At 44.8% G+C, this 71,601-nt stretch overlaps 4 protein-coding genes across 7 annotated transcripts; 3 read left to right on the top strand and 1 right to left on the bottom strand.

The window, feature by feature from the left end:
* The first annotated feature begins 27,537 nt into the window (after positions 1 to 27,537).
* Positions 27,538 to 30,669, top strand: LOC125530141. Of its 2 annotated transcripts, none has more exons than XM_048694551.1 (4): positions 27,538 to 27,846; positions 28,306 to 28,654; positions 29,544 to 29,671; positions 30,072 to 30,669. In XM_048694551.1, the coding sequence occupies exons 1-4, from the start codon at positions 27,553 to 27,555 to the stop codon at positions 30,504 to 30,506; spliced, it is 1,206 nt and encodes a 401-aa protein (XP_048550508.1). In that variant the 5' UTR covers positions 27,538 to 27,552; the 3' UTR covers positions 30,507 to 30,669. The 2 variants fall into 2 exon arrangements, with proteins under 2 accessions (XP_048550508.1, XP_048550500.1); XM_048694543.1 differs by having other exon boundaries at positions 27,538 to 27,852.
* An 856-nt stretch (positions 30,670 to 31,525) lies between these two features.
* Positions 31,526 to 34,977, top strand: LOC125530119 (pentatricopeptide repeat-containing protein At5g39680-like). 3 transcript variants are annotated; one of them, XM_048694522.1, is made up of 3 exons: positions 31,526 to 33,655; positions 34,464 to 34,561; positions 34,647 to 34,977. In XM_048694522.1, exon 1 carries the CDS (start codon positions 31,549 to 31,551, stop codon positions 33,595 to 33,597), a length of 2,049 nt encoding a protein of 682 aa, XP_048550479.1. In that variant the 5' UTR covers positions 31,526 to 31,548; the 3' UTR covers positions 33,598 to 33,655; positions 34,464 to 34,561; positions 34,647 to 34,977. The 3 variants fall into 3 exon arrangements, with proteins under 3 accessions (XP_048550479.1, XP_048550485.1, XP_048550491.1); XM_048694528.1 differs by having other exon boundaries at positions 31,526 to 33,683; XM_048694534.1 differs by lacking the exons at positions 34,464 to 34,561; positions 34,647 to 34,977 and adding an exon at positions 34,241 to 34,442.
* Positions 34,978 to 35,559: 582 nt separating this feature from the next.
* LOC125539465 (eukaryotic translation initiation factor 2 subunit gamma-like) lies at positions 35,560 to 45,843 on the bottom strand. The gene is made up of 8 exons (XM_048702927.1): positions 45,738 to 45,843; positions 45,574 to 45,635; positions 45,208 to 45,320; positions 44,773 to 44,875; positions 36,759 to 36,980; positions 36,454 to 36,672; positions 36,101 to 36,361; positions 35,560 to 35,862 (listed from the first exon to the last, which is right to left on the bottom strand). The coding sequence occupies exons 1-8, from the start codon at positions 45,841 to 45,843 to the stop codon at positions 35,560 to 35,562; spliced, it is 1,389 nt and encodes a 462-aa protein (XP_048558884.1).
* Positions 45,844 to 67,911: 22,068 nt separating this feature from the next.
* On the top strand, positions 67,912 to 70,628 carry LOC125539456 (protein phosphatase 2C 51-like). The gene is made up of 3 exons (XM_048702915.1): positions 67,912 to 68,685; positions 69,301 to 69,406; positions 69,883 to 70,628. Exons 1-3 carry the CDS (start codon positions 67,987 to 67,989, stop codon positions 70,221 to 70,223), a joined length of 1,146 nt encoding a protein of 381 aa, XP_048558872.1. The 5' UTR covers positions 67,912 to 67,986; the 3' UTR covers positions 70,224 to 70,628.
* The last annotated feature ends 973 nt before the right edge of the window (positions 70,629 to 71,601 follow it).

Raw genomic sequence — 71,601 nt, 5'->3', positions numbered from 1 at the left:
GGGTTTTTGGTTTTATGATTTCTTTTTCATTTAATTTTGTGTTTTCCATTTTAATTCTTTTTCGTTTGCTTGTATTTTACGGTACTACACATTGTACACGTTATGCATATATATATAAATAGAATTTCTAGTAGAACCAATCATATATATATCATCAATGTCTCACAAACCATATTAATTCACACATACACACATGTATAGCTATATACAATTTCTCCTACATATGCATGTTGCCTTCGGAGCCAGTGGCATTAGCCTAATTGGTGCCTTCGGAGCACGATGACAATTGGAAGTGGTTCATGGGGGCGGTAGCGGGTAATAGTATTCTCCCTTCGGATTTATGACCTGGTCGAACAAAAATCCCGCTATTTCCTCTTGAAGTGCTTCTACGCGCTCCGTTTCTAGGAGCTTGTCCCGCACCTCTTTGAACTATTAAGAAGGAGATCAATATGCATGTGTATTAGTTGTGTGACTAGATATCGATAATGGTGTAAAAATTGTGAATAGTGTTCTAACAAGCGTACCCATTCCTGTCTTTGAGATCTGCTCCTTTCGGACGCCATCATGCGAATGTTCTCGCAAATGCAGAATGCACACAGATCAGTCCCCTATGCCTGCTTCAGGGCCTTTATTACGAGAATGGAATTTAATTTGATTAGATAATAATTAATCAAGCATGATAATTAAAGAGATGGCAGCTAGCTAGCTAGCTAGTACTACTTAATTACTTACCTTGGATCGAAACCATTTCAGCTTTGGTTTCCATTCGCCTTCCGTGACGCTGATAAACCTTTCCCAAGCCCTGCCTGCCGACAAAGAAAATGAATAAAGGGGTTATTAAATAGTTCATATCATGAAATGACGAATTACTAAATAGGCCGAGATATATAGTTAATAATGATTGAAATTACCTGTTGACTATCCCAAACAAGATGTTATAGTCACTTTGTTTTTTAAGTAGCGAGTCTAGTATTTCAACTGTTCCGGCGTCAACTTCAATGATACATAAGATCCAGTGAAATCTGCATGCACACACGTTTGCATGTCTTAATTAAGCGGGCATATGTAAGCAAAAACATGTAGCTAGCTAGCTAGTAGGCAAAAACAGAGAATTTGTAGTACAAGAAAGTGTGACTCACTAGAAGTTGTAAGGAAGTAGTATATCTTCATTGTATTTGAGGCTCTTCAAGAACTCTAGCATGCTGTCCTCTACCTCTTTTTCTTGATGCTTGTTTATTTTCCATGTGTATTCATTAACGGTGTTTGGGTCAATGAACCCAATGCCATAGCGTCCACCTTTTCTCATTTCATACATCTTCATCCTGCATAATACCACAGAAAAGAATATAGTGAGGATAATTACAGGTAATGATTGATCAAAAGGATCACTACAGCTAGCTTGAGACTTAAATTACAGAAAGAAATCACTTACAGACAATAGCAACTGACGATAGATTTGTCGAGTGCGTCTTGATTGTATAACTGAAACAGTTCAGGATACTCAACGGCCACAGCTTTCTCATGGTAGTAATCATCCTTCTTGACATACACCATGAGGGACTCTCGATCGGATCTCTTGGTAATGTCCATGTACCATTGATGCAATTCATACATTCTCGTTGGGAGCTTGTTGACATCTTCTGGCTCGACCAAAGGTTGGCCCCGGACATATTTCCGTTTTATTTCCTCCTCTGTAATCCCAGGCATGTCCTCGATCTCGAGGAGTTGTCCAACAGTGATCTTGAGTTCTTCAGCCTGCATTATATGCTCCTGGGTTATTACCACATCGCCCACCTCGGGAACGTAAACTGTTTGGCCACAATAATATTGGGCGCGCGTACTGTCACGTGTTGTTGGCGGCACAACAAGCGGGGGGATCGATTGCGCCGCCTGTTTTCCCAGCTGGGCAACGGTTTTCCCGCATTTTTTGACAGCTGCTTGTTGTTTGCTCGAGCTCGATCTCGCCTCCTTCTGTAGACGTCGTCGATGTAACTTCCTGATGTGGCGCTCATAGTCTGTGTCAACAGGCTTAGGAGCTGGTGGTTGAGCCATACGAATGAAGTGGTCAACTACTTCCACAGGCACTTTCTCCCTTGGTGGCGGTGGCGGTTTTGGTCCAAAATGGGCGTCGAGTTCTGCCTGCACTATGGCATTGGTTTGCTCCTCGGTCCTGTCGTAAGCCCTCACAGGAAGAGGAGTAGTGAGGTTTGGACCATATTTATATCGCTTGCCTCCGCCTGTACTTCCTGTACTATGACCTCGACTCGTACCGCTACGCACCATAGCTGCGGGGTGTCTCTTCTGCGATTGCTGAGGCGGCGGAGACGGCTGACGGGGCTGAGTTGGACGAGGAGGAGTGGCCTGAAGCTGTGCCGGACTTGCAGTGGCCTGAGGTTGTGCCGGACTTGGAGGAGGAGTGGACGTCTGACGCTGTGTCGGACTTAGAGGAGGAGTGGCCTGACACTTTGCCGGACTTGGAGGAGGAGGAGTGGCCTCACGCGTTGGTGGACTTGGAGGAGCGGGAGTCTGCTGACTCGGTGGCGGACTTTGAAAGATGATGCAATCCTTTCTCCATAGGATGACACGATGTATGGCCTCTCCCAATGTGTGCTCATCGTCACCTCCAGGAATGTCAAGCTGTAGCTCCGAATATGGGTCCACCACCTCATCAACCAAGACACGAGCATAACCCGCTGGAATCGGGTTGCAATGGAAGGTTGCCTCGAGGGAATTTGAGAAAGCAACGGCGTCCGCCACCTTCATGGATATGTTCTTCATTTTGAAGTGTAGCTCGCAGTTAGTGTTCTCCGTGATGTCATCCATGGGGTATCTATCCAGCACTAGTGCGTCGCCCGGGGCGGAACCCACGCTGCTTCTCAGCATGGATGGGGCGGTGGTATCCAATGCTGGATCATCCGCTAGCTACTGCAGCTGCTGAGACCCCCTTTGCTGGCTAAGTGAGTCGATCTGCTCCTGCTGCCGCTGGAATTTAGCGGCCAATTCCGCTTGACTTGCTTCTAGGCCTTGAAGGCGTTCATAGTCCCGCTTCCTCTGCTCCTCCTCCATCTTCCTCTTCTTCTCCTCCGCAATCTTCTTTCTCGCACGGGTTCTGTAGTCGGCGTTCCAGTCCGAAAACCCCTCATACCACGGAATAGCGCCCTTGCCTCGTGTTCTTCCCGGGTGTTCAGGATTTCCCAGGGCACGCGTAAGCTCGTCGTTCTCTCTGTTGGGCTGGAACACCCCCGATCGAGCCTCTTCTATTGCAACAAGTAGCGCATCGTCGGCTCCGTTCAGACATGCCTTCATCGAAACATTGCCTGTCTTCGGGTCCAACTCCCCCCCATGCGCATAGAACCAAGTCCTGCACCTGGGGGGCCAGCTCTTAGTAACCGGAGTGACACTTGCATCCTCCATATCTTTCTCAGACTTATCCCACTTAGGCATTGCCACCGCATAGCCACCTGGCCCCAGCTTGTGGAACTTATCCTTTTTTTCGACATTCTTCTTGTTTATTCTCGACCGTTCCTTAGCTAATTCTGAATCCTTGAATTTCACGAAATCGTCCCAATGAGACTTTGATTCTCTAGTATCCCCTCGAATACTGGAGTCTTCCTTCCTCCCTTGACGTACTTCTCCCACGTCGTTCTCTTGTGGTTTTTGAATGCAACCGCCATCTTCCTAAAAGCAGCGTCCTTGACTTTCCGCACATCTGCTTCTATGAAATTATCTGGTAGGGTGAAATGTTCCATGAGAGTATCCCAAAGCAGTTTTTTTTATTCTCGTCGACAAAAGTAACATTTGGACGTGGCTTTGCTGGCTTTCTCCATTCTTGAAGGGAGATCGGGAGTTGGTCCTTCACAAGAACTCCGCACTAACGAACAAACTTGTCCGCAATCTTCTTAGGCGCTAATGGTTCGCCATTAGGTTTGAATGCCTCGATATTGTACTTTACGCCCTCCTTCAACTTTTTGTTCGGGCCTCGTTTCGTCCTTTTGCGTGAAGATTTGCTCGATCCGGATGGCTGAAAGAAGAAAGATCGATTCGTTAATATATCTTCAACTCATTTAAAACATGCGATGATCACCAGATTCCTGCTTATATAAATATATATACCTCGCCGGTGTTTGTTGTTTCAGGATCAACATGTTCTTCGTCGTAGTTCATGACTTCATCTTCTCGGTCGTCGCGATCGAATATCATATCACCCTCTCCGGTGTTGTTTAGAAATTCGGAGCCGTCATAATCTTATTCATTCTGATCATCATCTGGCCCGCGTATTATATCGAACATGGTCTGTTCTCCCTCTCTGTTGGTATTGTCCGCCATAGCTTTTATTTAACTATGCCAAAAGAAATATAAAACAATTTAGTATTCAAATTACATCGTCTCTAATAATAGATATAATCTCGAATACATCGTCTCGAATAATAGATATAATCTCGAATACATCGTCTCGAATAATAGATATAATCTCGAATACATCGTCTCGAATAATAGATATAATATCGAATACATCGTCTCGAATAATAGATATAATCTCGAATACATCATCTCGAATAATAGATATAATCTCGAATACATCGTCTCGAATAATATATAATCTCGAATACATCGTCTTGAATATTATATATCGAGTACATCACTGGCTAGGTAGCTAATAAAGATCGAATACTACAGAAGAATCTAGGACACTCGCGGTTCCTGCGGCGCGGGCGGTGGACACCCAAAGAGAAGGAACCCTCACAGGATCATAGCTGAAGTGAGATCCCTGAAGAAACTACCAGGTATTGGAGAACCTGCCGCCCTCTAACGCAACCATGTAGCGATGGACGTGCTCGTCCTCCTCCCTGACACGATGACATACCACCTCCGGCGGGGCCGGCTCCCTCCGCACCAAAACTGGCCCACGCGAACGCCACCAAACGAGATCAGGGTCGACGACAGGACCCGGGGCCGGGTTCCTCATCAAGCGGCGCGCCCCTCCAAGCAGCACCTCCCAGTGCCAGCCCGGCGGAGCCCAGTCCCGGACATGGGTCAGCTGGACGTCGTCGCGGACGTGTCGACGGCGAGGATGCGGGCCGGCCATCGTCGACAACAAATACTAGCTATATGCCCGCAAAAAGTAACATTTTTTTAATGATTGGATTTTGATAACTAAAATTTCTAACATTCTATAACATTTCTAACAATGCTATATATAACTAACATTTCTATAACATTTCTAATATTTCTATAACTAAAAAAATGAAAAATTTCTAACTTTTTTATAACTATTTCTATAACTAAAAAACAGAAAAATTTCTAACAATTCTAACTTTTTATAACTATTTCTATAACTAAAAAACAGAAAAATTTCTAACAATTCTAACTTTTTTATAACTATTTCTATAACTAAAAAACAGAAAAAATTCTAACAATTCTAACATTTCTAACATTTCTAACTATTCTAACATTTCTAACTATTTCTAGAAAACAGAAAAATGTCTAACAATTTCTGAAAAACAGAAAAATCTATAACTAAAAATGTATGTGTGTGTGCGCGCTCACCGGCCGGCGAGGCGAGAGGCGACGGGGACGGCGACGGGCGCGGCGACGACGGGGCGGCGACGACGGGGACGGGGACGTACGGGCCGGGGCGGCGACGACGACGGGGACGGTGACGACGCGGCCGGGATGGGGCGGCGGTGACGACGGGGACGACGGGGACGGGACGACGGGGCGGCGACAACGGGGACGGGGCGGCGACGGGCCGGGGCGGCGACGAGGGATATGGAGACGGCGGGGGTGGCGGGCGACGGTGCAGAGGAGAAGAAGCAGACGAAGAGATGAGAAACTGACGAAATTTTGAAGTGTTTTCTTATATAGAACCCACCTTTAGTACCGGTTGGAGCCACCAACCGGTACTAAAGGTCTGTTTTGGCTAGCCCAAGCGGCGGGAAGCGACCCCCTTTAGTACCGGTTGGTGGCTCCAACCGGTACTAAAGGCCCCCCCTTTAGTACCGGTTGGTGCCACGACCCGGTACTAAAGGGTGTGCGCTGCCAGGCGAGGGGCACAAAAGTTTAGTCCCACCTCGCTAGCCGAGGGGCACTCGCACCTGCTTATAAGCCCCGCCGTCGCTGCTGTCTTGAGCTCCTCTCTTAAGCAGGCCTACTGGGCCTACCTCTTCTGTGATGCCCTGTTGGGCCTACTGGGCTAGCGGGCCTGCATCCTGGCCCAACTTGAATTTGGATTTCTAGTCGTATGCAGGCCGCTGTGGCCCAGTAGGTGGGCTTTTTTTTCTTATTTTTTTGCTTTATTTATTTTTGTGAATAACTTAACTTTGAAAATAGATTTTTCACTGATTCTTTTTTCTTATGTTTAATATTACTGTGTTTTATCATTATATTCAATTTGGTAATGCTTAGGTTATTTAAAAAATGAAATGCCTTTGTAACGGATGAGTTTTCGTCCGAAACCCTAATACTTCGAAACAAATTGTCCATTTTGTACACGAACTGCATCCAGTTTTTGCGGTAACCCTCTCTACTTTTTTGCACATGCTATGTGGGTGAAATTATGATACCATGCCAACTTTCATCCTTTTCTGAGTTCATTTGAAATGCTTTTCAATTTCAGGGTCATTTAGCTGAAAAATCAGTAAATGCATGAAAGAATTTGCTTGCACATAAAATTTCTTCGCGTTTCAAATGCCAAAACACATAACTAGCTACCCTAACTATTACAGAGATTCCCTCCTGGGTGTGAAACACAGAAGAAAGTGATGATAGTTAAGCCGATCACATCCCAGATCTTTGGGTGTGAAACTTTTTCTTCGCGTGTGTCCTTTTGCGTCGTAGCCATGGAAAATCTTCATCATTTAACGGGATGCTCGGGTCAATATTCACTGTGAATGGAGCAATTTTATCAAACTTTTCATAATCTTCTGACTTGTCTGTCTTGTCATCCACTCCCACGATGTTTCTCTTCCTAGAAAGAACTATGTGCCGCTTTGGCTCATCGTACGATGCATTCGCTTCCTTATCTTTTATTTTTCTTGGCTTGGTAGACATGTCCTTCACATAGAAAACCTGTGCCACATCATTGGCTAGGACGAATGGTTCGTCTGCATACGCAAGATTGTTGAGATCCACTGTTGTCATTCCGTACTGCGGGTCTTCCGTTACCCCGCCTCGTGTCATATTGACCCATTTGCACCGAAACAAAGGGACCTTCAAACCACGTCGATAGTCAAGTTCCCATATGTCCTGTATATAACCATAATATGTTTCCTTTCCCGTCTTGGTTTCTGCATCAAAGCGGACACCACTGTTTTGGTTGGTGCTCTTCTTATCTTGGGAGATCGTGTAAAATGTATTACCATTTATCTCGTACCCTTTGAAAGTCATTATATTCGAAGATGGTAACTGGGACAGCAAGTACAGGTCATCTTCAATAGAGGTGTCATGCATGGTACGTGCTTGCAACCAGCTGGCGAAACTCCTGGTTTGTTCACGTGTAATCCAGTCATCAGACCGCTCCGGGTGTTTGGAGCGTAGCAAATTCTTGTGTTCATCCATATACGGAGCCACCAAGGCGGAATTCTGTAGAACTGTGTAGTGTGCTTCAGTGAGAGAATGTCCATCCATACATATTATTTGTTCCCCTCCTAGCGTGCCTTTTCCATCCAGTCTGCCCTTATGCCGCGATTCAGGAACACCAATCGGCTTAAGGTCAGGAATAAAGTCAATACAAAACTCAATGACCTCCTATTTTGACGGCCCTTGGAGATGCTTCCTTCTGGCCTAGCACGGTTATGAACATATTTCTTTAAGACTCCCATGAACCTCTCAAAGGGGAACATATTGTGTAGAAATACAGGACCCAAAACGTTAATCTCTTCGCATAGGTGAACTAGGACGTGCGTCATGATGTTGAAGAAGGATGGTGGGAACACCAACTCGAAACTGACAAGACATTGCACCAAATCATTCTGTAACCTTGGTATGATTTCTGGATCGATTACCTTCTGAGAGATTGCATTGAGAAATGCACATAGCTTCACAATGGCTAATCGAACGTTTTTCGGTAGAAGCCCCCTCAATGCAACCGAAAGCAGTTGCGTCATAATCACGTGGCAATCATGAGACTTTAGGTTCTGGAACTTTTTCTCTGCCATGTTTATTATTCCCTTTATATTCGACGAGAAGCCAGACGGTACCTTAATACTGAGCAGGCATTCAAAGAAGATTTCCTTCTCTTCTTTGGTAAGAGCGTAGCTTGCATGACCCTGATGTATGCCGTCTTTTCCGTGCATACGTTGCTAGTCCTCCCGTGCCTCAGGTGTATCTTTTGTCTTCCCATACACGCCCAAGAAGCCAAGCAGGGTCACACAAAGATTCTTCGTAACGTGCATCATGTCGATTGCGGAGCGGACCTCGAGGTCTTTCCAATAGGGCAGGTCCCAAAATATAGATTTCTTCTTCCACATGGGTGAGCGTCCGTCAGCGTCATTCGGAACAGGTTGTCCACCAGGACCCTTTCCAAAGACCACCTTCAAATCCTTGACCATATCATGTACATCAGCACCAGTACGGTGGCGAGGCTTCGTCCGGTGATCCGCCTCACCTTTGAAATGCTTGCCTTTCTTTCTTACGGGATGCCTGCTCGGAAGAAATCGACGATGTCCCAGGTACACATTCTTATTAGCCAAATATATACTGTCGGTATCGTCCAAACAGTGCGTGCATGCACGGTATCCCTTGTTTGTCTGTCCTGAAAGGTTACTGAGAGCAGGCCAATCATTGATGGTCACGAACAGCAACGCCTTTAGGTCAAATTCTTCTCCCATGTGCCCATCCCACGCACGTACACCTGTTCCATTCCACAGTTGTAAGAGTTCTTCAACTAATGGCCTTAGGTACACATCAATGTCTTTGCCGGGTTGCTTAGGGCCTTGGATAAGCACTGGCATCATAATGAACTTCCGCTTCATGCACAACCAAGGAGGAAGGTTATACAAACATAGAGTCACAGGCCAGGTGCTATGGTTGCTGCTCTGCTCCCCAAAAGGATTAATGCCATCTGCGCTTAGACCAAACCATACGCTCCTTGCGTCATCTGCAAACTCCTTCCCATACTTTCTTTCGATTTTTCTCCACTGCGACCCGTCAGCGGGTACTCTCAACTTTCCGTCTTTCTTACGGTCTTCTCTGTGCCATCGCATCGCCTTGGCATGCTCTTTGTTTTGGAACAAACGTTTCAACCGTGGTATTATAGGAGCATACCACATCACCTTGGCAGGAATCTTCTTCCTGGGGCGCCGGCCCTCGACATCACCAGGGTCATCGCGGCTGATCTTATAGCGCAATGCACCACATACCGGGCAAGCGTTCAAATCCTCGTACTCACCGCGGTAGAGGATGCAATCATTAGGGCATGCATGTATCTTCTGCACCTCTAACCCTAGAGGGAAGACAACCTTCTTTGCTTCGTATGTACTCTCGGGCAATTCGTTGTCCTTTGGAAGCATATCCTTTATCATTACCAGCAACTTTCCAAATTCCTTGTCAGATACACCATTCTCTGCCTTCCATTGCAGCAATTCCAGTGTGGTGCCCAGCTTTTTCTTGTCACCTACGCAATTCGGGTACAACAATTTTTTGTGATCCTCTAACATGCGCTGCAACTTCTTCTTCTCCAAATCACTTGCGCAGTTTCTCTTTGCATCGGCAATGGCCCGACCTAGATCATCAACGGGCTCATCTGATGCCTCTTCTTCAGCTTCTTCCCGCATTGCCGGCTCAGCTTCTTCCCGCATTACCGGCTCAGCTTCTTCCCCCATTGTTGTATCATCGTATTCAGGGAACCCATGGCCAGGATAGCTGTCGTCGTCCTCTTCTTCTTCATTGTCTTCCATCATAACCCCTATTTCTCCGTGCTTGGTCCAAACATTATAATGGGGCATGAAACCGGACTTAAACAGGTGGACGTGAATGGTTCTTGACGTAGAGTAATTGTGACCATTCTTACAGCGAGCACATGGACAAGGCATAAAACCATCCGCCCGCTTGTTTCCCTCAGCCGCAAGCAGAAAAGTATGCACGCCCTCAACGAACTGGGGAGAGCATCGGTCATCGTACATCCATTGTCGGCTCATCTTCATTACACAACACCGAATAGACCAAATTAATACAAGTTCATACATAAAGTTCATATAACACTTAAATGCAACAAACAAATAACTCTCTAGCTAAAGCATTTAAATGCAACAACAAATACGATCAAGATCGCAACTAAGGTAACAATGGATCCAACAACATAATGATACCAAGCCTCACTATCGATAGCATATTTTCTAATCTTTCTAATCTTCAAGCGCATTTTCTCCATCTTCATCTTGTGATCATCGACGACATCGGCAACATGCAACTCCAATTCCATCTTCTCCCCCTCAATTCTTTTCAATTTTTCTTTCAAGTACTCGTTTTCTCTTTCAACTAAATTTAACCTCTCGGCAATAGGGTCGGTTGGAATTTCCGGTTCACATACCTCCTAGAAAAAATTTCTATGTCAACTTGATGGGCATAATTTGTCATAAACACGAAATGCAACTAGTTTTAAAAGAGAATATACATACCACATCCGAATCATAACAAGGACTAGGGCCGACGAGGACGGATATCAAAACCATGGCACTATATGTATAACAAACAACGTACGGGTAAGATAATTATACGAGTAACTATATATCCAAATCACACAAACATCAATTTTTATATAAAATTTCATGAACTAGAGGCTCACCACAAGGTGGTGCCGGCGACGGGACGGTGCGGGCGATCGACGGTGGCTACGATGGAGATTTAGAAGGCACTAAGTAAACCACACCTACATATGCAAACTAAGTGTTATTTTTGACCTCAAATTGCATATAAATCAAATACTAGCACATATATATATATCCTCCCAAATTACTAAACTCACAAATTAATCACTATATAAAGCATTGCAAGAGCTAATCTAGCAATGAGAGATGAAAGGACAAAGTTGCTAACCTTTGTGATCATTTGAATGGATGGGGGCCTTCAAATCTTGACAAATTTTGGGCAAAATGTGTGATGAGCTCGAGAGGAAGAGGGGAAGAACAGAGAGGAGAGGGGAAAGGGGAAGAACAGAGCGAGCTCGGGTGGACGAAGGGTTTATGTAGGACGACCTTTAGTACCGGTTCGTGCCAAGAACCGGTACTAAAGGGGCTGGAGGGGCCCCAGTCTGACAACATCCTGCCACCACTCTCATTCGTACCGGTTCGTGGCACGAACCGGTGCTAAAGGTTCTCCATGAACCGGTACTAATGAAAGCGGCCCGGCTAGCCGTTGGAACCGGCACTAATGTATACATTAGTGCCGGCTCAAATACAAACCGGCACTAATGTGCTTCACGTTTGACCCTTTTTCTACTAGTGGTGAGGCAAGTCCTTCGTGGGCAATGGACATGGTGGGATAGACAAGGTTGCTTCTTCATGGGCCCTTCGTGGGTGGAGCCCTCCATGGACTCGTGCGACCGTTACCCTTCGTGGGTTGAAGTCTCCATCAATGTGGATGTACGATAGCACCACCTATCGGAATCACGCCAAAAATCTCCGTGTCTACATTGCGTTTGCTCCCTCCAAACTCCTCCCTTTACCTTCATATGCAAATGTTTTACATTCCGCTGCTATACTCTTAGACTTGCATGTGTAGGTTGATTGCTTGACTTGTGCTAAGTTGCTAAAATCTGCCAAGACTTAAAATTGGGAAAAGGCTAGATTTTTATTTGGTCGACTAGTCTAATCACCACCCCCCCCCCTCTAGACATACTTTCGATCCTACAAGCATGCATACACAAGTGCTATGTTCAAAAGCGCCCAAAATGGGTTCAAATTTAACAGCATTCACACTAGTCCTACTACCTATATGACCAAGCACATTGGTCCTACTACGTATATGAGCATCAACATTGATCCTACTAACTCTAATGAGCATGCATGTGTTGGGGAACGTAGCATAAACTCAAAATTTTCCTACGTGTCACCAAGATCAATCTATGGAGTCATCTAGCAACGAGGGAGGATTGGATCTACATACCCTTGTAGATCGCGCGCGGAAGCGTTCAAGAGAACGGGGTTGATGGAGTCGTACTCGTCGTGATCCAAATCACCGATGATCCTAGCGCCGAACGGACGGCACCTCCGCGTTCAACACACGTACGGAGCAGCGACGTCTCCTCCTTATTGATCCAGCAAGGGGGAAGGAGAGGTTTATGGAGATCCAACAACACGACGGCGTGGTGGTGGAAGTAGCGGGATTCCAACAGGGCTTCGCTAAGCGCTGCGGGAGCAGGGAGATGTGTCACGGGAGGGAGAGGGAGGCGCCAGGCTTTAGGTATGGTTGCTCCTCCTTTTCCCCACTATATATAGGGCCAAGGGAGAGGGGGGAGGCGCAGCCCTTGCCCCTTCCTCCAAGGAAGGGTGCGGCCAAGGGGGGGAGGAGTCCATCCTCCCCAAGGCACCTCGGAGGTGCCTTCCCCTTTTAGGACTCTCCCCTTTTTCTCTTCTCTTGGCGCATGGGCCTCTTGGGGCTGGTGCCCTTGGCCCATGTAGGCCAAGGCACACCCCCTACAGCCCATGTGGCCCCCCGGGGCAGGTGGCCCCACCCGGTGGACCCCCGGGACCCTTCCGGTGGTCCCGGTACAATACCGGTGACCCCGAAACTTGTTCCGATGGCCGAAATAGCACTTCCTATATATAATTCTTTACCTCCGGACCATTCCGGAACTCCTCGTGACGTCCGGGATCTCATCTGGGACTCCGAACAACTTTCGGGTTACCGCATACTAATATCTCTATAACCCTAGCGTCACCGAACCATAAGTGTGTAGACCCTACGGGTTCGGGAGACATGCAGACATGACCGAGATGACTCTCCGGTCAATAACCAACAGCGGGATCTGGATACCCATGTTGGCTCCCACATGTTCCACGATGATCTCATCGGATGAACCACGATGTCAAGGACTTAATCAATCCCGTATACAATTTCCCTTTGTCAGCGGTACGTTACTTGCCCGAGATTCGATCGTCGGTATCCCGATACCTTGTTCAATCTCGTTCCCGGCAAGTCTCTTTACTCGTTCCATAACACATAATCCCGTGATCAACTCCTTGATCACATTGTGCACATTATGATGATGTCCTACCGAGTGGGCCCAGAGATACCTCTCCGTTTACACGGAGTGACAAATCCCAGTCTCGATTCGCGCCAACCCAACAGACACTTTCGGAGATACCTGTAGTGTACCTTTATAGCCACCCAGTTACGTTGTGATGTTTGGCACACCCAAAGTATTCCTACGGTATCCGGGAGTTGCACAATCCCATGGTCTAAGGAAATGATACTTGACATTTAGAAAAGCTTTAGCATACGAACTACACGATCTTTGTGCTAGGCTTAGGATTGGGTCTTGTCCATCACATCATTCTCCTAATGATGTGATCCCGTTATCAATGACATCCAATGTCCATGGTCAGGAAACCGTAACCATCTATTGATCAACGAGCTAGTCAACTAGAGGCTTACTAGGGACATGGTGTTGTCTATGTATCCACACATGTATCTGAGTTTCCTATCAATACAATTATAGCATGGATAATAAACGATTATCATGAACAAGGAAATATAATAATAACTTATTTATTATTGCCTCTAGGGCATATTTCCAACAGTCTCCCACTTGCACTAGAGTCAATAATCTAGTTCACATCGCCATGTGATTAACACTCATAGGTCACATCGCCATGTGACTAACACCCAAGAGTTTACTAGAGTGAGTAGTCTAGTTCACATCACTATGTGATTAACACTCAATGAGTTCTAGGTTTGATCATGTTGCTTGTGAGAGAGGTTTTAGTCAACGGGTCTGAACCTTTCAGATCCGTGTGTGCTTTACAAATCTCTATGTCATCTCCTAGATGTAGCTACCACGTTCTATTTGGAGCTATTCCAAATAACTGTTCTACTTGGAGCTATTCTAAATTGTTGCTCCATTATACGTATCCGGCATCTCTACTCAGAGCTATCCGGATAGGTGTTAAGCTTGCATCGACGTAACTCTTTACGTCGAACTCTTTATCACCTCCATAATCGAGAAAATTCCTTAGTCCACTAGTTACTAAGGATAAATTTGACCGCTGTCCTGTGATCCATTCTTGGATCACTCTTGTACCCCTTGACTGACTCATGGCAAGGCACATTTCAGGTGCGGTACACAGCATAGCATACTGTAGAGCCTATGTCTTAAGCATAGGGGACGACCTTCGTCCTTTCTCTCTATTTTGCCGTGGTCGAGCTTTAAGTCTTAACTTCATACCTTACAACTCAGGCAAGAACTCCTTCTTTGACTGATCCATCTTGAACACCTTCAAGATCATGTCAAGGTATGTGCTCATTTGAAAGTACCATTAAGCATTTTGATCTATCCTTATAGATCTTGATGCTCAATGTTCAAGTAGCTTAATCCAGGCTTTCCATTGAAAAACACTTTCCAAATAACCCTATATGCTTTCCAGAAATTCTACGTCATTTCTGATCCATAATATGTCAACAACACATACTCATCAGAAATTCTATAGTGCTCCCACTCACTTCTTTGGAAATACAAGTTTCTCATAAACTTTGTATAAACCCAAAATCTTTGATCATCTCATCAAAGCATACATTCCAACTCCGAGATGCTTACTCCAGTCCTTAGAAGGATTGCTGGAGCTTTGCATACTTATTAGCATCTTTCAGGATTGACAAAACCTTCCGATTGTATCACATACAACCTTTCCTCAAGAAAATCGTCGAGGAAACAATGTTTGACATCCTATCTGCAAGATTTCATAAATAATGCAGTAATCGCTAATATAATTCCAACAGACTCTTAGCATCGCTACGAGTGAGAAAGTCTCATCGTAGTCAACTCCTTGAACTTGTCGGAAAACATCTTAACGACAAGACGAGCTTTCTTAATGGTGATACCTACCATCATTGTCCGTCTTCCTTTTAAAATCCATCTGTACTCAATAGCATTACGACCATCGAGCCGTTCTGCCAAAGTCTACACTTTGTTTTCATACATGGATCCTCTCTCGGATTTTATGGCCTCGAGCCATTTATCGGAATCCAGGCCCACCATCGCTTCTCCATAGCTCGTAGGTTCATTGTTGTCTAGCAACATGACTTCCAAGACAGGATTACGTACCACTCTGAAGTAGTACGCATCCTTGTCATCCTACGAGGTTTGGTAGTGACTTGATCTGAAGTTTCATGATCAATATCATAAGCTTCCACTTCAATTGGTGTAGGTGCCACAGGAACAACTCTTTGTGCCCTGCTATACACTAGTTGTAGTGACGGTTCAATAACCTCATCAAGTCTCCACCATCCTCCCACTCAATTCTTTCGAGAGAAACTTTTCCTCGAGAAAGGACCCGATTCTAGAAACAATCCCTTATTGCTTTCGGATCTGAGATAGGAGGTATACCCAACTGTTTGGGGTGTCCTATGAAGATGCATTTATCCGCTTTGGGTTCGAGCTTATCAACCTGAAACTTTTTCACATAAGCGTCGCAGCCCCAAACTTTTAAGAAATGACAGCTTAGGTTTCTCTAAACCATAGTTCATACGGTGTCATCTCATCGGAATTACGTGGTGCCCTATTTAAAGTGAATGTGGTTGTCTCTAATGCCTAACCCATAAACTATCGTGGTAATTCGATAAGAGACATCATGGTATGCATCATATCCAATAGGGTGCAGTTATGATGTTCGGACACACCATCACACTATGGTGTTCCAGGCTGTATTAGTTGTGAAATAATTTTCACAATGTCTCAATTCTGTGCCAAACTCGTAATTCAGATATTCATCTCTATGATCATATCATAGATATTTTATCCTCTTGTCACGACGATCTTTCAACTTCACCCTGAAATTACTTGAACCTTTCAATAATTCAGACTCGTGATTTATCAAGTAAATATACTCAACATCTACTCAAATCATCTGTGAAGTAAGAACATAACGATATCCACTACATGCCTCAGCACTCATTGGACTGCACACATCAAAATGTATTACTTCCAACAAGTTGCTTTCTAGTTCCATTTTACTGAAAACGAGGCTTTCAGTCATCTTGCCCATGTGGTATGATTTGCATGTCTCAAGTGATTCAAAATCAAGTGAGTCCAAACGATCCATCTATATAGAGTTTCTTCATGCATATCTACCAATAGACATGGTTCGCATGCCCCAAACTTTTCAAAAACGAGTGAGCCCAAAGATCCATCAACATGGAGCTTCTTCATGCGTTTTATACCGATATGACTTAAGTGGCAGTGCCACAAGTAGGTGGTACTATCATTACTATCTTTTGGCATGAACATGTGTATCACTATGATCGAGATTCAATAAACCATTCATTTTAGGCGTAAGACCATTGAAGGTATTATTCAAATAAACAGAGTAGCCATTATTCTCCTTAAATGAATAACCGTATTGCGATAGGCATAATCCAATCATGTCTATGCTCAACGCAAACACCAATCTCGATGGTAGAGGGAGCGTGCGATGCTTGATCATATCAATATTGGAAACACTTCCAACACATATCGCCAGCTCACCTTTAGCTAGTTTCCGTTTATTCCGTAGCTTTTATTTCGAGTTACTAACACTTAGCAACCGAACCGGTATCTAATACCCTGGTGCTACTAGGAGTACTAGCAAAGTACACATTAACACAATGTATATCCAATATACTTCTATCGACCTTGCCAGCCTTCTCATCTACCAAGTATCTAGGGTAATTCTGCTCCATTGGTTGTTCCCCTTATTACAGAAGCACTCAGTCTCGGGTTTGGGTTCAACCTTGGGTTTCTTCACTAGAGCAGCAGCTGAATTGCCGTTTCATGAAGTATCCCTTTGTTCCCTTGCCCTTCTTGAAACTAGTGGTTTCATCAACCATCAACAATTGATGCTCCTTCTTGATTTCTACTTTCGCGGTGTCAAACATCGCGAATATCTCAAGGATCATCATATATGTCCCTGATATATCATAGTTCATCACGAAGCTCTAGCAGCTTGGTGGTAATGACTTCGGAGAACCATCACTATTTCATCTGGAAGATCAACTCCCACTCGATTCAAGCGATTGTTGTACTCAAACAATCTGAGCACAAGCACAACAATTGAGCTTTTCTCCTTAGTTTGCAGGCTAAGAAAATCGTCGGAGGTCTTATACCTCTTGACGTGGGCATGAGCCTGAAATCCCAATTTCAGCCCTCGAAACATCTCATATGTTTCGCGATGTTTCAAAAACGTCTTTGGTGCCTCAATTCTAAACCATTTAGCATTACGCACTGAACTATCATGTAGTCATCAAAACGTGTATGTCAGATGTTCGCAACATCCACAGACGACGTTCGAGGTTCAGCACACTGAGCGGTGCATTAAGGACATAAGCCTTCTAAGAAGCAATGAGGACAATCCTCAGTTTATGGACCTAGTCCTCATAATTGCTACTATCAACTTTCAACTAATTTTTCTCTAGGAACATATCTAAACAGTAGAACTAAAGCGCGAGCTACGACATAATTTGCGAAGACCTTTTGACTATGTTCAGGATAATTAAGTTCATCTTATGAACTCCCACTCAGATAGACATCCCTCTAGTCATCTAAGTGATTACATGATCCGAGTCAACTAGGCCGTGTCCGATCATCACGTGAGACGGACTAGTCAACGTCGGTGAACATCTTCATGTTGATCGTATCTACTATACGACTCATGCTCGACCTTTCGGTCTTCTGTGTTCCGAGGCCATGTCTATGCACATGCTAGGCTCGTCAAGTTAACCCTAAGTGTTTTGCATGTGCAAAACTGTCTTACACCCGTTGTATGTGAACGTAAGGATCTATCACACCCGATCATCACGTGGTGCTTCGAAACGACGAACTTTAGCAACGGTGCATAGTTAGGGGAGAACACATTCTTGAAATTGTAATGAGGGATCATCTTATTTACTACCGTCGTTCTAAGCAAATAAGATGTATAAACATGATAGACATCACATGCAATCAAATAATAGTGACATGATATGGCCAATATCATATAGCTCCTTTGATCTCCATCTTGGGGCTCCATGATCATCTTGTCACCGGCATGACACCATGATCTCCATCATCATGATCTCCATCATCGTGTCTTCTTGAAGTTGTCTCGTCATCGACATGCAAGTCGTGATTCCCTTGACAAGAACATGATCAATCTCATACATCACATATATCATTCATCACATCCTTTTGGCCATATCACATCACATAGCATACCCTGCAAAAACAAGTTAGACGTCCTCTAATTGTTGTTTGCATGTTTTACGTGGCTGCTATGGGTTTCTATCAAGAACGTTTCTTACCTACGCAAAAACCACAACGTGATATGCCAATTGCTATTTACCCTTCATAAGGACCCTTTTCATCGAATCCGATCTGACTAAAGTGGGAGAGACAGACACCCGCTAGCCACCTTTATGCAACTAGTGCATGTCAGTCGGTGGAACCAGTCTTACGTAAGAGTACGTGTAAGGTCGGTCCGGGCCGCTTCATCCCACGATGCCGCCGAATCAAGATAAGACTAGTAACGGCAAGCATATTGAACAAAATCAACGCCCACAACTACTTTGTGTTCTACTCGTGCATAGAAACTACACATAGACCTAGCTCATGATGCCACTGTTGGGGAACGTAGCATAAATTCAAAATTTTCCTACGTGTCACCAAGATCAATCTATGGAGTCATCTAGCAACGAGGGAGGATTGGATCTACATACCCTTGTAGATCGCGCGTGGAAGCGTTCAAGAGAACGGGGTTGATGGAGTCGTACTCGTCGTGATCCAAATCACCGATGATCCTAGCGCCGAACGGACGGCACCTCCGCGTTCAACACACGTACGGAGCAGCGACTTCTCCTCCTTCTTGATCCAGCAAGGGGGAAGGAGAGGTTGATGGAGATCCAACAACACGACGGCGTGGTGGTGGAAGTAGCGGGATTCCAACAGGGCTTCGCTAAGCGCTGCGGGAGGAGGGAGATGTGTCACGGGAGGGAGAGGGAGGCGCCAGGCTTTAGGTATGGTTGCTCCTCCTTTTCCCCACTATATATAGGGCCAAGGGAGAGGGGGGAGGCGCAGCCCTTGCCCCTTCCTCCAAGGAAGGGTGCGGCCAAGGGGGGGAGGAGTCCATCCTCCCCAAGGCACCTCGGAGGTGCCTTCCCCTTTTAGGACTCTCCCCTTTTTCTCTTCTCTTGGCGCATGGGCCTCTTGGGGCTGGTGCCCTTGGCCCATGTAGGCCAAGGCACACCCCCTACAGCCCATGTGGCCCCCCGGGGCAGGTGGCCCCACCCGGTGGACCCCCGGGACCCTTCCGGTGGTCCCGGTACAATACCGGTGACCCCGAAACTTGTTCCGATGGCCGAAATAGCACTTCCTATATATAATTCTTTACCTCCGGACCATTCCGGAACTCCTCGTGACGTCCGGGATCTCATCTGGGACTCCGAACAACTTTCGGGTTACCGCATACTAATATCTCTATAACCCTAGCGTCACCGAACCATAAGTGTGTAGACCCTACGGGTTCGGGAGACATGCAGACATGACCGAGATGACTCTCCGGTCAATAACCAACAGCGGGATCTGGATACCCATGTTGGCTCCCACATGTTCCACGATGATCTCATCGGATGAACCACGATGTCAAGGACTTAATCAATCCCGTATACAATTCCCTTTGTCTAGCGGTACGATACTTGCCCGAGATTCGATCGTCGGTATCCCGATACCTTGTTCAATCTCGTTCCCGGCAAGTCTCTTTACTCGTTCCATAACACATAATCCCGTGATCAACTCCTTGATCACATTGTGCACATTATGATGATGTCCTACCGAGTGGGCCCAGAGATACCTCTCTGTTTACACGGAGTGACAAATCCCAGTCTCGATTCGCGCCAACCCAACAGACACTTTCGGAGATACCTGTAGTGTACCTTTATAGCCACCCAGTTACGTTGTGACGTTTGGCACACCCAAAGTATTCCTACGGTATCCGGGAGTTGCACAATCTCATGGTCTAAGGAAATGATACTTGACATTTAGAAAAGCTTTAGCATACGAACTACACGATCTTTGTGCTAGGCTTAGGATTGGGTCTTGTCCATCACATCATTCTCCTAATGATGTGATCCCATTATCAATGACATCCAATGTCCATGGTCAGGAAACCGTAACCATCTATTGATCAACGAGCTAGTCAACTAGAGGCTTACTAGGGACATGGTGTTGTCTATGTATCCACACATGTATCTGAGTTTCCTATCAATACAATTATAGCATGGATAATAAACGATTATCATGAACAAGTAAATATAATAATAACTTATTTATTATTGCCTCTAGGGCATATTTCCAACAGCATGTACTACGATCATGCAGAAATCCTAACTATGAACAAAATCGAACTATAACTGTGAATGAACTAAGAACGACACAAATAGCAAGCACAAATCTAGCGACAACACAATATCACTACCAATCTAGCATCAACGCAGACACGCAGTAGCACTACCGATCTAGCATCAACAGCCGAGGAGTACTAATCCAACAATCTAAAATAAACCCATGATCATGCACCAATTCTTCATCAACACCCGAGGCAGTTGCCACCTACATTTTCAATCAACCGCAATTGATTGGACTGAATTGATTCGATTCAAATCGGATCCTATCCAATCAAATAAAATCTAATCCTAGTACTCACTAAGCACAAACCCTAAACTACATCTATGAGCAAAGGGGGTGTCACTACTTACCGGAGTGGTTGCCATTGGAGCATAGGCCGAGGAACAAACCCTGGCGGCAACGCTAGGCCGCCCGAAGAGGATGGCCCAGCCATCGCCGATGTGCTGGTGCTCTTGGTGACGCGCGTCGTGGACGAAGTGGGAGCCATCGTCCATGGCTCTGCCGCCCTCCCCGGAGAAAACCCCTAATAGGGGGGAACCTTTCGTCCATGGCTACCGATGTCGTAGCCGATGAGGTTCCCACCGCCACCACAGTCGAACCGAGGACCAGTAGGTCCGGAATTCGAGGTGGAGCTGGAGCGGCTGGCAACATATTGGCCGGAGGACACAATCTGGTACAGAAGGGGTTGACGTGCAAATGGCCGCCATGTGGTCAATGCCATTGTTGGAGAGGCTGGCCACCCACCGGTCTTGGATTGGGTTGCTACTGGCGATGATGGGGTGGGGCGGCGCGGCGGCGGGCATGCCATTGGAGCCTGGAGGAGAGCACAAAAGGGTGTGAGGGTGAGGGAGAGAGGGCGGTGTGAATGAGAGTGGGGGTGACTAGAGAGAGGGAGGAGATTTATGAGACATCCCGTCCGTCTCCCGCGCTTTCCAATGCATGTAGGCGACGGGCACACGTGGCTCGAGCGAACCTGTCATGCCAAAAACGGTCGATTCGATAGTTCCCTCGTATTCAGCCCCGTGTGGCCTGAGAAGTAGATGCACGCCAACAGCCTAAAAACATCTCCCGCAGGCCTAGTTGGCCTATATGCCGGCAACCAAACACATCATTAGTGCTTGTGGAACGCACGTGCTCGTTGTGCCGTATCATTCCGCCCCCGCCCCAAAAACTCGCATCAAGGTGCCCTCCGTTGGCAGAAATCCAATGGCACAGCGCACATAGTGAATTGCGACGACCCAGCGCACAATCCCTCTTCTGGTTTTGAGATGTATCTAGAGCCATCTAAGGGGTACGGCTATGTCTCGCTTCTAGCAAGACAAGTTGTTCGCTTGCCTGAAGCGTCGATGTAATGGGCCGACCCAGTGGCACAGTTCGTTCGTTTGTTCACTCGATTTCGTTCTTTTTTCTTTTTTCTTTTTGTCATATTTTAAAAAACTACACATATTTCAAAACAAAAAAATTAAGTTTGAAAAACTGTTGGTGCAACTATAAAATAACTTTAATACTTCCAAAACACCTAAATAAATATATTATGCAAAACACTTTAAATAAAACATTTGAACAAAATGTTAACCAAGCATTTGGAAAAAGTTAAATGCATATAAAAAATGTTTCTCATGTACATAAAAAATATATACAGAAAAATATAAATGTGTATGAAAAAGCTGATCACGTATTTAGAAAATATTAATATTTTATTTGAAAATGTTAATCAAGCATTAGACATAAATAAAAATGTATACACAAAAATGTTAACCATGTATTTAAAAATTGCTGACTATGTATTCCAAAAATGTTAATATTTTTTCTAAAATGTTAATCAAACATTTGAAAATGTTTAATATGTATAGGAAAATTGTTGACCATGTATTATAAAAATGTTAATCTTGCATCTGAAAAATAGTAATCAAGCATTTAAAAATGCTAAATGTGTATAGAAAAGATTTTGACCATGTATTAAAAAAAGTTAAAAATGCGTATGAAAAAAATGTTGACCATGTATTAAAAAACTATTTTCCTTGTATTCACAAAATGTTGAACGTGTATTACAGAAACTTATTAGATATATACCAAAAAATGTACAATTTGTATGAAAAAAAGTAGACATCAAAAAATGTTAATTTATATAATAAGTTGTTCCTACTGTGCACGCAAAATGTACATTGTGTTTCAAAAAAAAATGTGCAATATATACGAAAAAATGTTGACCATATATTAAAAAATGTTAGTTTTGTATTTTGAAATGTTAAATGTGTATAGAAAAATGTAGATATATATAAAAATGTACAATGTGCATGAAAAATATTATACATTAATATCTAGTTTTCAAAATATGTTAATCATATATTTGAAAAGGTTAAGCATGTATATAAAAAAATGTTTCTGATGTATACGAAAAACGTATAATCTGTAGTAAAAAGTGGACATGTGTTCAACAAAATTGACACCGGTGGAAATTGACAAATAAAAAATTAAACAAACAGGCCCAAAGAAAACCAAAAAAGAAAGTGAAAACCAAAAAAGAATGGAAAAGTAATATCTGAGAAAGAGTCAGAGAAATACAAAGAAAAAAGAATCCAATGAACACCGAAGAAATATTAGAAAATATGAAAGAAAAGGACAAACCTATGAAACCGGAGAAAGAAACAAAGAAAAAAAAGGGAAAACGAGTAAAAACCAGGAATAAAATGTAGTAAACCGGTGAAAAAAACAAAGGAAAAAAATAGAGAAACCAATGAATAAAGAAAGAAAAAAACAGAGAAAACGTGGCGTACGCTAGCATGCGAGCGAAGGCTCCGGAGCAAGAAAAAGCCTGCAGAGAGACATAAGCTACTCTCGCACCAAGCGAGATATAGCTCTCGCGGCTTCTCAGACCCGTTCTTTTCGGTTTTCTTCGGTTTTTCTATTCTTTTATAATCTTTGTTTTTCCTTTCCTTTTTTCTTATTTCATATTCATTTCCTATTTTCTATTACAGGTTTACTTTTAATTTTATCTTTAGATTTATTTTTTATTTTTTAAATATGGTAATAATCTTCTGTTCATAATTCCAAAAAAATAATCAATTTAACAATATGTTCATCAATTTCAAACATGTTCAGGTAATTCAACAAATGGTCATCAAATTAAATTTCTACTGTATCTATGAAATTCAAAAAACATACATCTAATTCAAAGATTTTCATCCTAATTAAAAAAATTCATCATATTTTTTAATATTTTTATGAATTTACAAAAAATCATCCAATTAATAAAATGTTCATCCAATTTGGAACTTCCTCATCTAATTTAAAACAGTTCATAATTTTTTAAAAAAAATCTTTGCATCGGTGCACATTTTGTGAAATTCATGAATGTTTTTTCCAATTAGTGAATATTATTTTGAATTTAGTAATTTTTTAAAAAAATGCAAAAATTATATACATTTTTTAGATTTTAGGAATTTTAAAATTAATGAGAAAACTAAAAAAACATGAACATTTTGATGAAATCCCGAATTGTGATATAATAAACTAAAAAGAGAAAAAAACAGAAGACAGAGAGAAAAGAAATGTAAAAGAAACAATGAAAGAGATAAAAAGGGCTGCCTCGCCCCGCAAATGGGCCGGCCAAAAAGGGCGCGCTTGCGAAGTGGATGTACCCGTTTCATCACTTCGCATCGTGGTGCGTGATAAATAGGAGGTCCCCTACGTTGGGAGACCTCCTCCCCCAACGTGTTTAGTGCCAGGGAAGGTAGCAAGCGCTCATGCGCATCCCCCCCCCCCCTCCTCACCAAGCTTTTAAATCTAGGCTGATATATCACTTTTGGGGCTCTACTGATATAAACATAACATATCATTTTGTAGATATCATTTTCAAACATATCATCTGATATGGATCGAAATATCGACCGATATGGCCGATATCTAGCTCGATATGTCCGCCAATATAGAACGATACATAGATGACAACAATTATTTATCAGAATGCAGTGAAAATATAATTATGCATTTACAAATTGATTATATATTATCAAAGTTGTGTACAATGTTTCATACAAATGCATGTATATCACATTGTTTTTAATCATAAAGCAAGGATTTTGTGAATATTTCCTTAATAGTTTCTTAATCAACAAGTCAATAAACTATGAATCTAAAAGTGTCATGTTAAAGCATTGACATCATACATTTTGTTTTACTAAAAATAAAGTTTTGAACAAGAATAATGAAATAATAAACTAGACATGTTTTCTCCGATATATCTACATATCGTCCGATATATCACCCGATATCCGACATCCGATATGTCGAAGCCAAACCGATATGAACCCGATATCCGATATTTTGAAGCTTGCTCGTCACACGACCCACACAAGGAGGCGAGTGCTTGCTTGGGACATGCCGGTTATCCCGATTAATCAGAATTTCTTGACCAGTCCACCATTGATCAGTTGACCCTTGACTTTTCGAGAAAATGTGATTTTTTGGAGAAAAAAACATGAGTTCATAAAAAATGTTCATGAATTCAAAAAATCGCAATTTCAAAAAAATTTGACAAACTTTAAAAAGTGCACTAGTTCAAACAAAAATGCGGGATTAAATTCAAAAAAGTGCATGAATCTGATTTTTTAATGAATTTAAGGAAAAACATACAACATAAATTCAAAAAATTCACAGATGTTAGAAAGTTCAGGAATTTGAAGAAGGCTTTTGAATTGAAAAGGTTCAAGCATTTAAAAGTTCGGGAATCGGAAATATCCTTTCTATTGGAAGAAGGCTTTACATTAACCAATGTTTGTCTCAGTAGTATACCCTTGTACACGTTATCTTTCCTGGAGGCCCTAAAGGTTCCTTAAAGAAGATGAATACCAATAGAGCTAGAATGACCTGGCAGGACAAATAGGACCAAGAAGATATACCATTTGGTTAACTGGCCTTTAGTTTGTCTGCCAAAAGACTGGTGGACTTGGTGTGCTGGATTTACAAACTATGAATCAAAGTTTACTATGCAAATGACTATGGAAGCTTTATAACTCTGAAGGTCTACGGCAAAATTTTCTCACACAGAAATATCTTCACTCTCTAACCCTGCCAAGTATGGGTGTAGGAACTGGTGGGTGTCACTTTTGGCAGGGCTGAATGTGAATAACATTTTCCAACATTTTGCCAAAAAGAAACTTGTTGATAGGAAAAACACCCTTTTTAGGAAGATGTTTGGGTTGATGATATCTCTCTGGCTGACAGATTCCCTAGATTGAATTTTGCATGCTTCACCAAGCAGGTTACTGTTGAAAGTGTATCCATGTCCTTAAGCATATATTGACATTGTTGATAGTATACATATAGGGGACTAATTACGTTTGCTAAGTTAACACACAAGTTTTAGCCCCCAAGGAAATTGTGTTGTGGATTATCGACCCCCCCCCCTCCCCAAGAATATGACTTGAGAATTGTGCAATAACGACAAAAGGCGTAGCCTTTTCTGTTTATATCTTAAGTTATAGGGATCTCGCACTATTAAGGGGATCAAAGGGGTTCATAATGGATTTGCCAAATCAATGCGATCTAACACTATTCCAATCAAATCACACACGAAAAATCCAAAGCCAAATAGCCTACCTAGCTCCAACTTCTATTTGGCCAAAACTCCCAAATTCAATGGTAGTCGGATGTCCAGCTATTGGCCGGACTATTTGGGTTGCTACCTAGACGTCCGACTATACACCCAAAACACTAGTAGCGATTTTCTCTAGCGGGACGCCGGGTCGGACGATTAGTTAAGGGATGCTTTGGCCAGGATTATAGTCCGACTATCTTTGTTGCTTGCTGGACCTCTAGCTGATGCCCAACTATTTCGATTTCCTGCCAGTCATCCGACTTGTGGTCTCAAAACATCAGAGGAAGTTCTCAGTGTGGAAAATTGAGATGCATGATCATATGGAGAGATCCTCCAATGATATGTGGGAGATTATGGAAAGTGGCTTCAATCCCGACAAACCCATACCTAGCCCACATATGAGGCGGATCCGGCCCACCTTGACCCACCTATATTCATCCCTGTTCGCAATCCAGACCAAACCCTAGCCACTTCCCTCCCCTCAAGTTCCCTCAGCCCCTAGCTCCTATCCGGCGAACTTCGACCTTCTCCGGCATGGCAGGAAGTGGATCCAACTTCAAGATCTCCCGATCCGTTGAGTAGGACCTCATCCCATGCGGGGCGAGGAGGAGTGGCCACTTGTCTCTCTGCTAGTCCTGGGAGGAGTGCGCCCGACCGGGGTCGGACTCTCTCCGCGGGAATCCTTCGTGTCCGCGCAAATGACGCTTGGATCCGACGCCAGGGCATGCCCTAACCCCTTGGGGTGGTGCGCTTGTCCCTACGGTGTCAGGCTATGAGTCAGAGTTAAACGCTTGCATGGTTTACGGCCAAAACGCTGCGGATGCGAGGCGTCCCTGCCGTGCAAGGCACGTTGCGCGGCAGGCTGTGATAGCCCCACAGCCGATGCCGCAGAGGCGGAGTCACACGCCACCGTGGAGCCGCAACAGGTGACCGGCACCCCCTTGTCGTCGCAACCACGAGGGCGGCTCGTGCACGTCCATCGTCGATCTCACGTCGACCGGCGATGTCTAGGCGACGCCTCGTGTCCCATGTGGGCCAGTCTGCGTTCCCATGTCCTGCTCTACCTCGCCGATGATCAGACCTGGGACACGGAGGGAACAACAAAGGCGGTCGTCGATGAAGTAGACTAGTTTTACGTTGCATGCAATTGTATGGATTTCATGATTTGAAATGAGCCACTCCTTGCGCAATCGATATTTGAGTTTTGGCCGGTCACTGTCCACGGACTCACGGACGTTTTGGGGCAATTTTGCTAGGTCCAATGGTAGATTGTCTTGCAGGCGCAAAATATTTCATACTTTGAGTGGGGAGCGTGGCCGCTTGACGCCCAAATGGCATACTCGCCGAGCAGTAGGATCGGTGCCGGCCGCCTTCGTTTTCTTGTCGCATGTTTTTTTATGCTTCTTGTTTATTTTTATTCCACCTCGCCTCCTCGAGTTGCCGTCTAGTTCCCCTCGGGTCTCCTCCGCTCCCGGGGATCCTCGCCGTCTCCCACCAAATCGCCTCGCCTCTCCTCTCCTCTCCTCCAGATCTCCGCCCGGCGACGCGGAGGCCCCAGTCCGGCGCCATTCGGCCGGAGCCGCCCCGCTCCGGGCTCAGTCTGCCGGCGGTGATGCCGCGGACAGCGGCGCTCCTCCTCCTGCTCGCCTTCTCGGCCGCCGCCGTCGCAGCAGCAGCCGAGGTGAAGGTCTCCTCCCTCCCTGAACCTCTAGAGAGTCGTCTGCTCGGTTGCCCCCGGTCGCACCCTGCGCTAGAGTTGGTGCGATCTGGGGAGCTCTGCTTCCGCGATGAGAGGACGCAGAGAGCTTGATTTAAATTTCGTACTACATACCACTATTCACTCCTCTGTATTTAGGGTGTGAGATTCGGCTTCGCGTTACCTCCGATGATACGAATTCCGCATCAGTAGTGCTGGGTCAGATTGGGGGGCTGGTGAGAAATTTGGTTGCCAAGCGCTCCCATGCAAGCTTAATTTCAGACAGCTTAAAGCACTGCAGCAGTGATCCAGTGAGGCACTTGCCATGCAAACTTAGTTTCAGACAGCTAAATCAATACAGCAGCAATCAAATGACTAACATACAAGGCGATGTTTTTTTTTTTCCTTTTTGTCTTTGATTGACACGTTTTCTTTTGAATTCAGGATAGTACCGCTGGTATCCTACCAGCAGGAGGAAACAATGGTACCGGTATAGAGGATCCAGGTGTTGGGAGGACAGGGCAGAATGGCGAGGCAGATCCTACCACGCAACAGAAAGTACATGAGGAGGGGGAGCTCAAGAAATTCATTACCGAGAACACTAACACGGATAATTCCATGGAAGGAACCAGCACCGGGAAAGATGAGCCAGTACAGAAACCAAATGACAAAGATGGCAACGCAACATCCTCGACGGACTTCTTGCAGGATCCACTGGTCGGAGAATGTGATCCATCCCATAGATGTCTCATTGAAAAACAGAGGTTCATCGCTTGCTTGAAAGTTTCCGGAGGTGATTTTCTAGTCATTTGTTCTTCCTTATTCTCTGGTTGTGTGTAGTTGCTTACGGTATTATATGCTTTGCTTCTATCATGCATATACACCTGCTAGATCAAACATTATTTCATTCCTTTTGAATGCTTGCCATGGTCTTATGGCAGCTAAACTGATGTTTTTTTCATCAAGTATCAATGTAGTATTCAAAAGTTGGAAGATAAAACTGACGGGCTCATCCATGTTGGGAATCTAAAACTTGGTCAACCATGCCACTTAGATGTTTCCCACGTCCCTTTTGTTGTCTGTCAAATAACGGTTGGTTGTAATTGGCGCCATCAAGCAAAAATTTAGATATACCAAAGCACATGGTGCAATTTATGGTTTGGCCTTGTGACATTAATAAGTTGCCAATTATAGTTTAGTTCTCTGTCAACGCATAGCCAAAACTAGTGCTATCAATTGCTGCTACCATAATATGGCAATGATGGAATTGGACGGTTGGCACAACTGACATGACATTAATAAGTTGCCAATCATAGTATGTTTCTCCACCAGTGTGTAGCCAAAACTAGTGTTATCAGTTGACGATCTTGGTTTTGGTCATGATATACCCTGGCTACAGTTTTGGTCTAGGTGGGGCCACAAACAAAGACTAGCATACTTACAACCAGTGCTATATCAGATATAATTTATTTTTGCTGAAGTGCAAATGGAGTCCCTGTAGAACTTTGTGAGTGTTACCTCAAGAACACCTACTATCCATTATTTCTTCTCGAATGGAATATTCGCCAAGATATTTCTTCCTGTGATCTCTGAAGTTTTTTTCATGGAATATTCGCCATCTTAGTTCTTTCCAGCCCTTTCCACATTTTTGCACATAAGTGACCTGTTACAGTTGAAACCAGATTCGTCAGCTCTATCCCTTTTGATGGACAACAAAGGCACAAACCCACTTGATGTTAGCATAACGGCTCCAGATTATGTCATCTTAGCAGAAGATACAGTTCATGTTGAAGCAAACGGTCACAATGAGGTATGCTACTGTGCACGAGAATTAATCTTTGAAGATAATTATATTGTTGGTTTATATGTCTTAATTGTTTCATGTAAAATGTCTCGGTATTTTGCTTTTGCATGGAGTGTTCTGAAGAAAATGCCATTTCTTTTCCCTTTTGCTGTGAAAGTTTGTTCAACAAGCATCTGAGTGTCCTATTGCACTTTCCATGCCCGTGAATGCAAAATTCAAAAAAAAATTGTCTGCTGTTACATGATTGATTACGGGTGTTAATGCGATATATCGTGTTTGCCTAATGTTTAATACACTATCTTTGCTCTTATCAACTTCAATACGGAAATTGGGCCCTTGGCATTCTGATTTTAGTGCTATCTGAATGTTATACTGATCTTCTCTTCTTCTGTCATTATTAATTCAGACGCAGGTGAGTGTTTCTGTCAGCGATACCGTGAATGACATGGCGATAGTTCTCAAAGTCGCAGAAGAAACCTGTAAAATCAATCTTGAGACCGCAGTCACAAGGAACACAGGCCGAGTGATACCAATGCGGCTTACTCCGACCTACATGCTGGTGCCCGTATTTGTTCTCCTTGGGCTGGCGGGACTATGTGTCAAACTCCGTAGGGCGCGGAAGCAAGATGGTGGGCCAGCATACCAGAAACTCGACGCACCAGAGCTACCGGTCTCCATTGGAGGGAAGAAAGAAGCTGATCAGCCTGACCAGTGGGATGACAACTGGGGAGATGACTGGGACGACGAGGAGGCGCCGTCAACACCGTCGAACTCCATGCCCAACCTGTCGTCGAAAGGTCTGGCTTCGAGGAGGTCGACCAAGGATGGCTGGAAAGATTAGCCGCCGGTCGGATGTCTATATCAACGCCTATATTTTTCTCTCCTGTCTTTCTTGAAGAGTTTTTTTTTCCGCTTAGCTTTTTTGATAGGTTTCACTGAGGAGACCACTAGAGAATGTAATACGCTGGTAACACTAGAAGAAATATGAATGCTATTTTTTGCTAGTTTTATGTTACTGGTGAATGAATGCAGTATTTTAGTGGCACGTTCTGTACTTGTTTATGCTGTAATACTACGTTTTTTAGTACATTCCTTTTTGCCCAACAAAAAAAACAAATTGTTCAATTAATATTTACTCACCTTTAACTATAGTATTTTTTACTCACCTTTAACTATATTATTGCATAAAAAATCAACCTTAAAGTAATTATTAACCTTATCACTTTTTTCTACTCCGAATGTTAGTGCATAAATAAAATGAGATGGTTAATAGACTATATGCCTCCTAACCTAGGCACCATACATGTTTGTATTTTTTGGGGGAATTTCTAAAGATAGTTACAGATAAGTAAACATGATTATTTTTTAAAACTCCATTCTACAATTGTTTGGACAAACTGTTCCTTTTTGTTAAGGGCAAAACAAAAAAAATACTTATGTGAACACCCAGACTGCATCAATACTTTACCGCGATGCACCAGAGATGGTGGCGGTAGCTGGTGCATGGTTAGTGAGGGTGGACCTATGCTACCGCCATTGACTATAGCGGTAGCTTATATAGCCTACCGTCGCCGTATACCGGTCCGAGGATTGGATTGTGCAAAACTTTCAAATAGGGATTCAATCGTGCCAAACTTTGTTCAAAAGGTTAAAACAGTTTTTTTAAGACAAAGAAGGTTAAAAAAGGCTTTTTAGGGAAGGTTAAACAGTTTTTTTTAGAAACGGGAAGGTTAAACAGTTATTTCGGCCTCTTTGGATGTACGGGCTGCACCTGCCGTCTCATGGGCCGAAGTGGGCCCCCAAATGGTCCATCCAGTGAAAGAAAACTGGGCATTAGGTCGACCGTCCCTTGACCCGAGCTGTCCAAAACTGCTAGTATTCCCATGGCTGGTCTCGGCGGCGCCGCTCTCCAGCTGCACGCGGCCGTGGCCGTGCTTCGCACGGCGGCGGCCGCCGGCAAGCTGTCCGCAGGCAAGGCAGTCCACGCGCATATGCTGAGAGCGTCCCATTTCCACGTCGTCCTGCACAACCACCTCATCGCCTTCTACGCCAAGTGCGGCTGCCTCGGCCTTGCCCGCCGAGTGTTCGACGCAATGCCCTCCCGCAACCCGGTCTCCGGGAGCCTCCTCATGTCCGGCTACGCCTCCTCCGGTCGCCACGGGGACGCGCTCGCGCTGCTCAGGGCGGCCGACTTCGACCTCAACGAGTACGTTCTGTCCACCGCCCTGTCGGCCACGGCCCAGGTCCGGAGCTACGACATGGGGAGGCAGTGCCATGGGCATGCCGTCAAGTCTGGGCTGGCGGAGCACCACTATGTCTGCAACGCGTTGCTGCACATGTACTGCCAGTGCGCTCATGTGGAGGATGCGGTCAAGGTGTTTGAGAGTGTGTCTGGTTTCGACGCGTTCGCGTTCAACTCGATGATCAATGGGTTTCTTGACAAGGGCAAGTTTGATGGTTCGGTCAGGGTTGTGAGAAGCATGGTCGGAGAAGTTGAGCAATGGGACCATGTGTCGTATGTCGCAGTTCTTGGGCATTGTGCTAGCACCAAAGAGCTGCTGCTTGGCCGTCAAGTGCATGCCCAGGCGTTGAAGAAGAGGCTCGAGCTGAATGTGTATGTGGGCAGCGCTCTGGTTGATATGTACGGGAAGTGTGAGTGCGCCTGTGATGCTCATTCCGCATTTGAGGTTTTGCCAGAAAAGAATGTTGTTTCTTGGACAGCTGTTATGACTGCCTATACCCAGAATGAGCTGTTTGAAGAGGCATTGCAGTTGTTCTTAGATTTGGAAATGGAAGGAATTCGGCCAAATGAGTTCACTTATGCCGTGGCTCTCAACAGTTGTGCTGGTCTTGCAGCCTTGAAAAATGGCAATGCACTTAGTGCCTCTGCTGTGAAAACTGGCCATTGGGGTGCTCTGTCTGTCTGTAATGCCCTCATTAATATGTATGCAAAAAGTGGCAGCATTAGTGATGCATGGAGAGTCTTCCTTTCTATGCCATGTCGCGACGTGGTCTCGTGGAATTCGATCATAATAGGCTATGCTCATCATGGCCTTGCAAGAGAAGCCATGCATGTATTTCATGATATGTTGTCTGCTGAAGAAGCCCCATCCTATGTGACCTTTGTTGGGGTGCTGTCAGCTTGTGCACAGTTGGGTCTTGTCGATGAAGGATTGTACTACTTGAACATTATGATGAAGGAAATGGGTATAAAACCTGGAAGAGAACATTACACTTGCATGGTTGGTTTGCTCTGCAGAGCTGGACGGCTAGATGAGGCGGAACAGTTCATATTGAGCAACTGTATTGGCACTGACGTTGTTGCGTGGAAATCGCTTTTAGGTTCTTGCCAGGTATATAAAAACTATGGCCTGGGTCATCGAGTAGCTGAGCAGATCCTTGAGTTGAAACCCAATGATGTAGGAACCTATGTTTTGCTTTCTAACATGTATGCAAAAGCAAACCGATGGGATGGTGTCGTGAAGGTCCGGAAACTGATGAGAGAGAGGGGTGTTAGGAAAGAGCCTGGTGTTAGTTGGATCCAAGTAGGAAGTGAGGTCCAGGTTTTCACATCAGACGACAAGAATCACCCATGGATAAACCAGATCACCATAAAGCTCAAAGAGTTGATAGACCAGATCAAAGTGATCGGATATGCTCCGAATTTTGCAGTTGTCCTACATGATGTTGAGGATGAACAAAAGGAAGAGCATCTTATGTATCACAGCGAGAAAATGGCTCTTGCGTTTGGCCTTATTCACAGCCCCGAAGGAGCAACTATCCGCATAATGAAAAACCTCAGGATATGCGATGATTGCCATGTTGCTATCAAACTCATCTCTCTTGTGACGAGAAGAAGAATAGTTGTGAGGGATACTGTTCGGTTTCATTGTATAGAGGATGGAGTATGCTCATGTGATGACTATTGGTGATCCACACCTTGGTTGTCAGAAGTTCCAGAACATATGTGTTGTTATGGACATCAACATGGTATGTCATCTTATTTTCTAGAGCCAAGGTTAGAATCTGTAAATATTTTAAGGATTTTTGTAACTGAAAAAGTCAATTTGCTTGACCGAATAGAGACGGAAAGACATCAGGAATTCACCTGTAAAATGTGTGAATGTTACCACTGCAACAATGTCTCTGTTCACTATCTTTGATCATGTAGTTGATCAGATATACTCCCTCTGTAAAGAAATATAAGATCATTTAGATCACTAAAGTAGTGATCTAGTGATCTAAACGATCTTATATTTCTTTACAGAGGGAGTACTATATACTATAACGTTTAGTTTACATACATACACCTATAATGTTCTACAATTACCATTTTTTCCTACACACTGAACATTAACTGGATGATGAACTTTGTCAATAGATGTGTCTGGCTAGATGTCTATCTCTACAGAATTTGCAGAGCTGTTCATTTTGATCTGGAAAAGTTAACTTGTTTTTTGCAAAAAATGTTTTTCCTTAACTTGCCAATAGCATTTATATTGCTCATCATTTGGATCAGTAATCTAAAAAGTTAGCGACAGCAACTCATTTGTTGCTTGTTGCATGATGCTCCAGGTGAGTTCTGTTTCCTGCTGGCAGAAGTTGTCGCCTAGGTTCAAGTAAAAAAACATCACAAGAATATCTGCTCAAGCGTACACAGTAGTGCACGGGTTATTGCTTCTGCATGTTATTTTTCAACAGAAACAACCCCTTTTCTCTCTGGAGGTTTTGTAGCAAGCATGGTTTTCCTCTTCCTCCGAACGAGTTGTGATGTTCTTCAACTTTGCGTCTTGAGCAGAGTTCTTGGTGCTGCCCGTCGCCCTGCTCCCATCTTGCAGCAGATCCCCTTGCTGCTGGTGTCACTCAAGCCTACATTCCCGCGGTCGATCATCCCAGGTTTGCTGGTTTTCCCTTTGCTCTTTGCAACTTTATTTCTTCGTTGCTCCTTTTGTCTGAACTGTTGTGATATTCCTTCTTTCAGGTCTCCCCCATATATCCAGTGGGAATAATTTTTATACATCACATTTACAGTGACGTATAGGAGTACCTGGAATGAACAGAACAGGTCGACTTTCCCCATTCTCGGGAACTTTGGTTTGACCAAACCACACATTGCCATGTCAGCGTACAAATATGTTGCCAAGGAAACCAAGCCATTCTCTCTCTGAAGCAGATCAAAAACCTGAAATTTGTCAGCTCAACTGAACGAGCCACAAATACAAAATGATATCGAATCTGATGTATCTCGTCAGAAACGACTAATGCCTCCGGGTCTCCCTATTTATCTTCAATGCAGGATCAAATGCTTTAGACGCCCCTGTTACTATGGCTTATGTTTCCCTCGCAGCATGTTATGATCCCGTTGTATTCTGTCCATTCTTTGTGCGACAACGGAGTATCATCACTGAGACCTGTAGCCCTTGCCTGTTAGTTAGGCATGATATCGTTGCTGGGTGCTCTTTTTACTAAAAAATCGGTTAAATCATTTGGCCGAGCGGGTTGTAAAAGTGTTATCAGAAGTGAGGATGTAGGGAGAAGAGAAAATGCTCCTCTACTACGAATCGTCTAGAAACATGATGAACCTGATGAGGCGCCAATGGCCTGTTTTATCGAGAAAAAGTACTCCAAACCAATTGAAATATGTTCAACGCAAGGCGTAATGGTGATAGTGAGAGATTGTAAATCTGAACCAACCACGAGTCCAGGAGCATGATAACATGGCAAGTAACAGATCCTCAATTAGTACCCAAAAAAAAGCAATCTAGTTGCATAGAAAAATCCGGGATGACCCGCAAAGACTAGAAGACATTCAAACTTATGCACAAAAACAACACATAGGAGGAGCTCTCTGCCCTTCCACATTTCTTCTCTTGTTTCACCAACAGCGGTTTCATTTACAGCGGGCAGGGAGGGATTTCAAGCGTTGCACCAGCTTGGATCTGGCCCCATCCGATGAGGCGCCAATGCTTGTCGACACGACGGCTCAGGGCGACCTTCTCGCCTATGCTTGTGCAGACAGGGGTGGTGAGCTCAAGCTTGGCGAGATCGCCCTTAACAGCGACCACGCGGGCGCCAGTCGACATAGACCCTATGTTAAGCATCAGGATCTCACGCTTGCTGAGCTTGGCGACCTTCCCCGCCTTCTCTGCACCCTTTGATCTCACACCCAGAAGCCTTGGGAGAAGAAAAAAGTTGATCTGCAAAGCGATGTAGTCCAAGGAAATGTTATTAACATCTATCTCTGTTCTTGGCTAAAATTAGACTCCCTCCGTATCAAAATATAAGATGTTTTTGACACTGTCGTACTGTCGAAAAACATCTTATATTAAGTTACAGAGGTTGTAAAAGATTTGACAAACCTATGTAGTCCAAGGATGCCATGAACAGCTAGAGTACATCTCTGTTTTGGAAGAAAAAATGAAAGATTTGACAAACCTCAAGCTCCGCGAACACATCAGGGAGCGATCCGATTTCACCCAGGACCTGGCCAGTCAGCCTATCTGCACGAGTCAAAGTCGGATCCATGGTCGTTCCCACACCAATAAGCCCTCCTGGAACAGCAAATTGGAGCTCATTCTGCTCGGCGTAGAGCGAGACGATCCTCGAGTAGATTGGGCAACATTTGATTTTGCCACTCGAATCCTTCATGACCATGCCAGGGCGAACTTCGATATTCTGGTTCACCCTGAGGACTCCCTGTAAATAAAAGGATCAACATTATTCACCACAGCAGAAAAAAACAACACCTACAATCTTGAGACTGAGCATCTACATCTACATCTACATACCCTGAGGATGGTGCCACCTGCCACCCCACCTCTGATCTCATCAACCTCTGAACCAGGCTTGTTGACATCGAAGGAGCGAACGACAATCATGTTGGGAGGTGATGTGAAGCTCCTCTCAGGAATAGGGATTTTCTTCACAATATATTCACAGATGACATCAATGTTGTACTTGAACTGGGCAGATATTGGCACCACAGGAGCACCTTCAGCTTTCGTGCCCTACATACACAAAAGGGAGTAAAGATCAAACAATAAAGGTAAGACATGTACTAATTATAACAAGAGAAACGACGAACAGTAGTTACCTGGATGAATTTTTGGATTGCTTCATGCTGGTTCATTGCTGCACTCTCCTGGATAACATCAATCTTATTCTGTAGAATTATGAGGTGTTTGAGACCCGCAAGAGCCGCCAGATGCTCGGATGTCTGAGGTTGTGGGCAGCTCTCATTTGCTGCTATCAAAAGCAAGGCTCCATCCATGATAGTTGCTCCATTAAGCATTGTGGCCATGAGAATGTCGTGACCCTATTCAAAGGAGTATTTAACCAAAAACTACCACATTTGCCGGAAACGTGACGGAAAACTACCACTCTACGTTTTTGTGCGGAAAACTACCAAATTTTTCCTAAGCCGTGGCAAAAAACTACCAACTCACGAAATCGCTCGCTTCGCCCGCACTAACCCCTATTCTGACTGGTTGGGCCCACCAACAGTTGCCATGCGGGCTAACGGACGGCCGGCGCGCGCTGACGGCCGTTAACGGCCCGTCCGCTGTCGGAATGGCGGCTGTCGGTGGGCCAATAAGTGAGAGCGAGTGAGCTCAACCACTCGCTCATTCTCTTCCTCCTCGCTCGCTCTCACTCGTCCTCATCCTCTCCCCTCTCACTGGTGCTCTGAGCTAGGTCAGCCTATCGTCGTCGCCGCCGCGGCCATTGCTGCCGGTAGAAGTTGAGGATGCCATCTTGGAATGACGAGGAGAGCTCGGACGAGGACATCAACATGGTTTCAATGGATCCTCAGCTCTTTGTAAGTGCATAATGGTGGAACAGAGTTAGGGTTAGGGTTAGTTCATCCCATGTTGGAGATTCCAAGTTGCTTTTGGTTTGATTCGAAGTTTCTTTTGCAGGAAACCCCTGACAGTGTGGTGGAACCATCTTTCTGTGGTTCTTACACTGAATCTGAGCCGACGTGCATGATGCATCATCAGAGGCCGAAGAAGATGGTGGCTTTTGAAGGTGCTTTGACTGGGAGGCGATTCCTGGGTTGTCCTGTGCAGCAGGTATTAAATCTTGAACGCTAACTTGTTTTGCTGCTGGAGATGTGTGATGTGTTTTGCTGCTGGAGATGTGTGGTGCAGCATGTGGTGCAGAGATGTGTGCTGTAGTTTAGAACTGAATTGAATACATGACTGAACCTGAGAACACCTACATGCAGAGATCTTTAGTGTACTGTGAACTGAATGTATTAGTTAGGTGTTACTGAATATAGCTGTTAACTATAAAAGAACAGAGTTAAATGAATTTATATCTACTGCTAAATATAGCTGTTAACTGAATTTATCTCTGATGCTAAGTCAGGTGTTGTGTGCTTACTATGAAAGAATTGTAGGTGTGAACTTTGGTTATCTGTACTAAGTTTGTTACTAAGTGATTTGTGCTTAATTATAAATAATTGCTTCTGTAGGATGTAGGTGTGAACTGTGGGGTTGTGGAGTGGGTGGATGGTCCTTGGCCAGAGATTCTACAAAGGTGCCTAACAAGGATTTGGGACATGTACCATGAGCAGAACTTGGGGAGGGTGAATGACAAACAAGCCCATGAGAAAGAGGTGGGCAAGCTACAGAAGGAAATTGATTTCCTGTCAAACAACTACAGCCAGTTGGTGGAAGATGTATCCAAGCTTTTTGACTATCAAGATGGCAAGATGTCTCATGACATGGACTATACCAGTCAGGCAATCAATGAACTAGCTGAGAAGAAGAAACAACTTGAGGATCAGGCAAAGATTGAGTTAAGTATGGAAAAGCTGAAGCTTGCTAAGGAGCAAAGGTGCATTCTTCAAAGCCAAGCAGATATCATTCAGAACATGAGGAAGGCCATGAAGGAACTGGAGGGGGACAGGGACGTACTTAAGCAAGAGAAGAAGAAGCTAGAGTATCTGATTGCTGATCTGCTCAATGCCGGGCATGCCAGCAAAGATAAGCTGGAGAGGATCAAGGCAATTATGAATGAGTGAAGTGCTTGGTGTGTGGGTTAAGTAATTAGTAGGCCTATATATATAGCTGGCCTTGGAATGTCATGCATATTAGGTGTATATTTTGGGAAAGTTCCATGTGCTTTCAGAATGGTATGAGGGAGGGAGGTACTGTTATGGTTTAAGAACTAGTTGGTTTTATCTATGATGTAATGACTATTATGTTAAGACCTACTATGCTAAGTGAGTACTAATGCTAAGTTAAGTAAGTAAGAATGTTTTATCTATGATGAGGCTGCTTTACTCTGCATATATCATGTGTGGATAACTGACAATAGTGACATAGTTGAAAGTGGCAAGTAGCAAGTAACATATATAGCAAGTAGCTTAGATAGTGTGACAAATAACTTAACATATGTAGCAAGTAGCAAGTAGCAAGTAACATATATAGATAGTCTGACATAGATAGATAGTACCGCCATTCATAGTCTGACATAGAAAGCAACTAGTAGTAGATAGTGCCTGACAAAGATAGCAACTAGTACTAGTAGATAGTGCCTGACGAAACTGAACCTAGGAACTTACTGAACTTACGAAAGTTCAGGACTGACGAAACTGAATATTTTTGCACTGAAAGGCAGCACTTCACTCCTTCAGCATCTTCAGGCGCTGGGAGCGGCGCACTGCAGTCACGGCCGCCCTCTTCTTCTTGCCCAGCGCCGGCTCCACCACATCTTCCTCGCCGCCATCTTGTTCTTGCTTCACGACGACGCCGTCTGGGAGATCGACCTCCGGCAGCGCATCCACGTGGATTGGAAGGTTCCTGTCCCCCTCCATGGCGTCGAGGATGGGAGCCAGCAGCTGCACTTCAGGCTCGTCGTCGGAGAGGACGACGACCTCATCCACCTCGTCGTCAGATTCGTCAGACGACTCATCCTCATCATCTTCACTGGACTCGTCGTCAGAGGACTCGTCGTCTAAAGACTCGCAGTCAGAGTCGTCAGAGGGCCCAGGGACCCATGGATTGCGCCTCTCCCAGTAGGCGTTGTTGATTGGGGCTGGGAGCACGAGGACGGCGTTGGTGACGTGGTCCGCGGCGGCCGGCGGCGTGGTGGATGAGCGGTACATCCACCATCGGGCGCGCTGCCTGGGGTCGGGGGAGCGCTGCACCTCGCGCATCGCCCATAGCAGAATGGTTGGCGGCGGGATGGTGCGGCCGACAGGGAAGGCGCGCTGCTTTTCAGCAGCTGTCATCACCTTGACGAGGCCGCGGGCGTGGTTCCTCAGCATCGCCAGACTGGGGAACCAGCGCGCGATCTCCCTGTACTGCGCGCGCATCTCCTGCTTGTTGCCGGCGAGAGCTTCGATGGCCAGCTGCCAGTCCATGGCGACGGCGGTGGCGGTGGTTGTCGGTGGCGATTTCGACAGGAGAGAGGGGGAAGCGGAGTGGGCGGTGCGAGCGGCGAGTGGGTGAGTGAGCAGAGAGCGTGGTGGGTGGACACGTAATAAAGTCGTAGAATCCGAAACGGCTGGGTTTACTCAACGCACGCTGAACAGACGACGTGGTGGGCAACATATAATAAGTTTGGCCGATGCTAGTCAAACAAATCACTAGCACTAGCCCATTGGTATTGAACGCATGGTTACAACCAACTGGTCCTGGGTTTGAGCCCCAGGCCAGACATTTTTTTGTGCATATTTTTTTCTAAAATGAATTTGGCAGTCACTTCTGAACTGTAGAAACGGCAAATTAAAACAAAAAAACAAATTAAAACAATTAAAACATGCACCTAAACTGCACAAATGGCAAAGTAAAACAAATAAAACAAATCACTAGCACTTAACCCATTGGTATTGGGCACAAATAAGTAGCAACCATACATTCAACATTGCACACAAGTTCACATGTCTGAATTTAAGCAGTCTAGTAGCAGAGCATAAACTTAGTACCATACAATCAAACTAAGTAGCAGAACACAAACTTAGTAACAGAGTTTCAATGGTTTCCACTAGCACTAAAATATAGTGCAAACTTGCTAGGGGGTTTCCTCTTCCTCTTGCCTGATAATATCCCTGGTTCTGCAGTGGATGCTCTTGGTGCATTGAATGTTTTTGTTGATGCTGATCCTCTTGGAGCTCTTGTTGATGCTGATCCTATTGGAGGTGCTGGTGAATACCTGGCTGCTCCTGCAGAAACAGTTGATGCTGAAGCTTTCTTATCTGCTGCTGTTTTTCTGTTCCTCGCTGCTTTAGGAGGTGGAGCAGATGAGGCTGGCATCTGTGAAGTTTGGTGTTGATGTGGTGGTTCTGGAGGTGGGTGACTAGCACTAGAGGAACCCCTAAAAATTTCTCTATTCTCCTGCATGACAGAATTAAGATAGTTAGTACATAGAGCAGACCTAAAATAATTAAACAACTATTAACTAAACAAAGAATGCAACATTTTTAAATGACCTGGTGTAAGTTCTTTCTCATCTGAAGACTTGGGTTTAGAGCTTTCCCACAGTAAGTAAATCTATGGCCCTGTAGACCACAATTGCTGCATGTAATTGTTCCCATCCTGCTTGTGTCTTTTGGTGCAGGCACCTCAAACTGGCCCTTTCTCCTAACTGTTTGTTTCTTCCTTGCTTTTTCTTTGAACACTGGTGGCTCAATATCCTGAGTATGGGTGTCAGGCCAGTATCCAGGACCAGGGACAGGGTACACTATGTCTTTGTATGCTTCAATATATAGTGGTTTTTTGAAAAATTCATGCACATCGTCCTCTGGGTGCATGTGAATCTTGCTCATTGCTGCTATTGCATGGCTGCATGTCACACCTGTCATGTCCCACCTCCTGCAGTCACATGAGTTAGTAGCTAGGTTGACACAGTACTGATTTCCTTACTAGACACTTGCCAAATGTCAGGACCAGCCTTATGTGCCTCACAAAATTTGGCATACTTCTTATTCTCCTCTAGTTTCTCTGAATAGTTGGGTGTGATCATCCACCTGTTGTTCTCTGTTTTTTCCCTGGTCTTCTGCCTTTTGATCATCTGCTTAGTCCTTATTCCTTCAAACATAGTTCTAATTGGTTTGGCCCTAACATCAAGGATCATTTTGTTGAAAACCTCACTAAGGTTGTTCACAACAAGATCAATTTTGCAATTGTAATCCATTGAAGACCTACACCAAGTCTCCTTTGGAATTTTTGTAAGCCACTTCTAGGCATCCTCACACTCTGCTTTAAGCTCTGCCATTGCTAATTCATGGCCATGTTTGGTGAATGAGTAGCTAGCCTTATCTACTAGCTTTTTTAGTTCTGCTCCTCTGAAACCAGCTGACTGAAAATTTGCATAGATGTGCCTGAGGCAGTATCTCTGAGGGGAATTAGGGAACACCTCATTTATAGCCTTAAGAAGACCCTGATTGTAAATTAATAACCATGGTCATGAACAAAAACAAATAAAGCCAGTAATAACTATATTTATCTGAACTACTGGCTAAGATAGGTTGCATACCTTTTGCCTGTCAGAAATAATGGTGTAGGTTCCAAATTTGCTTCCACTTCCAATGCAACATCTTAGCTGGGTTAAGAACCATGTCCAACTTTCTGAATCTTCCTTATCAACCACACCAAAGACTATGGGGTAGATGTTGTTGTTGCCATCTCTTCCTGTGGCTGCAAGAATTTGCTGTCCAGTGGTTAGCTTGATGAAGCAACCATCAAGCCCTGCATCCATACCCAAATTAGCTACCAAAAAATTACAACAAGATATTTTGAACAAAATGCAGTTATATATTTACCTATAAAGGGCCTGCAACCATTAAGAAATCCTTGCTTTGATGCATGCAAGCAGTAGAACATGTACTTAAATCTAGGAGTTGGGGCAGGGTTTTCTGGGTCCTCAAATGTTGTAACTACACACCTGCTACCAGGGTTTGTGTCAAGAACTGCTTGTAGGTAGTCCCTCAGTCTATAGTACTGCTCCTTCTGGTCACCTTGTACAACCCTAATAGCCTTCCTCCTTGCCCTATAGGCCACACTCTTTGATACATCAACTAAAAACTTGACTTTGCTGTTTTTAATAAGTGAATCCACAGGTGCTCTAGGATCTGCTCTAAGAGAAGGCTCAACTGCTTTGGAAAGCTACTTAGTAGTAACCTTTGTGTTCTCTGCTGATGCTGGACAAGTGTGCTCCATGTTACACTTCTTAATGCAAAATGTTCTTTCATGAGCTATCCTGAAGGCACACATGTAAAATTCACATCCATGATTTCTCTGTGAACACCAAACAATAATTCTTGTTGGAGTGTTCCTGTGGTAGTGAAAAGACCTCAAAGTCCTTATATGAAAATCTCTTAATGCTTCTCTGAACTGGTAAACAGAATCAAAACACAAGCTCTTGCACAAGAGTAAATGTGAATTGGGAATTGAAGGGTCAAAATATACCCTTTCCTTCATCTTTTTCTTACTACTCTTTGTCTTTGGCTTCTTCATGATGTATGGTAGTTCAACTTCATTTTCTTCTTCCTCATCACTTATGCCTGCATCACCAGCAAAACAAAACTCATCTGCTTCAGGAAACCAATCTTCAAAACGTTTTTTCTCTACCTCATTGTGACATCTGCTAGTTGGCCCAGGGTTCTTCACATGTTTCACAATAGCAGTACTTTGCAATGTTGTTTCCTCTTCAGAGGCACACTCTATTTCCATTTGTTGAACAACTTCAGCACTCCCATCCGAATGAACTGAATCATCAGAACAAAATTCAGACACTTCAGTGTCTCCTTCAAAGTGGTTCAAATTTGCCTCTCTTTGAATCCTGCTCCTCTCAAGCTGAGCATTTCTATCATCTATCTCATTCTGAAGCTCAGATTGCTCCACAACCTTTTGCACACAGCAACTCTCTTGAGTGTTCATGTAATTCTGAATAGCCTATGTACTTATTGCAGGTTCAACATCTCTCACAACCCTTATGTTCACAACATTGACATGATTAAAAAACTCCAACATTTCATGAACACTAGCTTCATTACCTAAATACTTTACTCTTTCAGATCCAATTTCCTCCTCCTTCACATAGTACATGTAATCACTCTGCCCATATATACCCTTCACTAGCAATGAGTGATTGTAGAGTAACAAAAGATATATCTGACTCATATATACCCCTTTTCACAGGGTTTGTTCCTTCTAAATGAAACCATATCTCCTACTTCTTGTCAGCAAAACTGCAGAAATAGGTGCTCATGAATTCAATTGAAAATGACAGAGCTACAAGTGCAATACAATTTACTACACATGTCCAACAAACTCTAACAAACACATCTTACTAATTTGCCAGATTGAAGCAGCTAACCAATTCATGAGCAGCTAACCTATTTGACAGATTGAAGCAGCTAATCTAGCAGATGATATTTCCATACCTGCAACCCATTGGCGATGACTGGGCGAGCTGTGCCTCCTGCTGCTGCGAGCCGGCCTGCGTCGAGAAGCCGGTGCTCCCCAACCAATTGTCGACTGAGCCCACAACGTCCAAACTTGTGCCACCGCCGCCAGCGTCGCCGCCGCCGCCGCCACCACCCATATCGCCGACGCCCCCCTCCGGAACCGCCGCCGCCATCGTCGTCGCCGCCGCCGCCACCTAGTTCAGAGAGAGGGAGAGGACGGAGAGAGTGCAGCGAGAGGGGAAAGGATCAGATCTTGACCCGCACCCGACCGACAGCCGCCGTTCCGACAGCGGACGGGCCGTTAACGGTCGTCAGCGCGCGCCGGCCGTCCGTTAGCCCGCGTGGCAACTGTTGGCGGGCCCAACCAGTCAGAATAGGGGTTAGCGCGGGCGAAGCGAGCGATTTCGCGAGTTGGTAGTTTTTTGCCACGGCTTAGGAAAAATTTGGTAGTTTTCCGCACAAAAACGTAGAGTGGTAATTTTCAGTCACGTTTCCGGCAAATGTGGTAGTTTTTGGTTAAATACTCTATTCAAAGAGATGGAGAAACTTTATGACCACAAATACATATAATTGACAGCAAACAAGCTAATCGACAATGTTGATAATCAGCCGGGTAGGACAATGTTAGTATACTAGAACTGTACAAGAGAACATTCATAACGGTAACAGGGTAGGGGAGGCTTCATCATACCGGACAATCAACAAAGGAAACATGTCTCAGAAGCTTCATCCTAGTGTTTTCAAACCCAGGAACATCACAGGCTGGAGAATCTTCTTTTCCGCTTCCATAAGCCCTTTACATAATTGCACACGAGTCAAATAGTGTACAAGAGCTCAAAAACCAGAGCAGTAATTGTGAGTGTGTGTGGTAAATAATCGTACGGTAGTTAATATCCGCAGATCAAATTTTATACTCCAATCATGAGTATACTACCATATATTCAGTAGAAAATAATCATATGCATAGACAGGTTCAATAATATATACAGTATGAGTATAGAACAGTGCCCCAGAAGTTCTTTGCTTTAAACTGTATAAACAGGGTTAGTAATAAAATCTAGAGTAATACATAATGTAAAAAAGGTAGCATCATGATTTTCGGTGCATGATTTGAAATTCAACATACTTGTAGCACATTGGTCGTGGACATCTGTCGTCCTCGCATTTATAGATTTTTGCATTAGCATAACCCAGCTTGATAGTGATGTTACGTTCAAGCTCATTCTTGAAGCGAACAGTCTACAAAACAAAATAAAGAATGAGTTCCCACCAGGTCAGGTCAAACTTTTGTGAATCGGGTTTAAAGACATCTGCAATGTATCCATAGCATAAATAAAGTACTATATGTGTAGTTTACTCGTTCATATACCAAAAAATAATATATGCGTGGAACTCATAAGCAGTCACTATAACTGTGATATATGCTTTGTCACTTGTCAGGCATATACAGAATTCAGATTAAGAACTTGGAAACAAAATGTTGCAAACATACCTGAACTCCGGTTATAGCTTTCACAACGGTAGACTTCCCGTGGGCCACATGACCAACTGTACCTGAGGTGTGACATGAATGAAAGTGGTGATCTGATAAGTAAAAGTAGTGAAGATCAAAACGCTGCCAAAAGGAAAAGGATGGTGGTGTCAGACTGTCAGTACCAATGTTGATGGTGGCTTGGCGTGAGATAACTTGAGGTGACAATGGGTGGAGCTTTGCGACGTCAAGCTTGCTTACGTCCTGCTCCATTAATCCTCCGGCCGCCATGTTTGAAACTGAAAATAAAATATGGTAACCAACATGATTATGAGATTGACGAGTTGCAGGAAAACAGAAGACGATCGAGCTGACACCTCTAGACAGCGTGGCGCGACGAAGAGGGTCGCCGCGCGCGTGGATGAGAGGACGGGCGGAGAAGGGGCGCAGCAGCCGGTCGCCGGAGACGGGGGTGTCGCTGTCGCCGGTGGTGTAGACGGACGTTCGAGCAAGAGCGATCAGCGTCTGGGAAAGATGGCGGGAGGGCGAGCGAGCTATTGTGGCTTCGTCTGCGGTATTGGATTCAACCAACTGGGCTGGGCGTGTTCCATGCCGCGGCAAGCACTTTATAGGTCCAGGCGACGGGCCGGCCACGCTGTCAACCAGTCCGTGTCCGACTAGAATTAAGCAAGGAATTCCCTATTTGGGGTTGCCCCGGTTTTTCCCTACCCAGTCCTTGTTTTGGCAAGGCTCGTCCAGTTTCTTCGGCGGGGTTTTTAGATTGCCCTTTTCTTCTGTTTTTTTATTCGGCTTGTTTTTAATATAGATTTTTCTTTTCATTTTTCCTCATTTTAAAATCCTTGAAATTTTTAAAGTTAATAAATATTAATTTGATTTCACAAAAAGAATCAAATTCATGAGCTTTATAAATTTCATGAACGTTTTTTCAAATCCATGAATATTTCTCTGAACGTGTGAACATTTTTTTTCAAATTCACGAAATATTTCAGAGAAGTGAACCTTTTTCAAATCTGTGATTTTTTAAATTCCCGTACATTTACTAATTCACAAGCATTTTTAAGATCCGTGAATACTTTTTGGAATCATGATTTTTTTTAAATTAAATTTTGAATTTCTCAAAAAAGTGGACATTTAAATACTTGTACAAATATTGATATTTACAAACATATTTAAAATTCATGGACTTATTTAAAATCCGTGAACTTTTTATTTAATTAGAAAACTTTTTCCAAATTTGAGAAGTTCTCAAAAATCTGTGAACATTGTTTTTTGAACCCACAATCATGTTTTTTCAATTCTTTAACTTTTTAAAATTCTCAAAAAAAATCATGGTCATGTTTCAAATCCTGGAACATTTTTTTGATTTTGCAAACTTTTTCAAAGTTGTGAACACTTGTTCATGTCTTGGTTAATAAGTGGTAGCAGGGCAAGATGCAGAAAGTATCAATCGGGAGCATCTTGATTGTCGAGATTTTTTTGTGACTCTTTTCTTGTGCAAGAAATCAATGATGTAACATAGTTTTTGTTTTTTATGGTGTCGCCTGCGGTTAATTAGGTGCGTCGTTGCTCGATCGGCTCATTGCTTTGCCCGCCATCGGAAGGCGGTCACTTTGAAATCTGGACACGTCAAGAGAAAAATAGTGGGGCTGGCACGCCAAAGTGGATGTGTACCGGGATGATTGAGCTAGAACAAGAGAAGCAGGAGCTGTACCTCACATTGTGCAGAGTACGTGTGGGTGAGACGAATGGCATGTTTTTCCTATGGAACTTGAGCGTGTATATTGCTAATCTCCAAGCTGGAGCACTAGAAGATGTGACTAGACAATTTGAAGACCTCCTAAGGGAGTAATTGACAAAAAACTACCACATTTCACGTAAGCGTCCCACAGAACTACCATATTTTGAAAACTGACCAAAAACTCCGGTTTAGCGCTGATTTCGTGACAAAAAACTACCACGCCGCGTTGATGACTATTTGAAGCGTTTTAAACCACTTTCTGACAGACCCGGCCCACCGGTCAGGACGGAGGCCGCGCTAACGGCTAACGGCGCTCGCCTGCCGCCTGTTAGCCGCGCGTGTCGGTCGGGCCCGGTCGGACCAGGCATAACCTGGCCGACCGGCTTGCTCCTCGTCCTCACCACCTCACTCTCCCCCGACTCACTCTGCTCCTCTGCTCTCCACTGCTCCTCTTCTTCTCGCACTCCGGCGACGCCGCGACCATGCCGTCGTGGCCCAACAGCAACGAGACCTCTGACGATGATGACGAGTACATGAGCGAGTTCAGTAGCATGAATATGGAGTATTTTGTAAGTCAGCTCAATCTCTCCTCTCATCTCCTCTGCTAGGGTTAGGGTTTGAAGAAGGATAGGGATTTCTCCATTTAAGTTCATGTATGCGAGTTGTAGTTGACATATATGTGTTTCCTGCTGCAGCAAACTCCGGATACTGTGATAGATCCAAACTTTTCTGGGCTTGTGACTGAATCTGACCGTAGGTGCATCCTGCACAGGGAGAGGGCTGGCAAATTTGTGGCATTTGAAGGCACTGACACTGGCAGGAGATTCATAGGATGTGCAACTGAGGTAACGAACCAAGCTGTCATGGCTGTGATTGATTCTTTTTGTGCTTTTCTGAATAATGCTGCTACTTTTCTCATTTTTGATGAATTATAAGAACATTGCTATGTCTAAATTATGTACTTGTAGCAAAGAGCAATGGAAACATAGCACTGATTTATAATTTGTAGCATAGAGTTAGCTAGTGTATTGTAGCTACATATATGAGTACTGTTTATGATTTGTTATTGTGAATATGTTTGTTAATGAAGAATAAAGCTCACTTTAAATTTAACTGAATTTTCAGGATTGTGTGAACTGTGGTGTTTTAGAGTGGGTAGATGCCCCTTGGCCTGTGATTTTGCAAAGGTGCTTAACCAAGCTTTGGGATATGTATCATGAGGAGAACCTTGGTAGAGTGCAAGACAAAGAGGCTCATGAGATAGAGGTTGAGAAACTGAAGGAGCTGGATTCTCTTGGCAATCACTACAGTCAGCTTGTGGATGATGTATCCAAGCTGTTTGATTACCAGGATGGGCAGAAATCCCATGACATGGATTACACAAGCCAGGCAATCAATGAACTTAAGGAGAAGAAGCATCAGCTTGAGGAGCGGGCAAAGATTGAGATTCAAATGGAGAAGCTTAAGCTCAAGAAAGAACAAAGGTGCATCCTGCAGAGTCAAGCTGATATCATTCAAAACACCACGAAAGCCATGAAGGAGATACAAGTTGAGAGAGACCTCCTTAAAGAAGAGAAGAAGAAGCTGGAGCATATCATTGCTGAGCTCTTGAAGGCAGGTCATGGGTGCAAAGAAAAGCTAGACAAGATCAAAGAAGTTGTCATGGAGGAGTGAAGTGGTAGCTAGGGTTGGTAAGTGAATATGAGGCCTATATATATAACTAGCCTAGTACTAGAATTTGATGCAGATATGCATCTTAGTATTAATATGAACTCCCTATGAACTGCCTATGGTTTCAGATCATTTTGGTTGTGTTGTTGGGTGCTGTAATGCCCCTGATCTGTAATGCTCTAAGATAATCCTATTTGTAATGCCACCTGAACCATATTATCCAGATGTTGTTATATCTCCATATGCAATTTGTTGCTGCTAGGTAGTTGTTGCTAATACTTACACTTGAATCTAGTAACACCAAACAACACTGAAAATGAAAATGAAAATGAAAATGAAACTGAAACTAAAACTTGCATTGCATAGGAGGTAGCATAGATAACACAAATTGTCTGAGGATGCAACACACATAGCATTACATAGATAGATAGCACCAAATAGTTTGAGGATAACTGAAACTAGCCAACACTGAATAAGACTGACGAAACTGAATGTGAAACTAAATAGTTTCACATTCAGTTTCAGTTAGGCGTCTGCCCTGCTAAGCGGCCTGAGCGTCGTACCTCCTGCTTCACTTCGGTATGATGATTTGCCAGCATATGCACCTCTTGTTCTTCTTCATCTTCGTCTTCATCGATGAAGATGATGGGAGGAGGGCGGCGGCGAGCCTGCAGTGCTGGTGGTGCGATGATCTGGAGGTCATCGTCCTCGTCTTGGTGCTTGTTTGCGTTTGCTTCAGCCGTAGATTGTGCTGGGGCGACGTAGTGGTGGTCTGCCCACCGCTGCCTCTGCCCAGCATCGGCGGAGCCCGCCTCTTTCATTGCCCATAGCAGTATATCTATGGGCAGGATCCCCTTACCTCGGTTTCCATATTGTTGGTCCATGCGTTGCTTCTCCTCACTCGTCGCCTTCTTTCTCACTTCGTCTGCTCCATCCACCAGATCTTGAACGCTGGTGTACCTTGTGGCGACCTTCATGTAGTCCACGAAGAGGTCGTCGTCGCCGCGCGCTGAACCATAAAGCATGGCAACCCATCCCTTGCCAGTTGGGAATGGGTTGAGCCATGGGTCCGAAGAAGAGGAAGAAGCAGCCATGGTTGGAGCAGGAAGTGGTGAGTGCAGTGGTGTTGAGCTAGGTGAAGTTGTCGTGAGGTAGAGTAATGTGATTAGAGTGATGTGAGTAGAGTAGCTGAAAAAAGAGGGGGGTAGTTAAAGAGAGGTGGAGTGAGGCAGTGGAGAAGTAAAACTTGTGCAGCAGTAGTTGACAGGGTGGTAGTTGTGGAGTAGTTATTGTGTGCCGAAACTTGTGCTGGTTAAGTGATGTTAGGTGAAAGTTGTGCAATAGTTATTTTGTGGTGAAAACAAATATTGTTGACTGAGATACTGTTTCTAGAGAAAAATCAGAGAAATTGACATACATTCAGAGCACAAATTCAGAAAATCAACAGGTGCGCATAGATTCAGAGCACAAATTCGGAAAATTCAGAAAATCCACGCATACAAAAGCGCATAGATTCAAAGCACAATTTCAGCAAATTCTGCAAACCCACGCATACAAGTGCGCATACATTCAGAGAAATTTCAGACACATCATCACATACATAGTAGAACCAGAGACTTGGAGAATTCAGATAACATTGAAGAACTTAACATTGAACTGTTTCAAGACGCAGAATCAAGGATTCTGCTCCACCTAGCCATTGTGACTTGGTAGCGATGCAAGGTTGCCCTATCTCTAGCCCACCAAATGATCAATTCATCGGTGATGATTGTTCCATCTGGGAACACCTCCTTGAACTACATCACGTCGAGGGAGTTGCGGGCTGCCATAATCGTTGCAGCCAGCCTCTGGCATTGCTCACGTGCCTGAGCCCTATGACTCCTCCTTTCTGCTCTTGCAGCCCTTCTTGCTGCTCTAGAACTCTCATCCTGGTCGCCGACAACCTCTCCTATGCTTGGATCCATCTTTGTGGCTAAGGTAGGGTTGTAGTGATGCTGGCGGCTAGGGTTTTAGTGGTACGGGAAAGGATAGGTTAGGGTCTTTTTATAGACACCTACGCAGGCTTGTGGACTGTGGTCTGATATGAGAGCCCAGTCTGAGGCCCATTTCCACCCACAAATGCACAAATTCAGAAAGTGCACGACATGTTTAGATAGTGCACGACAGGTTCAGATAGTGCACGACAGGTTCAGATAATGCACAACAAGTTCAGATAATGCACGACAGGTTCAGAAAAGTGCACAAAAAAATTAAGAAAGTGCACATAAAACCTCCCAAATTTGAGCTGACAGGTTTCAGTAGTTACCACTGCAGTAGAAGTAGCCTGCCAATTTTGAGCTTGGGGTCCTCTTCCTCTTGGTCCCAACTTGAATATCTAAAGTGGTTGCAGCTCTTGGTGCAGTGAATCCATGGATCCTCCCTCCACCTGCAGTCCTACCTCTTTTAGCTCTTGGTGTAGGGCCTGGTGCAGAAGTAGAAGGACCTGGTTGAGATGTAGCAGGCCTACATGAAGCTTGTGCTCCTCTTCTACCTCTTGCAACAGGGACTGATGTGGTTCTTGCAGCAGGTATATCATAGTAAACTGCCCTGTTTTCCTGCATGTCAAACATAACTTTTATTTCTAAAAGTGTACTCATTCAAAAATGTCTGAGTTTTTTTCCAAGCTTGATAATTACCTGGTGTTTATTTTTCCTCATCTAAAGACTAGGCTTCAGAGTGTTGTTGCATGTTGTATACCTGTGTCCTTCCAAACCACAATTTCCACATGTGATAGTGCCCATCCTACTTGTGTCTCTTGGAGCTGGAACCTCAAACTCTCCCTTCCTCCTTATTGTCTGCTTTTTGCCTGCCTTTTCTTTAAACACAGGAGGATGAATGTCTTGAGTGTTTGTATCAGGCCAACAATCTGGACCAGGGACAGGGTAAATAATTGCTCTGTATGTCTCCATGTACAATGGCTTCTTGAAGAATTCACACACATAGTCCTCAGGATGCAGCTTTTGTTTTGTCATTGCAGATATGCCATGACTGCAAGGTACACCTGTCATGTTCCATGTCTTGCAGTCACATGTGCAGGTTGCCATGTCCACACAATATTGCTTTTCTTTGCTTATTACTTGCCAAATTGTTTCACCAGCTCTGTCAGCCTGGCAGTACTTGGCATATTTTTTATTCTCCTCTAGAATCTCTGAGTAATTTGGTGTGATTGTCCACCTGCAAGTCTGTAACTTCTCCCTAGTCTGTTGCCTCTTGATCATCTGCTTTGTCCTGATCCCTTCAAACATTGTCCTTATTGGTTTGGATCTTACATCAAGTATCATCTTGTTGAAGACTTCACTAAGGTTGTTCACAACTAGATCTGTTTTGCAAGTATGGTCCATAGCATACCTAGCCCAAGCAGAGACTTCTATATTTTAAGCCATTTCCAAGCATCCTCACACTGTGCTTTCAGCTCTGCCATCCCTAATTCATGCCCATGTCTAGTATAAGAGTAGCTAGCCTTGTCAACACACTTCTTTAGTTCTTTGCTTCTGTAACCAGCTGATTGGAAGTTGGCATATATGTGCCTAAGACAGAATCTTTGAGGTGAATCAGGGAACACTTCATTTATTGCCTTAAGTAAACCCTGTACATTCAGAAAATAGATCTACATATGAACACACTCACATAATTCAGTGAATTACTATACCAACTATGGTCAATGATTTAGTTTCTAACCTTTTGCCTGTCAGATATTATTGTGTATGTTCCAAATTTGTTGCCACTACCAATGCAGCATCTCAACTGAGTTAAAAACCAAGTCCAACTGGCTCCATCTTCCTTGTCAACCACACCAAAAGCTATAGAGTAGATGTTGTTGTTGCCATCCCTTCCTGTGGCAGCAAGAATTTGTTGTCCGGTGGTTAACTTGATGAAACATCCATCAAGCCCTGGATGGAGTCACACATTAGCTACAGAAGAAAATTGACACACAAATATGTACAACACAATCAGGAAATATTTACCTATAAATGGTCTACAACCATTAAGAAACCCTTCCTTTGAAGCTGCCAAACAGTAGAACATGTACTTGAATCTAGGAGTGGGTGCAGGGTTTTCTGGGTCAACAAATGTTGTTACAATACACCTGCTCCCAGGGTTTGTATCAAGAACAGCTTGAAGATAATCCCTCAGCCTCAAGTACTGCTGCTTGTGGTCACCCTGCACCACACCAACAGCCTTCCTCCTGGCCCTATAGGCAACACTTCTTGAAACATCAACTGAGAATTTAGTCTTAGTCTTCTTTATTAATGCATCCACAGGAGATCTAATGTCTTATCTCAATGCTGGTTGTACTGATTTGGACAACCACTTTGTAGTTGAAGGAAATATGCCCTAGAGGCAATAATAAAGTTATTATTTATTTCCTTATTTCATGATAAATGTTTATTATTCATGCTAGAATTGTATTAACCGGAAACGTAATACATGTGTGAATACATAGACAAACAAAGTGTCACTAGTATGCCTCTACTTGACTAGCTCGTTAATCAAAGATGGTTATGTTTCCTGACCATGAACAATGAGTTGTTATTTTATTAACAAGGTCACATCATTAGTTGAATGATCTGATTGACATGACCCATTCCATTAGCTTAGCACCCGATCGTTTGGTATGTTGCTATTGCTTTCTTCATGACTTATACATGTTCCTATGACTATGAGATTATGCAACTCCCGTTTGCCGGAGGAACACTTTGGGTGCTACCAAACGTCACAACGTAACTGGGTGATTATAAAGGAGCATTACAGGTGTCTCCAAAGGTTGATGTTGGGTTGGCGTATTTCGAGATTAGGATTTGTCACTCCGATTGTCGGAGAGGTATCTCTGGGCCCTCTCGGTAATACACATCACATAAGCCTTGCAAGCATTACAACTAATATGTTAGTTGTGAGATGATGTATTACGGAACGAGTAAAGAGACTTGCCGGTAACGAGATTGAACTAGGTATTGGATACCGACGATCGAATCTCGGGCAAGTAACATACCGATGACAAAGGGAACAACGTATGTTGTTATGCGGTCTGACCGATAACGTAGAATATGTAGGAGCCAATATGGGCATCCAGGTCCCGCTATTGGTTATTGACCGGAGACGTGTCTCGGTCATGTCTACATTGTTCTCGAACCCGTAGGGTCCGCACGCTTAAGGTTACGATGACAGTTACATTATGAGTTTATGAATTTTGATGTACCGAAGGTTGTTCGGAGTCCCGGATGTGATCACGGACATGACGAGGAGCCTCGAAATGGTCGAGACGTAAAGATTGATATATTGGAAGCCTATGTTTGGACATCGGAAGTGTTCCGGATGAAATCGGGATTTTACCGGGTTACCGGGAGGTTACCGGAACCCCCCGGGAACCATATGGGCCTTCATGGGCCTTAGTGGAAAGGAGAAAGGGGCAGCCCAAGGGGGCTGCGCACCTCCCCCCTCCCCTAGTCCTATTAGGACTAGGAGAGGTGGCCGGCCACCCCTCTCCCTCTTTCCCCCTTGGGGAATCCTAGTTGGAATAGGATTGGGGGGGGAGTCCTACTCCCGGAAGGAGTAGGACTCCTCCTGCGCCCTCTCTCCCTGGCCGGCGCCCCCTCCCCCCTTGGCTCCTTTATATACTGAGGTAGAGGCACCCTAGAACACACAAGTTGATCCACGTGATCTATTCCTTAGCCGTGTGCGGTGCCCCCTGCCACCATATTCCTCGATAATACTGTAGCGGAGTTTAGGCGAAGCCCTGCTGCTGTAGTTCATCAAGATCGTCACCACGCCGTCGTGCTGACGGAACTCTTCCCCGACACTTTGCTGGATCGGAGTCCGGGGATCGTCATCGAGCTGAACGTGTGCTCGAACTCGGAGGTGCCGTAGTTTCGGTGCTTGATCGGTTGGATCGTGAAGACGTACGACTACTTCCTCTACGTCGTGTCATCGCTTCCGCAGTCGGTCTGCGTTGGGTACGTAGACAACTCTCTCCCCTCGTTGCTATGCATCACATGATCTTGCGTGAGCGTAGGAAATTTTTTGAAATTACTCCGAAACCCAACAGTGGCATCCGAGCCTAGGTTATTTATGTTGATGTTATATGCACGAGTAGAACACAAGTGAGTTGTGGACGATACAAGTCATACTGCCTACCAGCATGTCATACTTTGGTTCGGCGGTATTGTTGGACGAGACGACCCGGACCAACCTTACGCGTACGCTTACGCGAGACCGGTTCCCTCGACGTGCTTTGCACATAGATGGCTTGCGGGCGACTGTCTCTCCAACTTTAGTTGAACCAAGTATGGTTACGCCCGGTCCTTGCGAAGGTTAAAACGGAGTCTATTTGACAAACTATCGTTGTGGTTTTGATGCGTAGGTGAGATTGGTTCTTACTTAAGCCCGTAGCAGCCATGTAAAACTTGCAACAACAAAGTAGAGGACGTCTAACTTGTTTTTGCAGGGCATGTTGTGATGTGATATGGTCAAGGCATGATGCTGAATTTTATTGTATGAGATGATCATGTTTTGTAACCGAGTTATCGGCAACTGGCAGGAGCCATATGGTTGTCGCTTTATTGTATGCAATGCAATCGCGATGTAATGCTTTACTTTATTACTAAACGGTAGTGATAGTCGTGGAAGCATAAGATTGGCGAGACGACAACGATCCTACGATGGAGATCAAGGTGTCGCGCTGGTGACGATGGTGATCATGACGGTGCTTCGGAGATGAAGATCACAAGCACAAGATGATGATGGCCATATCATATCACTTATATTGATTGCATGTGATGTTTATCTTTTTATGCGTCTTATCTTGCTTTGATTGACGGTAGCATTATAAGATGATCTCTCACTAATTATCAAGAAGTGTTCTCCCTGAGTATGCACCGTTGCCAAAGTTCGTCGTGCCCAGACACCATGTGATGATCGGGTGTGATAAGCTCTACGTACATCTACAACGGGTGCAAGCTAGTTTTGCACACGCAGAATACTCGGGTTATACTTGACGAGCCTAGCATATGCAGATATGGCCTCGGAACACGGAGATCGAAAGGTCGAGCGTGAATCATATAGTAGATATGATCAACATAATGATGTTCACCGATGAAACTACTCCATCTCACGTGATGATCGGACATGGTTTAGTTGATTTGGATCACGTGATCACTTAGAAGATTAGAGGGATGTCTATCTAAGTGGGAGTTCTTAAGTAATATGATTAATTGAACTTTAATTTATCATGAACTTAGTCCTGGTAGTATTAGCATATCTATGTTGTGGATCAATAGCTCGCATTGTTGCTTTCATGTGTTTATTTTGATATGTTCCTAGAGAAAATTGTGTTGAAAGATGTTAGTAGCAAAGATGCGGATTGGATCCGTGATCTGAGGTTTATCCTCATTGCTGCACAGAATAATTATGTCCTTGATGCACCGCTAGGTGACAGACCTATTGCCGGAGCAGATGCAGACGTTATGAACGTTTGGCTAGCTCAATATGATGACTACTTGATAGTTTAGTGCACCATGCTTAACGGCTTAGAATCGGGACTTCAAAGACGTTTTGAACGTCATGGACCATATGAGATGTTCCTGGAGTTGAAGTTAATATTTCAAGCAAATACCCGAGTTGAGAGATATGAAGTCTCCAACAAGTTCTATAGCTAAAAGATGAAGGAGAATCGCTCAACTAGTGAGCATGTGCCCAGATTTTCTGAGTACAACAATCGCTTGAATCAAGTGGGAGTTAATCTTCCAGATAAGATAGTGATTGACAGAATTCTCTAGTCACCATCACCAAGTTAGTAGAACTTCGTGATGAACTATAATATGCAAGGGATAACGGAAACAACTCCCAAGCTCTTCGTGATGCTGAAATCAACGAAGGTAGAAATCAAGAAAAACATCAATTGTTGATGGTTGACAAGACCACTAATTTCAAGAAAAGGGCAAAGGAAAGAAGGGGAACTTCAAGAAGAACAGCAAGCAAGTTGCTGCTCAAGTGAAGAAGCCCAAGTCTGGTCCTATGCCTGAGACTAAGTGTTTCTACTGCAAAGGGACTGGTCACTGGAAGCGGAACTACCCCAAGTGATTGGCAGATAAGAAGGATGGCAAAGTGAACATACGTATATTTGATATACATGTTATTGATGTGTACTTTACTAGTGTTTATAGCAACCCCTCAGTATTTGATACTAGTTCAGTTGCTAAGATTAGTAACTCGAAACGGGAGTTGCAGAATAAACAGAGACTAGTTAAGGGTGAAGTGACGATGTGTGTTGGAAGTGGTTCCAAGATTGATATGATCATCATCGCACACTCCCTATACTTTCGGGATTAGTGTTGAACCTGAATAAGTGTTATTTGGTGTTTGCGTTAAGCATGAATATGATTTGATCATGTTTATTGTAATACGGTTATTCATTTAAGTAAGAGAATAAATTGTTGTTCTGTTTACATGAATAAAACCTTATTTGGTTACACACCCAATGAAAATAGTTCGTTGGATCTCGATCGTAGTGATACACATAATCATAATATTGAAACCAAAAGATGCAAAGTTAATAATGATAGTGCAACTTATTTGTAGCACTGCCGTTTAGGTCATATTGGAGTAAAGCGCATGAAGAAACTCCATGTTGATGGGATTTTGGAATCACTTCATTATGAATCACTTGATGCTTGCGAACCATGCCTTATGGGCAAGATGACTAAAACGCCGTTCTCCGGAACAATGAAGCAAGCAACAGATTTGTTGGAAATCATACATACTAATGTATGTGGTCCGATGAATATTAAGGCTTACAGCAGGTATCATTATTTTCTGACCTTCACAAGATGATTTGAGCAGATATGGGGATATCTACTTGATGAAACATAAGTCTGAAACATTTGAACAGTTCAAAGAATTTCAGAGTGAAGTGGAAAATCATCGTGACAAGAAAATAAAAGTTTCTACGATATGATCGCAGAGGTAAAATATTTGAGTTACGAGTTTGGTCTTCAGTTAAAACAATGTGAAATAGTTTCACTACTCACGCCACCTGGAACACCACAGCATAATGGTGTGTCCGAACGTCATAACCGTACTTTATTGGATATAGTGCAATCTATGACATTTCTTACCGATTTACCAATATCGTTTTTGGGATCATGCATTAGAGACAGCTACATTCACATTAAAAAGGGGCACCATCTAAGTCCGTTGAGACGACACAATCTGAACTATGGTTTGGCAAGAAACAAAAGTTGTCGTTTCTTAAAGTTTGGGGCAACGATGCTTATGTGAAAAAGTTTCATCCTGATAAGCTCAAACCCAAATCGGAGAAATGTGTCTTCATAGGATACCCAAAGAAGACTGTTGGGTACACCTTCTATCACAGATCCGAAGGCAAGACTTTTGTTGCTAAATTCGGAATCTTTCCAGAGAAGGAGTTTCTCTCGAAAGAAGTGAGTGGGAGGAAAGTAGAACTTGACGAGGTAACTGTACCTGCTCCCTTATTGGAAAGTAGTACATCACAGAAAACTGTTTCTGTGACACCTACACCAGTTAGTGAGGAAGCTAATGATGATGATCATGAAACTTCAGAACAAGATACTACTGAACCTCGTAGATCAACCAGAGTAAGATCCGCGCCAGAGTGGTACGGTAATCCTGTTCTGGAAGTCATGCTACTAGATCATGATGAACCTACGAACTATGAAGAAGCGATGGTGAGCCCAGATTTCGCAAAGTGGCTTGAAGCCATGAAATCTGAGATATGATCCATGTATGAGAACAAAGTATGGACTTTGGTTGACTTACCCGATGATCGGCGAGCAATTGAGAATAAATGGATCTGCAAGAGAAAGACGGACGCTGATAGTAATGTTACTATCTACAAAGCTAGAATTGTCGCAAAAGGTTTTCGACAAGTTCAAGGTGTTGACTACGATGAGATTTTCTCACTCGTATCTATGCTTAAGTCTGTCCGAATCATGTTAGCAATTGCCGCATTTTATGAAATCTGGCAAATGGATAAACAAAACTGCATTCCTTAATGGATTTACTAAAGAAGAGTTGTATACGATGCAACTAGAAGGTTTTGTCGATCCTAAAGGTGTTAACTAAATATGCAAGCTCCGGCGATCCATCTATGGACTGGTGCAAGAATCTCGGAGTTGGAATATACGCTTTGATAAGTTGATCAAAGCATATAGTTTTATACAGACTTGCGGTGAAGCCTGTATTTACAAGAAAGTGAGTGGGAGCACTACAACATTTCTGATAAGTATATGTGAATGACATATTGTTGATCGGAAATAATGTAGAATTATTCTGTAAAGCATAAAAGGAGTGTTTGAAAGGAGTTTTTCAAAGAAATACTTCGGTGAAGCTGCTTACATATTGAGCTTCAAGATCTATAGAGATAGATCAAGACGCTTGATAAGTTTTTTCAATGAGTACATACCTTGACAAGATTTTGATGTAGTTCAAAATGGAACAGTCAAAGAAAAAGTTCTTGCCTGTGTTACAAGGTGTGAAGTTGAGTAAGACTCAAAGCCCGACCACGGCAGAAAATAGAAAGAGAATGAAAGTCATTCCCTATGCCTCAGTCATAGGTTCTATAAAGTATGGCATGCTGTATACCAGATTTATTGTATGCCCTACCACTGAGTTTGGCAAGGGAGTACAATAGTGATCTAGGAGTAGATCACCGGACAGCGGTCAAAATTGTCCTTAGTGGAATAAGGATATGTTTCTCGATTATGGAAGTGAAAAAAGGTTCGTCGTAAAGGGTTACGCCGATGCAAGTTTGACACTAATCTAGATGACTCTAAGTCTCAGTCTAGATACATATTGAAAGTGGGAGCAATTAGTTAGAGTAGCTCCATGCAGAGCATTGTTGACATAGAAATTTGCAAAATACATGCGGATCTGAATGTGGCAGACCCGTTGACTAAGATTCTCTCACAAGCAAAACATGATCACACCTTAGTACTCCTTGGGTGTTAATCACATAGAGATGTGAACTAGATTACTGAATCTAGTAAACCCTTTGGGTGTTGGTCACATGGCGATGTGAACTATGGGTGTTAATCACATGATGATGTGAACTATCGATGTTAATCACATGGTGATGTGATCTAGATTATTGACTCTAGTGCAAGTGGGAGACTGAAGGAAATATGCCCTAGAGGCAATAATAAAGTTATTATTTATTTCCTTATTTCATGATAAATGTTTATTATTCATGCTAGAATTGTATTAACCGGAAACGTAATACATGTGTGAATACATAGACAAACAAAGTGTCACTAGTATGCCTCTACTTGACTAGCTCGTTAATCAAAGATGGTTATGTTTCCTGACCATGAACAATGAGTTGTTATTTGATTAACGAGGTCACATCATTAGTTGAATGATCTGATTGACATGACCCATTCCATTGGCTTAGCACCCGATCGTTTAGTATGTTGCTATTTCTTTCTTCATGACTTATACATGTTCCTATGACTATGAGATTATGCAACTCCCGTTTGCCGGAGGAACACTTTGGGTGCTACCAAACGTCACAACATAACTGGGTGATTATAAAGGAGCATTACAGGTGTCTCCAAAGGTAGATGTTGGGTTGGCGTATTTCGAGATTAGGATTTGTCACTTCGATTGTCGGAGAGGTATCTTTGGGCCCTCTCGGTAATACACATCACATAAGCCTTGCAAGCATTACAACTAATATGTTAGTTGTGAGATGATGTATTACGGAACGAGTAAAGAGACTTGCCGGTAACGAGATTGAACTAGGTATTGGATACCGACGATCGAATCTCGGGCAAGTAACATACCGATGACAAAGGGAACAACGTATGTTGTTATGCGGTCTGACCGATAACGTAGAATATGTAGGAGCCAATATGGGCATCCAGGTCCCGCTATTGGTTATTGACCGGAGACGTGTCTCGGTCATGTCTACATTGTTCTCGAACCCGTAGGGTCCGCACGCTTAAGGTTACGATGACAGTTACATTATGAGTTTATGCATTTTGATGTACCGAAGGTTGTTCGGAGTCCCGGATGTGATCACGGACATGACGAGGAGCCTCGAAATGGTCGAGACGTAAAGATTGATATATTGGAAGCCTATGTTTGGACATCGGAAGTGTTCCGGATGAAATCGGGATTTTACCGGGTTACCGGGAGGTTACCGGAACCCCCCGGGAACCATATGGGCCTTCATGGGCCTTAGTGGAAAGGAGAAAGGGGCAGCCCAAGGGGGCTGCGCACCTCCCCCCTCCCCTAGTCCTATTAGGACTAGGAGAGGTGGCCGGCCACCCCTCTCCCTCTTTCCCCCTTGGGGAATCCTAGTTGGAATAGGATTGGGGGGGGGGAGTCCTACTCCCGGAAGGAGTAGGACTCCTCCTGCGCCCTCTCTCCCTGGCCGGCGCCCCCTCCCCCCTTGGCTCCTTTATATACTGAGGTAGAGGCACCCTAGAACACACAAGTTGATCCACGTGATCTATTCCTTAGCCGTGTGCGGTGCCCCCTGCCACCATATTCCTCGATAATACTGTAGCGGAGTTTAGGCGAAGCCCTGCTGCTGTAGTTCATCAAGATCGTCACCACGCCGTCGTGCTGACGGAACTCTTCCCCGACACTTTGCTGGATCGGAGTCCGGGGATCGTCATCGAGCTGAACGTGTGCTCGAACTCGGAGGTGTCGTAGTTTCGGTGCTTGATCGGTTGGATCGTGAAGACGTACGACTACTTCCTCTACGTCGTGTCATCGCTTCCGCAGTCGGTCTGCGTTGGGTACGTAGACAACTCTCTCCCCTCGTTGCTATGCATCACATGATCTTGCGTGAGCGTAGGAAATTTTTTGAAATTACTACGAAACCCAACAGTAGTAACCTTTGTGGTCTCTGCACGTGCTCCACAAGTATGCAGCATATCACACTTCTTGATGCAGAAAGTTTTTTCATGAGCTATCTTAGATGCACTGATATGAAAATCACATCCATGGGCTCTCTCTGAGCACCAAACAATAATCCTATCAGGGGCATTTCTGTGATACTAAAAATTCCTCAGAGTCCTGATGTGAAAATCTCTAAGTGCATCTCTGAACTCATAAACAGTGGTGAAGCACAATCCCTTACAAAACTGTTCATGTGGATCTGGAAGCTTCTCATTGAACCATACCCTATCCTTTGACTTCTTCAACACTCTCTTCCTGCCACTTGCTAGTTTGAAAGCTCCTTCAGGCTCTTCTTCTTCATCACTAATGCCAACATCACCAGGAAAACAAAATTCATCTTCTTCAGGAAACCAGTCTGGTTTTACCTCTTTCTGAACCTCTTGGTGGGATCTAATGGTTGGACCAGGGTTTCTGACTAGCTTAAGTTTCTGGACCACTGATGTATCTACTTGTGCAGCTTCTTCTTCAGAGGGGGAACCTGGATGTAATTGCACATTGTTGTCATCTGAACCTGACTGCGCATCATCAGAAAGAAATTCAGACACATCAGTGTCACCTTAAAAATGGTTAAAGTCAGCTTCCATCTGCAGACAACTTTGCTTAAGCTCATCCTTTCTGTCACTGATTGCATCCACCAACTTTGTGCAACTTTGTTGAGTGTGAATGCAATGTTCAGCAAAATAACTATCTCTATTTTCATCTGCATTACAATGCTCATCTGCTCTGACAACTCGTATGTTCACACTCTTTTCCTTCTCAAAGTGAATTAACATCTGCTGCACATCATGTTCAGAACCAAGATGCTCCATACCTTCTATTCCTTTCTCCTCATCGACAACATAGTACATATAATCATCAGCTCCATAGCCCTCACTCCGAATGAGAGAAACCATAGTAAAAAATGATATGTCTGACTGGTAAATTCCTCTAACCACAGATTCTCTGGCTAAGAAATGGAACCAAATTTCCCACTTGGGTCATCAATACTGCACCACAAATTGGAAAATAATTAAATGGTCTGCACAATATTTAGTGTCTGACAGTTCAAATTTTCTAGTTTTTGACATTTTGGATTCAGTCACAGCAAAACAAATTGTTCATGTTCCCAGCAGATTTCAATTCCTGTTGTGCTCAAACATGGTTCTAATGTAAATCTAACTATGCAACTATCCTATATATGGTGATTCCTAACAAAACAAATCATTTCAAAAAAACAATTACAGATCAGTTGACATACCTCGCGCCGCCAGCAGGACAAGGAAGCTTGCGCCGGCCTCGAGCTGCGCCTCTTCTCTTCAACGCTGCTACACGCCTCTTCTCTTCAACGCTGCGCCTCTTCACAATCGTCTGGGACGGCTCAGGTTGAGGCTGGGATTGGTTTTCGACCGCAAAGCTACTGCTGCCTAGCCAGTTATCAATCTCAACGAAGACGGCATCCCCGCCGCCAACCACGTCGGGGGGCGCTCCTCCAAGCGATTCGGCGCCGGACTTTGGATCCGCCGCCGCCATGAATGAAGACGGCTAGGGTTAGGACAGTCAGGTCAGGGAAGAGTGAGGTGGTGAGGACGAGGAGCGAGCCGGTCGGCCAGGTTATGCCTGGTCCGACCGGGCCCGACCGACACGCGCGGCTAACGGGCGGCAGGCGAGCGCCGTTAGCCGTTAGCGTGGCCTCCGTCCTGACTGGTGGGCCGGGTCTGTCAGAAAGTGGTTTAAAACGCTTCAAACGGTCATCAACGCTATGTGGTAGTTTTTTGTCAAGAAATGCGCTAAACTGGAGTTTTTGGTCAGTTTTCAAAATGTGGTAGTTCTGTGGGACGCTTACGTGAAATGTGGTAGTTTTTTGTCAATTACTCCCTCCTAAGGCCTTGTTCGGTTGAGGTGGTTTTTGAAGGGGAATGGCAGGGTTTGAGGGGGATTAGACCCCCTACAAGCCAAAATCCTCTCCAATCCACTTCAATCCCCTTGGGAGCAGGATTAAACAAACAAGGCCTAAGGGAACCATGTGTGCTTTACGAGGTGGATTGTCCGACTTTGTTCATGTCTCGACTCCGTGAACGGTAGTAGAGCAATATGTGCATGTGTTATTAATTAACCAGGAACAATTTAATTTGAACTTTCTATTCTACGTAGCTTGCGGATTGAGGATAGACCGCAAAATGCGATGATGATCAATAAAGTCAAGTTATTTGTAGGTGAAAGGGATAGCCCTATTGCTCATGTTAGTAGGCACCAAAGTGTTGTCAGTCATAGATTAGCTTCTTTTGATCATGTAGAAACTAGGACGGCAGTTTGGCTTTGGTCTTGCCCTGCCAATGCACCACAACTATGTTTGGAAGATCTCCCTCTAGCTTGAGCAATGAAATCCCTTTTAACCCCGTAAAAAAAAGAGTAGTGAGTTTTATGCAGTAAATCACCATCGAGCATGTTTTAGGTTCGTGTGTAAGCTCGGAAGTATCCTCCCCTCAGAAAAAGAAGCATGGAAGTATCCTTGAACCGATGAAAAGAGCTCCATGCATGATCAATAGTGATTTCGCAAAAAAAAAAACCCATAGTGATTTGCTAAAACAAAAGAGAGGCATGATCCATAGTGGAGGCCAACCTTTTTGGCGCTACGACACGACTAGGGTGATATGCGCGAACACAATGTGAAAAGACGCGTGTGCATGCGCGCGGTCGACCGAACGTGCACTGCATGCTATGTTTGCCGGTGCTAGCTATGCAAGAGGAAAATGATGCGATCGAGACGTACACGCCCATGCATGAGCCCCCGGACTTTTCTTTCACGCACGCACGCACGCACTATATATGTCTACTCAAATAAAAGGTACGCACTATGAGGAGCATAGGTAATTGCACAACCAGGTTGTTTAGGCATGGGCATTTCTACGTGGAACGATTGGGAGCTTTATACATTATCCTCCTCTTCTCTACTCCATCACGACCACACAGGTGCAGCTAGCCGTATGGGAGTGTATTATTAATCTGGTATAAATATCTTTGTGTTTGTGGAGACAATCCAAGTCCACCGTAGACCGTACTCCACTACCGTACGTATCAAATCACTACCAAATTAAGTAGAGGTGGGGCGTACCAGTACGTGTTAATTGAGATGACTGTATATATCCTTGCATTGTGTTTTAAGAAAAAAAATTACTTACAAATGTCTCCGTGGCTAGGAATCAGTAAGGCTACCCGTAATGAAAGTATCATAAATGGTATCATGGATGCCAACTGTTTTTTTTAATGATTTGATAGACAATTAAATGAGAAAAAAGAGAATGTGATATCATATCATGATATCGTATCATATGAAATGATGTACTGCATGCATAACAATAAATAAAGCAATCTACTAAGATGCTAATTTACGATATTATACCTTACATGAGTGAGTAGTATCATACACTGGTACTTAAGCTGGTCACGATGGGAAGTCACTCTGATTTCGTTTGAGTAATACCCCTGCTTATAGTCTAAAAAAACACCTTTTGAAACGTAATTTCTTTAGTACTATCTCCATTCTATAATTTAGTGCGCCCGTTCTTTTCGAGATTCAATTTTAATCATAAATTAGGCCAATAATATATAAATCATTTCACTAAAAAATTATGTCTTTGAAAACTTATTTCGAATACGAATTCAAAGGTATCTGTCATGCTCTCGCCGCAGTCATCCATATTAGTTAAATTTATGATCAAAGTTAAATATCAAAAAACATGGGCGCACTATATTATGGAGTGAAGGGAACCGGATCCTCTAACATGAAAAAAAGAACTCAGATAAGCTAGAGTAACTCTGACTCTCCTCCTTCACCTCCATATGATTAAGCCTAAAATTACTTGAATTAATTTGCAAATTACAAATATACTGTATACATTTACAAAAATTACATACAAATAAAATTATGGTGCAATAAAAATAATTTCAGATTTATTCCTATCAGCAGTACCTGCTCGTTACTGTGCTCGCTACAGTAACTCTGATTTTTTTTCTATGTTTTGCACTAGATTGCACTATAGCTTACCTCACTTCTCTTCTCCATGGTAGAGGATCCGTTCCGGAATGGAGGGGGCAACACTTGCCACGCATCAAGTTCAGTGGGTCAGTCTGTCCCTCTGCCGTGACCGATCTTCTGAAGGGCAGCAATGAACTACTCACTACTGTACTGCACTGCAGGCCACGCACTCCATGCACGTACGCTGCCGGTTGTTGCACCACGTTCGGTGGACCAATCGACGCACAAACCAATCGCGGCAAGCCACCGGCAACACACACGGCCCGGTCCCCGGTCGAAACGTCAGAGCCGGGCCGCGCGCGGGGGAGGACCGGAGGACGGACACGCGGTCGCCGGTGTTTCGACGCGAGCGGCTCTCAACATGTGCGAAAACGATGCAGTCACGTCCTCCGTCGCCGGTAGAGTAAAAGAAGTGCAACGTCGTGTTGCGAGTGGATGAGCCTCTCGATCGCTCCGCCGTGAGCGGGGCAGGTCGGCCCCGGCTTGTCAGCTCAGAGCCGGGACACGCGCCGGCCCGCGTCTCGCCGGCGCAGGTGAGTACAGCGTACCGGTCGCGGCCACCGCAGGCCACCTAGTCCTAGGAGCGAGCGAGAGGGAGATGGAGACGGGGATGGGCCGGAGCTATAGGCTTTTCGGTAGGGACATGCCTCCGCGATCACGGCGCAGCGCTCCACGTCGACGTCCGTAGCGCACGCCGCGCAGAGGTAGAGCATGGCAGAGCAGTCAGTCAGTCTGTCAGTGACCGATGAAGTGGCCGGACGCAGAGCCAGCCCGTGCGTGCCCCTAGGCCGCCTCTTCCCGTCGGACAGCGCCGACTACTGGTGCCGCGCCACGCGCCCCCCTCCGCCCGCCGGCTCCCATGCCCCGGTGGCCACCCCGGCACGCGCCCGCCCTGGACTCTCGTGTGGAACATCAAGATCTTTTCTCGGCCATGGACATGGACATGGAAGGGGTAACCACCTGCGCCTACGCGTGGCATTCTCTATTCATCTTTCTCTCTTTTCCATGGACCAGATGGTTGCGGCGTCGCCCCGGTTACCTTTGAGCGGGAATAAAATCACGCACGCTCGCACGCGCCGCCGTGTCACATCTGTCTCACCATGCTTGAAAAATATTACTCGGAGAACTTGTTGAGTTTCGTCCGAATCTCTCTCTCTATGTAGTATTAGTACGTGCTTTTGGGGAATCAATATGTGGTTGAATGGTTAGAGGGATTGTGGTATCCTCAGCCCATCAGGATCCAAATCCTTGTGCTCGCATTTATTTCTTGGATTTATTTCAGAATTTTCGACGATGCGCATTTAGTGGGAGGAGACGTTTCCGTCGACGACGAGATGCATACGATGACTTCGTAAATTTAAAGATGATATATCGGCTCAGTCTTTTAAAAATGCTCATAAAGATAGAGTGTACATGTATACGTTTATAGAGTTGAGTGTATGCGCATGTATACGAGCGCTTGTCTCTGTGCTGATGTTAAAAAAAAAAAGTACGTGCTTCCTTGCAGTTGCACGTAAGGTTTGCGCGCCCTAACATTTGTCCCGGGAGCAGTCAAATCGCACGGCACCGCAGGCCAGGCCCCACCCGTCCCCTCGCCCCCTCCACGTAACCCCCCTGCCCCACGCCCCCCGGGCCCCACGTCTACCGAACGGTCCAAACACCCCGCTGCACCCGCCCTGCACCCTCCCCTCCAACGCCCCCGTCTCGGAAGCGACCATGCCGTGGCCGTCGGGTGCATGCACCGGGCGCAGGGGCGCCCCCCTCGGTCCCCGGTATCTGAAGCAGCGCATCCAGGGCTCCACGCCACGCGCCACCGACGATCTCCCCCGTCCACGTCCCGGTACGACCCGCGCGGCGCTGTCGCGCATCCGCCCGTCCGTTCCCCATCCACCGGCGCGCCCGAGCATCGCCTCTCGCCGTATTAAAGCCGCCCCGACCTCCTCCGTGGCCGCCTAGGCTACTCATCTCCGGTCCGGTCGGTCGAGCGAGGCACGGGCAGGGGCATGCTGCTATGAGGCAGGCGGTGGGCGCCGGTGACGAGGGGCTGTCGCGGAAGGTCGCCGTGGCGGCCGGGGACGCCGACGGGGCGACGGCCGCGCGCCGTCGCCGCCGGCTCGAGCTCCGGCCGCACGGGCGGAAGGTGGCGTCGGGCGAGGACGAGCCGGCGAAGAAGGCCACGGACGGGTCCGAGTCCGAGTCCTCCGCGGACGTGGGCCGCGGGATCTGGCTGCCCGCGTGCCTGTCGCACGGCGCGGTGTCCGTGATCGGCCGGCGCCGGGAGATGGAGGACGCCGTGGCCGTCGAGCGCACCTTCCTGGCCTCCTCGCCGGACGCGTGCGGGGGAGGCGACGAGGGCAGCGGCGGGGAGGACTTCTTCGCGGTGTACGACGGCCACGGCGGGGCGCGGGTGGCGGAGGCGTGCCGGGAGCGGATGCACGTGGTGCTGGCGGAGGAGGTGGAGCGGCTGCGGTGCCGCCCCGGCGCGCGCGGCTGGAAGGAGGCCCTGGAGGCCAGCTTCGCGAGGGTGGACGGCGAGGTCGTGGCCGGCGCGGGCGCCGACGACGACGAGGAGTCGCGCTCCCGCACCGTGGGGTCGACCGCCGTGGTGGCCGTGGTGGGGCGCCGTCGCATCGTCGTCGCCAACTGCGGCGACTCGCGCGCCGTGCTGTCCCGCGGTGGCGTGGCCGTGCCGCTCTCCACTGACCACAAGGTACATACACCACACGTCCACACGTACGGAATCTCTTTACTAGGACTCCTACCTCGGACGCAAACTAGTTTCGCTACCCAATGCAGAATAATAGTATCAGTGGCCATGTGTCCCTCGTGTGTTCAAATGCTACACTCCACATGATCTTATTATTTGTACTCAGATCTGGTATCTTGGTGAACCACCACCATCGACAAGTCCTGTTGGCAAGCATCTGGAATTCTGGATCGTGTCGTTCAGTGGAACTTGTGTTCAGAAATGAACTACCTGCTTCACTTTGGGTGTGCAAACATTATTTTGTGACTGACTAGTGCTAATTGCTAAAGATGCAACTTTGTTGTTCTTTATTGTGCTATAGATGCAACTTTATTCTTCTTGGTAAAGAAAATGTTTTTGCACGGGAACTTTTTGCTAAATGTAACAAAATTCTACAGTATTTTCTTTTGCAAGGAAGTGCAGCAATGTACAGTGTCACTTTGGCTCTGAACTCAGAACCCAGCAAATTAACCAGCATCGCTCCGGTGCTTTTTGTTTTGTTTCGTGATCTAACGAACTCCAATGTTGAACGAAGGATCTACTATCATGTTCTAATGGGAGTTTACTCTACCATGGCAGCCAGATCGACCGGACGAGTTGCAGAGGGTGGAAGCGGCTGGCGGCAGGGTGATCAACTGGAACGGGTCCCGTGTCCTAGGGGTCCTATCCACCTCCAGATCCATTGGTACTTCCTCCATTTCCACTCTGATATATGTCATCTCAAGCACTAGCATCTTGCATTGTTTTTTTTTCCGAGGGTAAAGAGTTTTATTCCATAAGAATAGGGTTACAATCGAGAGGCAAAAGTTTTTCTATGCACGGTGGTCCACGATCTAGCCATACAACAGTCGCACTTTCAATACAACTATACAAAGCCAACCGATCTGCTACCCTATTTTGCTCACTCTTGATTTTTTGTGGAATAAACTCACGAAGTACCATAAGATGCTTGATCTCATCAGCTACCAAATGTCCATATGCCGACCGGGACAGGTAAACACCGGTTAGGGACCTCGATGCATCCGAGGAGTCTGATTGCACTATTATAGGAACATCCCTGTATTGTTGAGCTGCCAGAGCCATATCTTGCATTGTTTCTGTTTACATTTGACTGTTCAATTCACCTCTAGTGACATGCTGATCTGGATTCCTTGCTTGCAGGGGACTACTACCTGAAGCCGTACGTGAGCGCGGAGCCGGAGGTGACGGCGGTGGAGAGGACGGGCAAGGACGAGTTCCTGGTGCTGGCCAGTGACGGGCTGTGGGACGTGGTGTCCAACGACGAGGCGTGCCGGGTGGCGCGGAGCTGTCTCACCGGCCGTGCCGCCGCCGTGTTCCCGGAGTCTGTGGCCGGGCGCAGCGCCGCCGACGCCGCCGCGCTGCTCGCCGAGCTCGCCATCACCCGCGGCAGCAAGGACAACATCAGCGTCGTCGTGGTTGAGCTGAAGCGGTTCAAGAGCAGGGTAGGGCGTCGAGCCATCGGAGGCGAGGTGCAGTTGTAGGAGCTTAAGTTAATTTAGCTGTTGTAGGCACGCGCGCGTGCACTAGCTGGTAAGTAGTCTGTACATTACGGCGACATTTATTCGGGCTGGGAAAAGATCTCCGGCCGATCACCGTCGGGACCTCAACTCCGGCGATCGATGAGCGGGTGTGAAAGAAAATTGTCCAACGTTTTTCGCTAATTTTATACAAGCTGTAGTCGCTGCTCAGGCAGTGAGCAGCAGGGACGTTCTCACGTTGAGAGGAGAGGCAGCGACTGGCCCTGGTTTTCAGTTCAAAAATTCAAAACTGAACCTGTTGATTCAGCGACATTTACTCGGGCCTGCCAGGCCGGGAAAAGATCTTCGGCCGCCGCCTACACAGAGCTAAAACTAAGATCGAAGATCACAGCGACTATGACAAGTGTAAGATATGTTGTGCAACTTTATTTTTATTTTTTTGAAAAAAAGGGCAAAAGCTTTGTCACTTATCATTATTTAATAATAATGGAGTTTAGAAATGAACATAACAACGCCGATGACAAGTACATGCAGGATATGTTGTGCAACTCATTGTATTTTTTTTTTAAACGAGGGCAAAAGCTTTGTCACTTCTCATGATTAAGAAAGAGTTTAGACATGAACATAGCAACGCCCAAAGGCGGTGGAAACAGCAAGATCCTACTGTAACGGCATATAATGTAACTCAAGTGCTTGGGCCTCGTCGGTGGACCAATATCCGGCTGCTTCTTTAATCTTAGCAACAAGCATAGGTGGCACTGTAGAGTGATTCCAAAATACCTGCACTTCTTTTTCTTTCAAATCTCCCAACAGACTAGCATGACTAAAGATGTCATAACTTTGCTCCGTCGGCTAAAGGGGTGAGTCAATGAAAAACAACCCTTCAAAGGCAGAGTTGTAGTTTTGCCAAGTGTGAATGCTCCGACTTGTGAGATTTAACGACATCCCGGATCATAGATCCTATAACTGGCCTTGTTCTTTCAAATAACTGGCCTCATGACAAAATAAGTAGTGCCTCAAATTGTGCATGCTAAGACAATGAAGTCGAGTAGTCATCACTAGAAGTAAGCTTCCATTAGATAGAGCCAACATCTTCATTTAGGTTCACATCCTGAAGCATCGTCGAAAGGTTGACGTATTCTTGCAATTGAGCTACGCTAATATCAGTAAAGGTGTTTATGTTGCTTATCCAAACATCCTCCGGGAGAGCCTTCTTAACATTACCATCGGTGGCCTTTGAGACAACGACGATGGTCGAGGCGATGTCCTTTGGTCTGCGCCTCTCGAACCATGGAATATGTCAGAATTTTCCAATTTGACCATCATCAAGGGTTACTGATGCCAACAAAGAGAAAAAGGTCCATGACGTTATTGATTCAGG

Source organism: Triticum urartu, chromosome 1, assembly GCF_003073215.2.
Source record: "Triticum urartu cultivar G1812 chromosome 1, Tu2.1, whole genome shotgun sequence".
NCBI lineage: Eukaryota > Viridiplantae > Streptophyta > Magnoliopsida > Poales > Poaceae > Triticum > Triticum urartu.
This window is presented reverse-complemented; position numbering and strand designations above follow the sequence as displayed.

Coding starts and splice junctions, on each gene's coding strand:
- LOC125530119 (XM_048694522.1), top strand. CDS start 31,549: ATGGCTGGTCTCGGCGGCGCCGCTCTCCAGCTGCACGCGGCCGTGGCC.
- LOC125539456 (XM_048702915.1), top strand. CDS start 67,987: ATGAGGCAGGCGGTGGGCGCCGGTGACGAGGGGCTGTCGCGGAAGGTC. Junction 68,686..69,300: donor CGCTCTCCACTGACCACAAG/GTACATACACCA, acceptor CTACCATGGCAG/CCAGATCGACCGGACGAGTT. Junction 69,407..69,882: donor ATCCACCTCCAGATCCATTG/GTACTTCCTCCA, acceptor CCTTGCTTGCAG/GGGACTACTACCTGAAGCCG.
- LOC125539465 (XM_048702927.1), bottom strand. CDS start 45,843: ATGGCGGCCGGAGGATTAATGGAGCAGGACGTAAGCAAGCTTGACGTC. Junction 45,636..45,737: donor CCAAGCCACCATCAACATTG/GTACTGACAGTC, acceptor GTCACACCTCAG/GTACAGTTGGTCATGTGGCC. Junction 36,362..36,453: donor CAGGTGGCACCATCCTCAGG/GTATGTAGATGT, acceptor TTTTATTTACAG/GGAGTCCTCAGGGTGAACCA.
- LOC125530141 (XM_048694543.1), top strand. CDS start 27,553: ATGTTTTTTTATGCTTCTTGTTTATTTTTATTCCACCTCGCCTCCTCG. Junction 27,853..28,305: donor CAGCAGCAGCCGAGGTGAAG/GTCTCCTCCCTC, acceptor TTTTGAATTCAG/GATAGTACCGCTGGTATCCT. Junction 29,672..30,071: donor AAGCAAACGGTCACAATGAG/GTATGCTACTGT, acceptor TTATTAATTCAG/ACGCAGGTGAGTGTTTCTGT.